The sequence below is a fragment of the Capsicum annuum genome, chromosome 1 (assembly GCF_002878395.1).
Source record: "Capsicum annuum cultivar UCD-10X-F1 chromosome 1, UCD10Xv1.1, whole genome shotgun sequence".
NCBI lineage: Eukaryota > Viridiplantae > Streptophyta > Magnoliopsida > Solanales > Solanaceae > Capsicum > Capsicum annuum.
This window is the reverse complement of record NC_061111.1, coordinates 144549221-144613833: the sequence shown is the minus strand read 5'-3', so window position 1 is coordinate 144613833 and position 64613 is coordinate 144549221. Positions and strand designations below refer to the sequence as shown.

The 64613-nt window shown below is 34.8% G+C and overlaps 3 protein-coding genes across 3 annotated transcripts; 1 reads left to right on the top strand and 2 right to left on the bottom strand.

Annotated features, from left to right (window-relative positions):
* The first annotated feature begins 10963 nt into the window (after positions 1–10963).
* LOC107838863 (FT-interacting protein 1) lies at positions 10964–14749 on the top strand. Its single transcript, XM_016682105.2, has one exon. It carries the CDS (start codon positions 11322–11324, stop codon positions 14607–14609), a length of 3288 nt encoding a protein of 1095 aa, XP_016537591.2. The 5' UTR covers positions 10964–11321; the 3' UTR covers positions 14610–14749.
* A 21-nt stretch (positions 14750–14770) lies between these two features.
* LOC107838856 (DNA-directed RNA polymerase I subunit 2) lies at positions 14771–32889 on the bottom strand. The gene is made up of 27 exons (XM_016682097.2): positions 32521–32889; positions 30517–30599; positions 30316–30435; positions 29926–30005; positions 29720–29783; positions 29502–29572; positions 28614–28691; positions 28483–28528; positions 27178–27358; positions 27054–27106; positions 26656–26729; positions 26425–26542; positions 24420–24507; positions 23395–23510; positions 21442–21569; positions 21268–21347; positions 20632–20873; positions 20392–20556; positions 20096–20260; positions 19937–20011; positions 18907–19010; positions 18758–18833; positions 18072–18200; positions 17853–17993; positions 16842–17054; positions 16339–16581; positions 14771–15768 (listed from the first exon to the last, which is right to left on the bottom strand). Exons 1-27 carry the CDS (start codon positions 32717–32719, stop codon positions 15358–15360), a joined length of 3543 nt encoding a protein of 1180 aa, XP_016537583.2. The 5' UTR covers positions 32720–32889; the 3' UTR covers positions 14771–15357.
* A 6248-nt stretch (positions 32890–39137) lies between these two features.
* Positions 39138–41723, bottom strand: LOC107859440 (FT-interacting protein 3-like). Its single transcript, XM_047397178.1, has one exon. It carries the CDS (start codon positions 41678–41680, stop codon positions 39236–39238), a length of 2445 nt encoding a protein of 814 aa, XP_047253134.1. The 5' UTR covers positions 41681–41723; the 3' UTR covers positions 39138–39235.
* Positions 41724–64613: the final 22890 nt, after the last annotated feature.

Below are 64613 nucleotides of genomic sequence, written 5' to 3'. Positions count from 1 at the left end.
ACCTCATAATACAATATGTTAATCAAATAAATTATTGATTACTTGTCTTACGTTATTACAACTTCAACAATATACGTGTATCTACATATTCACACTAAATAGTATATCTATTTCCTCAATAGTATGATATCAATGTATTATTCAAAATATTTTGACATATAGATTCAGTTATTGAGCTTTCGATTACTGCATACGTCACTACATGAGATATACATATATATACATATATTCAATTGTCTATCAACTTTCAACAACAACAACAACAAACCCAGTGTATTCCCACATAGTAAGGTCTGGGGAGGGTAAGATATAAGCAGTCTATACCACTACCTTCGGAGAAGTAGCAAGGCTGTTTCCGATAGACCCCCAGCTCAAGATAAGATAAGTCATCAAAAACGTACACAAAGCATGGAACAATATGACATGACATAAATACGCCACCTATAAGGAATAGTAAACAAAGAATAGTAAGCAATCGTAATGCAACATAACAAGAATACTGCACCGGCCAAGTAAAGCCCTATCCTACCTACCGAAAAAGTCACTAGTCTTCTATCTTTATACGCGTCCTCCATATCTTCCTATCTAGGGTCATGTCCTTAGTAAGCTGTAACTACTCCATGTACCGCCTAATCACCTCTCTCCAGTATTTCTTCAGCCTACCCCTGCCCCGCCTGAAACCATCCAAAGCAAGTCTCTCACACCTACGAACCGGAGCATTCGTGCCCCTCCTCATCACATGTTCAAACCATCTCAAAAGGACCTTCCACATCTTTTCCTCTACCGAAGCCACACCAACCTCATCTCGAATAGTCTCATTTCAAACCCTATCCCCCCTAGTAAGCCCACACATCCAGCGCAACATTCGTATTTCCGCCACCTTTAGTTTTTGAATGTGAGAGTTCTTGACAGGCCAACACTCCGCTCCATACAACATGGCCGGACGGACTACCACCCTATAAAATTTGTCTTTAATCTTGGGCGACACCTTCTTATCATACAACACCCCCGAGGCAAGCTTCTACTTTATCCATCCCGCCCCGATTTGGTGAGAGAAATACTCGTCAATCTCACCATTCCCCTGAATCATGGCCGCTAAGTACTTGAAACTATCCCTCTTACACACCACCTGAGAATCCAACCTTACTACCACCTCGTCTACCTCTCTCGAGACATTAAACTTACATTTCAAATATTCGGTCTTGCTCCTACTTAACCTGAACCCTTTAGACTCAAGGGTCTGTCTCCACACCTCTAATTTATCATTCACACCCCCCGAGTCTCATCAATCCAAACTATATCGTCTGCAAAAAGCATACACCAGGGCACTTCACCTTGGATACGCCGCGTCAACACTTTTATAACCAAAGTAAACAAAAATGGGCTAAGAGTAAATCCCTGATACAACCCTGTCAAGACCGAAAAATGTTCTGAATCGTCTCCCGCCGTCCTCACCTGGGTCTTAGCTCCATCATACATACCCTTGATCGCTCTGTTATACGCCACTGGGACCCTACTCACCTCCAAGCATCTCCAAAGGACTTTTCTAGGGACTTTGTCATATGTCTTCTCCAAATCGATAAACACCATCTGCAGGTCCTTCTTCCTTTCCCTGTGCTGCATACACATCACACACATATACACATATATAAATATCAAATAAGTATATAAACATCATACACAATTGTCGATTACTGCATACGTCACTACACGAGATATACACATACACACACACACATATATATATATCGATACATACATACACATTTACACACTATCGACTATATCAAGTTCTAAATACGTACTATATATATCACATACGTACATAAGTATATTATCCAATAATATAATGCGACGTGTTTCATATACATACTCAGATGAGTGATCGATTAATTATATTTGATTAGCTTAATATACTAGGTTTTGACTAAATCGTTCATCAATCGATCACTACATGATATGTATGTATATGTGTGTATATATATATATATAAAGATATTTATATGTATGAACTCTTGAATGCGTATATATATATATATATATATATATATATATCACATCCACAAGTATATTACCTTATAATAGAATACGTTCATTGTATTCTGATGAATTATCAGTTATGTATTACATTATTATGACTGAAATAGTAACATAATATCATTATCTCAACGGTATGATATATATACACACACACACATACTCATTATACAAATTATGCATGTTTAACGTCATTTAATGTATATACGAAGGAAAATATTTATTTTATTTATTGAAACATAACTAAAAGATAAAGATTATGTTTAACGTAATTTGTTTATTTTATTTGATCTATTTTTAAGTGTAATTTTTTAAAAAATTTAAAGAATGATTGATTTTTAGTATTATTATACTAATTATCGACTATGTGTGATCAATGTAATTTCAAAAAATTCTTATATTGATTAAGAATAATTATTTTTTATGAAACTAATATATATATTTGATTACATAAATATAGTTATTGATTACATATAAAGATTATGTTAAAAAGTATTTTATTTTTTTTAAATTTTTTTTTTGAAAAGTATTTTTATTAAATTAAAAATCGACCACTAGTGGTCGATTTTTTTAAAAATAAATTAAAAAACAATTTTTATAAACCGACCACAAGTTGTCGGTTTTTAAAAATATTTTTCATTTTTTTTAAAAAAACCAACCACTAGTGGTCGGTTTTATTAAAAATAAATTAAAAAAAGAATTTTTAAAAACCGACCACAGTGGTCAGTTTTTAAAAATATTTTTTAATTTTTTTTTAAAATAACCACATGTGATCGATTTTGTTATTTTTTAAAATATTTTTATTTTTAAAATAAATTATAATTAATATAAAAATTATTGAAATAATTATTTTGATTTTTTAAAATATAAAAGCGACCACATGTGGTCTCTTTTAAAGAAAAATTAAAAAAAAAATCCGACCATATTCTATGGTCAGTTTTTCATTTTTTTCTAGTAGTGTCTCTTCCATGGAATCAATGTTTATATCAATGGGGATTAGATTGTGGTCCTCAACCATTTGAAGTCCTTTTCAAAGGGCCAGGAGTTCCATGTGGTTGTTGGTGGTCTAAGAAAAGGCCTTCACAAAGCCCCTTACCCAACCACCTATGATGTTTCGTACAACCCCCCTTATACCTCCCCTGCCTGGATTTCCAAGACAAGAGCCATTAGTGTTGAGTTGTACCTCCCTTACAGAGGAGGGATCTATTTTATATGGATGTCATGGTATTGGTGGAGAGTTTCCCAGGTTTAGTTATAAGAGAAAATTCTATGGCTTCAGCATAAATCTGAGAAAATGAAGGCTTCTCTTTTTTCCTCTTGAAGATATTTTGATTTCTGGATTTCCAGATACCCAGAGGCTGAAAAGGATAGTAGAATGCCAGTTGATGATCTGGTAAAATCTGACATTCTTAAGTAATGTCCAGGTGGAAGACAGTTAGTAGGAAGCAACTTTTCCATGGAAGAGTCTTTGACTTTGGTACCTTTGAGGAAGAGGGTGTCCTAACGATTATGCTGAGCTAATCAGAGAAAAGTTTTGATTAATGGAGAGGCCCAACCTAGAGAGGTTGCAGGATGTAGGCAAACGGTTATGCTGAGATAACCAGAGAAAGGTTTTAATTTTGGGAGGGCAATTTTCTTTCCAAATCCAAATGAAGGGTCTTTGGGGTGGGTTAACATTCTCTTTCGGGGCCTCTGAAAGAGAGTTGTAAGTGCTTCTATAGGAGAAGAGGCCGTTGCCCTTTAGACCCCAGATAATCTTGTCTCGAGAGATTCTTAGGTTGTTTGTGAATGAGCTTTTGATGTTTATGATGATATCATAGGGCAATTAGGGGTTAAGGGCATTAAAGTCCTAATTTCCATCTTTCCAGACATTCTCTAGGATGAGGTTTTCTTCGAATGTTGTAAGAGGTCTATGGATTTGGTTCCTCAGGGGTGCCATATAGGGAATCCAATAACTAAGCCAAAAGTTGATCCTGTTCTCTTTATGGACCACCCAATGAGCAGCCCTCTTGCAGTAATTATCCTCCAAGACAATATTTTTCCAAATTCTGGAAGCACAAGGATGAGGGGAAGGGGGGGGGGGGGGGGCTTTTTAGAGTATTTACTACTAGGCATATTAACCCAAAGATTTTGGGAGTTATGGTAGTACCTTCAAGCAAGGATGGTAAGCATGGTGACATTTCTAAGGCTTGCCTTTTGTAACCCGAGTCTACCCTCTTTCTTATCTAGAGTAATGGCTTCCTAGTTAACAAGACAGATTTTTCTCTTCTCCAAAGTGAAACCTCAGATGAAGTTTTTCTGGGTTCTGTCAATGCTGGAGAGAATTTTACTAGCAAAAGAAGTGTACTGAATGGCATGGGTAGGAATGTTGTTAAGGGAGGATTTAGTAAGAGTAAGTCTACCCGCCAATTCAAGTACTTGGTTTTCCAGCCAGCTAACTTGTTATTGATATTATCATTTATAAATTGGTAATCCCTATGACAAGGTCTTTTATGGAGAATAGGGAAACCAAGATAGTTATCGAAAGACTCGGAAGCTTGGATATGGAGAAGGCCTGACAGGGGAGTCTTTTTCTCAAGGGGACAATTCCTAAAGATTACTTTGGATTTAGACAGGTTCACCTTTTGTCCAGAATGGAAAATAAAGGAGTTTAGGATTTTTTCAATGTTGACACATTTTCTACAGTGGCTTTTTAAAAAAGAGTAAGGTTATCAGCAAAAAAGAGATGTGAGAGGAGGGAGGCCTATCTGACTTATGGTAATGAAATGCCATTTGAGGACATCCACTTCATGGTCTATCCTCCTAGAAAGGAGTTCCATGCACATGATGAAGAGATAAGAAGAGATGGGATCCCCTTGTTTAATACCCCTGTTGGGGTTGAAAAATCAGTTCTCTCCTCATTGATGAGAATTGAAATGAAGGAGGTAGAAATACAGGACATAATGAGAGAAGTCAGCTTGGGGGAATGTTACAAAAGTGAAGAGCCTGTCTGATGAAGGACCATTCTATCCTGTCAAGGGCCTTTTCCAAATCTATCTTAAGAACCATGCTTGCTTGCTTTTCTTTCATTTTTTTGGAAGTGAGAAATCACTTTCTGAATAATGATGGCATTATCAGAGGTTTTTCTATTGGAGAGGAAACTGGCTTGACATTGCCCAATGATTTTTGCTAGGTGAGGTTTAATCCTTCTAGAAATAATCTTGGTAACCAATTTATATTGGGTGTTGCAAAGGCCTATAAATCTGAAGTTTTTAAGGTTAGAGGCATTTGTACACTTAGGGATAAGGCAAAGGTAGGTGGAGTTAACTCTAGGGTCCAGTTGACCAGAGTTGAAAGTGTTTACACAAAACTTAATAGTGGTTTGGCCCAGAATATCCCAGTACCTTTGGAACATAAAATGATGTATACCATTAGGACCTCGATCTTTATTAGGCTTAAAGGAGAACAAGGTTCTCTTAATCCCCGCATGAGAAAGAGAACAGTCAAGCATTTGATGATCATCCAAGATGAGGAAGCCCTTAGAGGAGGGATTTGATTGGCATTGGAGGAAGGAGTGAGAGTGATAAATAGTGAAGAGAGGGGAGTAAAAGAAGAGAATATGGGATTTTATAGAATCAGGTGAGAAGAGCCAAGTTTCATTATTGTTCTTAGGGGCTCGAATTCTATTTCTTCTCCCCCTGTTAAGAGTACTAATGTGAAATAACCTAGTGTTGTCATACCCCTCATAGATTTAGGATATTTTAGATTTAAGCTTTCAAAATTCCTGTTCCTGTTTGAGGATCTGACTAAAGTCCTTTGAAAGGGTCTCTTCCAACTCATGGAGGAAGATACTGTGGGGTTAATTGGGGTACTTTTGTATACCAGTCAGCCTATCAAGGATTTTATTTTTATTTTAAAAAATATTACCAAAGATATTTTTGTTCTAGTCCTTGGCATTGATCTCAAAAAAGGGGATAGTATCAATAAGGGAGGGTAAAGCTGGGGTGGGAACACCACATAGATTCCACCCTGAAAGGTTTATTTAATTTGGGAGGAGGTTTGTGGAGATTTAGGAGGAGAGGGCAGTGATCAGAATAGATTATAGGGATGTGAGTGATAGAAGCCTCCGAAAAGCGGTGAATCCAAGCCTCATTAGCAAGGAATCTGTCAACCCTTTCCGGGATAAGAGATTTGCTATTCCTATATCTTTTATTGGTCCAGGTAAACTTGCTAACTTTAAAACCTTGAACAATAAGACTACAAGAGTTAATGTAATCTCAGAAGGCATTTGTTCTGGTGCTATTAATACAGTTTCCACTAAATTTCTCTGAGGCCTTTAGGACTTCATTGCAATCCCCTCCAATTAGCTAAGGCTCATTATTATGGGATTTAATAAAATTAGCAAAGTCAGATAGATTGGCCCGGAGGGCCTGTATATTGTCAAAGTTGCTACTAGCATAAATAGCACTAAAAAACTAGGAGGAAGAGGTATTACTTACTTTAATAGCTACACGGATGCCCTAGGGAAAAACAACAATGTCTTGGATATTCAGGGAAGCATTATCTCACATGATTACAATCCCATATGAAAAACTAGAATCCAGGAATTGGATTTGATTAGGGAAGCCTAGGGTTTCAGTGATGGCTTTATGGTCAGTTATTCTAGTCTCTAGGAGAGCTAGAAGAGTAGGAGGCAAAGTCTTTTAAATTCTGCATTATTTGCATTCCTAACATTCCATATAATTATGTTCATCATTGATAGGGAGTTTAAGGGGTGAGGTTCTTCCAGTGTTCATTGCCCTTGTCCAGTGATTAAGAGAGGTCTGACATTGGTTCCTTCTTTTTTTTTCCTATACAGGGGTCATTTTGGATGAGTAAAAAATTTCTATTCCTAGAAACTTGACCTCTAGGTCAAACTTGTTGAGTTCCTGAGGGAGAAGGATTATGAGTAGTTCACTGATAAGGTCCTCGAAGAGATGAGAGATGGGCTTTACGAGAGTGAGAACCTATGCCTGAGGTACTTTTAGAGATGCAAAGATCTTTTTCATCTCCCTATTATTCTCTCTCAGAACTTCCGTTGTCTTTTCTCTCTCATTTAATTCTCCTGATAAAGGAAATAGGAGGATTCTGAGAGACCTTGAGGCTGAGGCTGAGGGGGAGGACCCCATAACTTCTCACAAAAACTGGTCCCTCTTCCAGAAAGTGAGACATTTAGGGGGGAAGAAGGGGAGACTTTGGCACATATTGTTTAACTCCATTGAGATTAACTCTAGCGTTAGATTGTTTTCTAAGTTCTAGCTGACTATCCTTATCATTGTAGTCATCTATACATTCTGGCTGTAGTTTGGTAGATCCTAATTCAAACCCTTCCAAACAAGATGAGCTCAATAGTTCGGGTTCTGGATCAGTAAAGTTATGGATTTCCCTTCCCATTGCAACTTGAGTGGAACTACTTGCTGGGACATGCAAATTTCCAACCATGAGGTTGGGTAGTAGTTGGGTTCGAGTAGTTTGGTAGTGAATATCACTGGATGAGGGGGATTCTGACTTAGGGATGCCATTAAGAGAGAGATGAGAGTTAGAATAATTTTTAGAGAAATAAGAATGACTTAGGAGAGAGATGTGAGGGCTAGGATTTGATAAAAAGACTTGACTCTCCATATAGCCTCCATCATCACTGGAGTTGTCATTTCTAGGGAAGATGTTATTAGAAATGACAGTTTCAGTTTATTGATGGGTTCCTGTAATTCCCTTGAGAAAAGCCCTAGTGTTTGGGTACCAGAGAGAGAAGAGAGGAGGAGGACGAATGATTAAGACAAATTTCCAGCTTAGCAGCTGGAAGAGTCTTTTCTAGGTTAATATTTACAGTTGGCTTAGAAGCGGCTTGGGTAGAGTGGGTTATCAGAGGTGGCCCAGATAGTTTATTTGCCGGGGTCATAGTAGGTCCCTTGGACCTATGAGAAATGGGCCTCTTATTATTTTTCCTAGAGTTCAGGCCCAAATTTGTAGTTGCATGAGATGATCTACCATGTTGACCCGACCCAATCGGGGTAGAGTCCATGACAGCCTTCTCTTTGCCCTTATCGGCGATCTGAGTATCGCCTGGAGTCAGAGACTTCGAATATTGAAAATTTCTAGTTTCAATAAACTTACTTGAGCCAACATCAAACAATTTTACCTTGACAATTTGGGTCGGAGATTGGGGAGGCAGGAGAGGTTTGCTTCTCCCTTTACCTTTTCTGTTGAAAATTATCATTTTTCAACCATCGTCTTTGGCTTGGCTTTGTGGTTCAGCATGGACCTCTGCAATGTCTTTCTCCGAGTGAGGGTTTTTGGAGGGGTTCTCAGTGACATTATGGAAATTGACCGATGTATGCCCTAATCTACCACAGGTTTTGCATAAAAAATCTTCACCTTCATACAGTATTTGCTGCCTATGAGATCTGATGACCACCTCAATTAACAACATTGATTCCATCGAAACCTGCATGCAGATGCGTGCATATCTGCCTCGAAGAGTGAACGATTTGCAGGCATCTACCTTCAAAAGTTTACCGATTTGATGTCCAACCTTCTCCAGGATTCCACCGTCGTAGTACTCAGTTGGGAGTTGGGGTAATCGAACCCAAATTGCAGTGAATTAAATAAAATTCTCTTTGGGCACAAAATTTGATTTCCATAGCCGAGCAGATAGATATGATCCAGCTACAAACCATGGACCCTCTTGTAAGATCTTCCTCTGCGGTTCCTAATTCGAGAGTTTGATTGTGCAGAAATTTGATCCCAAATTAATGAGAGCAAATATCTCTTTCAATTTCCACAGATCCATTAGTTTCTTTTTCAGATAAAGGTGGTTCAATTTTTGACCCACTAGTCGGATAATGACAGAAAACTTCCATGGGGTATACAAACAGGTTTTCTCTTCTTCCGAAAGTTAAATAGCTCTTTCGCCAACAGTGATTGGTACTGAATTTTGGAAGAAGGGCTGCATATTTTCTGAATTTGAACTTACTTGGTCTGTGATTTTATCTTTGACCACATCGCTAAAGGAGGGCTTACAGGGGGGTTAATGGACATGTGGTTGTCTCCGGGGGGGGGGGGGGGGGGGGCCAGAGCGGGGGTTTGGTTAGTCATCATGACTCCGAGAAGAAAGGGAAAATTAGACAGAAACTGGTCTTTCTCTCTCTAATTACCGAGACTTCACTAGACATAAATCATGGATGAATATAAAAATAGTAAAAACAACATAAATTCAAATCCTTTTGCAACTAATTACTCCCAACCCCAATTCTTTTTAATATGCTAAAAGTTCATGATTTAGTCCACATGGATACATCATATTCTTTTGAATACATCACTTAATTTTACAGGAATACATCATATTCTTCTGGATACATCACTTAATTTTATACAAATACATCACATTCTTCTGTGATATAATAGTGGTATGATGTAATTTTTCTATAAAAATAAGAGTAAAGCATCTAGTATTCTCCTGAACTTTCACCTAATATGCTACGACACACTTCAAATTCACAGAGGTCCTATTACCCCTGAACTCAATTTTAACATATTTTCTCACCTTTTTTAACTGATGTGACACCTTTTTATTAGTTGAGGTGCCACATTTGACGTGGACCTCATTTTTATGTAATAAATGAGTCACGTTAACACAAAAGGGTGACAAAAATAGGTTAAAATTGTGTTCAGGGGTAATAGGATTGTGTGAAATTGAAGTGTGTCATAGCAACTTTAGCCATAGTTCAAGAGGATACTGAATGCTTACCTCTAAAAATAGTTATGGAAGTTATTAAGAAAAGAATAAAGCACTAATAAAAGGTATCTTTGAGAATTAAGTATTTTCTAAGCCTTTTTTGGTTCAGTTGAGTGTGTGACATGTTTGGATCCTCACATGCTTCTCTTCATGCTCTACTAAGAAGAATAGAATGCCTTAAAAGATCACAAGATCCAAGTAAGGCATTTTCTTTTTATTCTCTCCTTCAAACCTCCCTCCCTTTTCCCTTTTTAAATTCTCTCCTCTCTTTTTGTTTTTCTTTTCTCTACGTTTGCCCAGTTCTTTCAACATTAATTTATATACACGTCAGTCTAAAATAATTTATGCTATCAATGTAGTTAAATATGTCGAAGTAGGTCATTTGTCTAAGTTGTTGATTACATTTATTATGGACGGTTATTTGTAGTTATCTTTTAGACAATCTAATAGAATTAAAAAAATTGCACTAAAAGCGAAACAGTGCATGAATGCTCCTGCTGATGAGGTTCGAGAAATGTTCAGACCACAAAAATATATTGTACGCAACTTTATCATGTATTTCTCAAGAGACTCTTTCATAATTGTTTTTCCAACATTATCAGTGTATAAAAGTTCAAATTCATTGTTACAAGGGTACAAGTAAGTTGAACTTGTGCCTAAAACTGGTTAAACTTACTCCAGTTGGGGTAATCATAGCTCTCTGAGAAAGAAGGCTGCTTTTTTTTTTTTTAAAGAAAAAAAAAAAAGATCTTCCTCCTTACTACTATAAATTTATAAAATTTAAAAGCAAAAATATAAAACAAGAAAAGAATAAACTTTACATCTAGAATGTTCTCAATTTCTAGCTTGAAGTAACAAATAAAAGCTACAAAGAGAATGAAGTGTAGAACAAATTTAACCAGCAGAGTATATCTTAATTCAAAAGTGTATGTTTTGACACATTAGAAGAGTATCAACAGTCACTTTTAGCCAAAATTTCCTAGGTTGGTTAAAACAATATAAAGATTTTTTACACGATATATAGCAGTAAGCTTATAGAGCTAGTTACATATTGTTGTACGTCACCTTAACCTGATAATGTAAAATACTGTCTGGTAAATATAAGTTAAACTCTTAATTGAACCTAAATTTACATGGAAGTATACTATTTTTGGTTTCTTCACTGGGAGAGTGTAGTCTTCTTGTTCAAGCTGACACAAACAAATTCAATCTTCTTCTACATTTTTTCTCATTGTACTGCTTGTTTATTTTCTACTTTGCCAAAAAAATTATTCCTTTCCCTCCATTCTGTGTAATTGAATCTTTTCTCTAGAACTATTGAACAGCTTCTTCATCAAATCATTCTTTTCTTGTAGAATGCACCTTGATACTACTATACTACACACAACAAATACAAAGCTGTTTACTTACTTCCTTTAACTTACTATCTTTGTTAAATATTAGAATCTGGTTGCTTGAGAATTGAGTCTTGAGATATCTTGCAAAGAGTTATTTCTTGGTAGCAAACACAAGAACAAAAAGGGAGGGAGATATGAAGCTGGTCGTAGAAGTAATAGATGCTCATGATCTTATGCCCAGAGATGGTGAAGGATCAGCCAGTCCATTTGTAGAAGTTGATTTTGAAAACCAACTTAGCAAAACTAGAACAGTACCGAAAAATCTCAACCCCATTTGGAACCATAAACTCATCTTCCATCTTGACGATATAAAAAATCATCGATACAAATACATTGAAGTTTCTGTGTATCATGAGAGAAGGCCTATTCCAGGGAGAAACTTTCTTGGAAGGGTGAGAATTCCTTGCTCAAATATAGTCAAGAAAGGGGAAGAAGTTTATCAAAGATTCCAACTTGAAAAGAAATGGTTTTCTTCCTTTGTTAAAGGAGAGATTGGCCTCAAGATATACATTTCACCAGAGTCTGATCCAAATTTATATCCTCAGAAATCTTCTATCCATCCAACCCCCAAATCTTCTAGTCCTTCAAATATTCCTTCCATAGAAAATCCAGAACATTTAGATAATTCACCGACTTCACTTCCTGCCCCTGAAGTTTCTAATCTTGATACACCTAAGGCCAGTAATAGTTCAGAAGAACTAAAAACTGACAACAGTGCAATTTCTGCTGCTGATCAGTCTTCAAGCTTTTCTGTAGTAGAAAAACCTGGTAATCTTACTCCGAGTGAGCAGGCCACTGAATCAGTTCAGCACATCGAAGAAAAATCTCAATTTATTTTCAAGCATCAAGCTATGCAGCAGCCAGTCATATCAATAAGGAAGAGACCAGGTTTCCCACCGACGAATCAGCATCAAGTAGACCATCCCCGAGCTATTCATGGCCATCCAGGTGTCCAACTTCCAATGCAGCATCAAGTAGACCACCCCCGAGCTATGCATGGCCATCCAGGTGTCCAACCGCAAATGCAGCATCAAGTAGACCACCCCCGAGCTATGCAAAACCACCCAAAAGATGAGTATGAGCTGAAGGATACTAATCCTCAGCTTGGTGAGAAATGGCCACGTGGTGGAGGTTATGTAGGAAGAGGATGGATGAACAGTGATAGATATGCAAGCACATACGACCTTGTGGAGCAGATGTTTTATCTTTATGTCCGGGTTGTTAAGTCCAAAGATCTTCAACCAAGTGTCCTCACCGGTAGCTGTGATCCATACGTTGAAGTGAAGCTGGGGAATTACAAAGGAAGGACAAAGCATTTCGAGAAGAAAATGAATCCTGAATGGAACCAGGTATTTTCTTTCTCTAAAGATCGAATTCAGTCTTCAGTTCTTGAAGTTTACGTGAAGGATAAAGATATGATGGGAAGAGATGATAATCTTGGAAGGGTGGTTTTTGACTTGAATGAGGTCCCAACAAGAGTTCCTCCTGATAGTCCCCTGGCTCCTCAATGGTACAGACTGGATGATCGACGAGGAGAAGGTAAATTAAGAGGGGAGATCATGCTTGCAGTTTGGATGGGAACACAAGCAGATGAAGCATTTTCAGATGCCTGGCATGCAGATGCTGCCTTTGTTCATGGAGAGGGGGTTATGAGCGTCAGGTCCAAAGTTTATGTCTCTCCAAAACTTTGGTACCTGAGAGTAAATGTTATTGAAGCTCAAGACATCATCCCGAATGACCAGAGCCGTCTCCCTGAAGTTTTTGTAAAAGCCCAGGTTGGAAATCAGGTGCTCAAGACCGATATATGCCCTGCTCGAACAGCAAATCCTATGTGGAATGAGGATTTGGTTTTTGTAGCTGCTGAGCCTTTTGAGGAGCAGCTAGTCCTCAGCATTGAGGACCGTGTTCACCCTATGAAAGATGAGGTTCTTGGAAGGATAAGTTTCCCACTCAACACATTCGAGAAGAGGCTTGACCACCGGCCTGTCCATTCTCGCTGGTTCAACCTTGAGAAGTTTGGTTTTGGTTCCTTGGAAGTTGACAGGAGGAAAGAGCTCAAGTTTTCAAGCAGAGTTCACCTCAGAGTATGCCTTGAAGGTGGATATCATGTGCTGGATGAATCAACCATGTACATAAGTGATCAAAGGCCAACAGCACGACAGCTGTGGAAGCCACCGGTGGGAATACTGGAAGTTGGCATATTAGGTGCAGAAGGGCTTCTTCCCATGAAGATGAAGGACAGCAGAGGAAGCACAGATGCCTATTGTGTGGCTAAATATGGTCAGAAATGGGTAAGGACAAGAACCATTCTTGACACTTTCAGCCCCAAATGGAATGAGCAGTACACTTGGGAAGTTTATGATCCTTGCACAGTTATCACGTTGGGTGTCTTTGATAACTGCTACTTGGGAGTTGAGAAGCAAGGGCCTGGAGCAGCACGAGACTCACGAATAGGGAAGGTGCGTATAAGATTATCAACGTTGGAATCTCATCGAATTTACACTCATTCTTATCCCCTTCTTGTTCTGCACCCATCAGGGGTTAAGAAAATGGGGGAACTCCAATTGGCAGTAAGATTCACAAGCCTCTCTTTAGCCAACATGATACATACATATGGCCACCCTTTGCTTCCCAAAATGCACTACCTTCATCCCTTTACTGTCAACCAAGTAGACAACTTGAGATATCAAGCTATGAGCATAGTTGCTATTAGGCTTGCTAGAGCTGAACCACCACTCAGGAAAGAAGTTGTAGAGTATATGCTTGATGTGGATTCCCACATGTGGAGTATGAGAAGAAGCAAAGCTAATTTCTTTAGGATCATGTCACTTCTTTCAGACATAATATCTGTTAATCGATGGTTTGGTGATGTATGTAACTGGAAAAATCCAGTCACCTCAGTCTTGGTTCACATCCTTTTCCTGATACTGATCTGGTATCCGGAGTTGATTCTTCCTACTCTATTTCTCTACATGTTCCTCATTGGACTATGGAACTATCGATTCCGGCCAAGGCACCCTCCTCACATGGACACTAAGCTTTCATGGGCAGAATCAGTGCACCCTGATGAGCTTGATGAAGAATTTGACACGTTTCCAACATCCAGACCCCAGGACATTGCTCGAATGAGGTACGATAGGCTTAGAAGTGTGGCCGGGAGGATTCAGACAGTGGTCGGGGACATAGCAACACAAGGGGAGAGGCTGCAGGGGGTGCTAAGCTGGAGAGATCCAAGAGCAACAAGCTTGTTTATCATGTTCAGTCTTTTTGCTGCAGTTATGCTTTACGTGACTCCCTTCAGAGTGGTGGCTTTAGTTGCTGGATTATATATGCTAAGGCATCCCAGGTTCAGAAGCAAGATGCCTTCTGTTCCCAGCAACTTCTTCAAGAGATTACCAGCTAGAACAGATAGTATGCTGTGATGCAAGAGGCTCAAAAATCCAGCTCTTCTTTTCCTTTTCCAGTTTGTATTTCAAAGTAATAGTTTCACGTTTAATCCTTTTTACAAATTGCAGTTTTATGTAAACTTCCAAGAAATATATATGAATTTACCCTTGATTTAGCTTTCGGTCACTACAACGGGTGAGACGAGAACTTTTCAATTAAGAACATATGGAAGGGAAAAGCTACTGTATGGCCAAAATAATTTATCTCAAGAAAGTGAATTAGAGGTATACTGGGATAAACAAAAATATTGGCTGCAAGAGAGCCTCAACAATGACACCATATAGCCCCTAAAATGTACAAAAAGCTATAACTAGTATAAAGCACAAATCCTACATTGGGTTCCTACACTTCAGAGGTCCATCTTCATAATGCCAGGAAGGTCGTTGCACCTCTTGAGCCAGACGGCAAACCTGCATAACTCGGAATTCTTACTGATGAGACATCTCTATATTTTGACTACTCTTGCACTATGAGATTGAAATGGCCAGAAGTATGTCGCATATGCAGTACACTTTCTTTCAAGGTAGCCCACTAGGAAACTAGCCTTTTGATGTCTAAAACTCTAAACCAAATCAACCGTTGCCAGAATCAAGTTATCTGATACTGCAGCAGACCCCTTTTTTGGACGTATTGCACATTAGGAGATACATTTACAGATGATATAGGCACCAAGATTCTGCTTGCTTCTAGACATTAGAATATTTCAACTGCCAGAAACACGTATCAAGCTCCAGCCCCATTACTTAGTTTGAGAGTCATTTTGATGTTCATGGCTGCCAGTTCAGCCGCTAGATACTTAAAGACATAAGGCATCGCAACAGTCTCCATTCCTTTACTTGAACGGCAAGCAAGACAAGTAACTTTTTTGGGTTCTCTAGCAGGTGGCAGACCCAAAATCGTAACTGCTCGTTTTGGCGGCTGGATTATTGATGATGTTAAGACACTTCCACACTCAGAGCACACATCTGCAATATGATGATCTGAGCTGGTATGGAGTCTATCGTGCAGCAAATATGCTGCTCCATGAGCAAGGAGTGAATCACGTTCCATTTCTCCAAAGCGGACACCTCCACCACGCTTTCTACCCTTGATGGGCTGCCGAGTGATGTGGTCTATCTGTCCAGTAGAACGGACCTGTAAAGGAGAACAAGTGAATTTCAGAAACCATTACAACCTGACAAGGAATGAAGATATATAAAGTAAGAATACTTGGTAGTGCAATTTATCAAACTGAACTTTTTTTTGTGCGTGTGGGTTGGGTTGGGGGAGTTATTATTAAATGGGACAAAAGAGACCCACTAACATGAAGTCTGTCCTCTGAGTGCATACGACAACAACATACCCAATATATTCCCATAAGTGGGGCCCCTGAGTGCATATGATACATTTAATAATATAATAAATGTATTATTCAATCAGGAAAGGAAAACTAGGTCGAGGAAGAATTTAGCGATCATGGTTTCATTTGGAAATCAATGTTGAGCAGTGACATTGCATTATTTCCTGTTTTACCTTCCAACTTTCAAACTTAAACAGTTAATATCAGAGTCGAACCCAGGAGGTGGTCAATCATTAGCGAACAGTTATTCATCAAAGAGAGCTAATGTTTCCTACCCTTTATGAAAACATAAATCAGCCTAAAAGGGTCAAAGAGGGGAGGAAAAATAATCAGGATTATTCATTCTAATATAGGGTGATACTAACCTGAAATTTATCAGAAACCATGTGTCGCAGACGCTGATAATAAACAGGTCCAATAAATATTTCACAAGTCAGTTCTGTACCATATACTCCACTATATAGTACCTCCACACCATGGTGATTGAAACCACAAGCCGTTAACATGGAACCAAGTTCATCCACCAGTGAACTGGATTCTGATTCTGATTCCTTCATTGTGTTGGAAAACGGTGTTGCATCAACAAACTTGCCATGTAAAGCACCTCCCTGTTCGGAGATTGCATATATATAAGAAATCTTCAGTATATATGGCATCCATGTCAAGCTAGATGAACAATATATTCCATAAACGAGAGATGTCTCCAGCATATGAAAGTCATCACCCAATAGACATAAATAAACTACCACAAAAACTACTTGAGGATATCATTGTCTGGAGAGCTACAACATCACCACTCACTTTTCATGCAGCCAGATACTTTTGCTAGAAATAAATAACACCATAAGAGGTGGAAGAGAAAACTTACCTTAGCAGCAATTGACTCCAGAAGCATAGCAATCGTCATCCTTGAAGGGAAAGCATGAGGATTAATAATAAGATCTGGCCTCATTCCTGTAACTCCTGAGAATGGCATATCAACATCAGGCCATAATTGAGAGCAAACACCCTTTTGTCCATGTCGGCTGCTAAATTTATCACCAATTACAGGATTCCTGGAGCGCCTAAAACGTATATTCGCCTGCCCAGAAGAAACGAAAAATGTTGCCATAAGTTGAATAATTTGAACCTTTTAGAAGTCATGACACCATAGTAATTTTTTTAGCTAAGAGAGAGCACGTGTCCATCAGGAACTAACAAAGTTTTGTTATTACAACAACAAAAAAAAAAAAAACGGAAATCTGACAAGTGACAATAGTTGCAAAATTTGACTGGCACAATAGAACTTCATCTTCAGCATCAAAGGAACCATCCCATACTTTAGAATACAAACAGTAAATAGTACCAAAACTAACCCTGAAGAACATGAAATTGTGAAACTTCCAAGGCAGACATGAGTCCCCAAGAAAACATCAACTTACCTTTAATACAATGAAATAAAGAGAGATATTGACAAGGCAATAATACGAAGAACTTATAGCAAACAACAGAGATTTCATAGACTTGTTGGTAGCTAGAGATTATGGTTTTCTTTTTTTACCCTGTCCAAGGATGGACCACTACGATCAGTACATTTTCATCAGAAACCAAGAAATGGTTAGTTTTGAGCTGCGACGACTATGATAATGAGCATCAGATAGTAAAAGCTCACTGGCAATGTATTTATTGAAATTCAAGAGAAGTAGAAAGCAAAAGATCAAAGAATTACACCAACTTATATATCGAAATTCAAGAGAAATAGAAAGCAAAAGATAACAGAATAACACCAACTTATATATGCTAACAAAAGAGATAACAATTGCAAAGTGGACTACAAATCCAGAAAAGCAACAACAGAGATTTATCTTCTCAAAGTCAAATATATCTAGGAATTGCTCACCTTCTGCAGATGTGTTTTATTTTTCACATCGACAGAAACGTAATCAACAACAACTGGCTCCGAACCCTTCAACTTCATACTAGTTGTCTGACTGGTTATTTCATTGTAAATGCTACAATATGGCTCATTAGGATTAATTCTCTGCAATCAAATGATCATGTTGGTTCAGGTGCAAGTTGACCCACCAAAAAATAGAGAAGAGAATAAACATCCTGTTACCTGCCCCACATATGGAAGACCATCAGAATCAATCAGCCGATGAGACGACTTATCCAAATTGCTTCTTCTAAACAATCTCTGAGCACGATCAGATTTGACGCTTTGCTCAGTCAAGTCAATGGTTTCTGTCTGCAAATCAGAAGATCACACATTGGTCAATAAAAGATGTCCACATATCAGACAACTTGCCTCCACAAAGAGTAGTAGGATAAGCAGTTTAACAAGGGAGGGATCAAATACATAAAACCCAAAAACCGAAAATATGAAAAAGAACAGATAAAACTGCTTTCCATTCTCCGACCCTCCGATTAAAGAACAGAAACAAAAAGACCATTAAGTATCAAACTTTGTGATGTTGTTTGTGGTCTCAGAAAGAAGGTTTTGAATTGATGAGAAGAAGATTTGAGAACTCAATGCTTTATCCTTGTACGATAGCTCAATAGTTTTTCCTCCTATTTTACGTTACGTAACGACCAAATATCTTATCATCCTTCCAAACACTTGTCACAGATAAAACATTGGTGCTCAAAAACTTAAAACTCCATCAATGTATGTAATGCCAAAAGGAAAATTATCGTTCAGTAGATGTATTCATATGGGAAAAAAATCTGTGGAACAAAAAAGTCTGCTTTTGAATCAATCCATAGTCCAAAAAGGTTTTTAAAAGGTAAAAAATCAAATGATACCTGGTATATATGGCCATGACACAAACCACGATCGACAGATGATTTATTTAAGACCATAGCATCCTCCATGTCATATCTGCATAACATGAAGATATGTATTTTATGTTTCTGCTGATAGAAAAAAACAAGGGACAGTACAGAACTCTTACCCTGAATAAGCCAAAACTGCCACAATTGCATTTGTTCCTAATGGATAGTCATCAACGCAGTACTTCTCATAAGCTTTTGTGCGTACAATTGGAGTTTGAGGAGTCTGTAAAGATCCATGTCCCCCCAAAAAAGATCAGAGGGAAGGGATAAAACATCTCAAAAGAGAGAACATTATCAACAGAAATTCTAAAGCCTTAACAATTACAGTTGTTACAAGGAAATGACATCCAGGCCAAGGCACAGAATTACTTAGAAATGACCACAAAGAAGTCTCACCCATCAAAACATTATAACTCAGTTTAAAAAAGTTCTATTCCAGAAATTCAATGAAAAAAACTACCTGCAAACCAGTAGTATGTGAAACTAGATTTTCCCATAGGCAACCGTCAACAGCAAAAACAACACCATAAAGAATGTTCTATTGAATATTTTAAACATGCACTGACTGGTAGTCTCATAAAACTATCCCATTCAAAGATGATCCACATTTCCCACCGCCCCAAAGAATCTTTCAGCTGAATGCTTGCTTGCTATGCACTTTTACAAGATAAAAAGAAATAATACCATGAATGCATAACACATAAAATAATCAACTCAGTGTAGTAAACTTCACTTGGTCATACTCTTTCTTTGAGAAAAGGTAACTGAAGTTTTGGTCATACTCCAAGACCCCAGATGCAACAACAAGAACATGAGCATCAATTTCAACTATGACACAATCCAGAGCATAACTACTATGCTATAATCCATTCATGCTTTCATTATTTCTTCTATTCCGTGTACACTGTTGTATGGAAACAGTATGTAGCAATCCCTTTCACTAATCCCATACATCTCTTGCCTTTCTGCTTCTACATCCCTTCCACAAGAAAAACTACACAAAAGTGCGACTCAAGCACCAAATTCTCCATATAAATCAATTAAATACTTCAAAATTTCTTTTAAATAAGGATGTCATTGTACTCAACTTGAGGGCTGGCTACAAAAACTCATTAATGCATCCAATCGCAAATAATAACCAGGACAAACCTGAAGGTGATATAACTTTTGATCAGCACGACAATTCAATGCTTGTGAGGAGAAACCCATTGTTTGTTTACCCATCTGCACAATAGATGAAAGGTGAGATACACTAATGTGGCAGTCTATATAACATTATCCACAAATCATTTCAAATTAACTCAATACCTGACACTGATACATATTACGTGGACTCTGATTATGATCAGACCAAGGTGTCAGATTGCCAACAACACTCAAAATATTAGTTGGATGAATTTCTCGATGTGTGGGAGGGAATACAGTTTTCCTTCCTCCATCTCCTCCATCCGGGCAGCTTATCTCCATATACACCTGCACATTACAAAAACACAACCATGCAATCATCATATTGGAGGTTCTCATTAGTAATAAAGTTCATCTCGTGTCAGCTACTACAAAAAGATAAGATTTGGCCAAGTAAAAGCAAGAAATGTAGAACCCACCTGCTCAAAGGGTCCAATGAGTTCAAGATCATTGCCCTCTTCAGCAGGTGCAGATATACTTCTTACTGGACGAACAAACCTAGAAGGAGACGTGAACAAATATAGGCCAGGATATGCTCCATTCATGCTCAAAGGGATGTATCCAACCTCCAAATCAACTGGAATCTACTGGGCAGTAGGTGCATAATAAGTTTCTATAGCAAAAGATCTTTTGTTAAAAGAAGGTAATCAGAAACAAACCGAGGATGTTGATGACAATTTCAATCTCCGCAAATGGGTAACAGCCTTTTCAATTAAATCCGATGACATATATCCCACAATACGACCATCCAGTAGGACAGACAGCAATTCAGGAGGACCAGCTTGCACAAGCTTTGGTGATGATGGTGTCATTCCAATTGCAATCATCACATTCAATATGGACATCCGCATTTTGAAGAAGTCTTTAACATTGCCCTTCGAATCATAGTATGAGGTTATCCCTGGGACAGAAAGACTGTAGTAAGTGGAGAGAACTAATATTGCAGTGTATTATAAATAAAGTGGACAAACTAGGGGAACAAAATTCCAACAAAACGTTTGTGATATAAAGGTTAACTTCATAATTGAAAGTACCAGTTAATACACTCTGCCAAAAAAGGTGACTGGATATCACCTCTTGCAGAATAAATATGATGAAGAGAAAATTTATTGTTAACGCAGAACATGAGGAACATTGTCACTTCCCAAGATGGGCGAGAAAAAAATGATCCTTGGACAATGGGAGCAAGAGCGACATTTCGTAACGAAAAAAGGTCAAGGAAAATAAGAGAAAAACAAGATTACATCCATTTTAGTTGGTGAATACAATTGATATCAGAAGACAAAGGAACTTACGGCAAGATGCAGTCATATGATTAAGCAACCCACATGGCTCCCCATCAGGTGTGTGAACAGGACAAAGGAAACCCCAAGATCTGAAAAATGGTGGGAAGTGCCAGGAAAATATGAAAACTTAAGTGATTTTCATGAAAATGAAGTAATTGGACCACAGATAGAGAGACAACATACTCAGGTAACAACTTCCGCACACTTGTAGTACGAAGACCAGCAAATGAGGCACCTCGATGAACCGCTCGAAAATGTGAAAGGAAACGGAGGAAATTTAACCTTTCTGCCTGGACAGTCATACCGGCTCTCTAACCAAAAAACAGCCAAGTGAAGATACTAACGAGAAGATGATTGCAAAGGTGCACTTTCTATGAAATAATGTAAACTAAGTTTAATATCAGAGAAGCCAAAATTGATCTCCATTACGTAAAAACTGTGCTATCTTCTGTGACAAAAATTATTTTATTCATCCAATTTTTTTCGTAACAATCATCATTTGTTACAACAATTCACTTCCTCTAGAATGGGAAGAACCTGCTTGACTAGAGGTACTAATACAAGCGATTGTAAAGGGAGTTAAATTTCTCTCTACAGTCAATCAGAGATTACCAAATCCAAAGCTGCTATTCATCTACTTATTTCATGTATTCACTCACTCCTCCCTCATCCCCCCAAAAGAAACCTACTTGATATTTCACAAGCACCTGCAAGTTGTTGCTTTTTACTCTATCCAACACCAATAACTCTCGAGGAAAAAAGAGAAACCTATCAACACTCTGTTGTCAATCATTTGAACTACAGTACTACATGAATCAACAGATTCACAGAGTGGGCCTTCACCTCAGTATAACTCCGAGCTATGGACAAGAAATTGAGGTGCAAGGAGTCCTCTTGTGTAGCTCCACATGCAGAAGTTGCATCACAAACCGATACTGATTCACTGCCAAAAATTGTTTAGCCCTGAATTGCACATTCACAGCAAAATCTGTCTTGAGACTTTTTTTTGAGTCAAAAGGTAACTTGTATTCACAAAGAACTCATCACCCAAAAGATGACGGAATTTACAACCCACATTGTATGTGGGATTTCCCCCCTAGAGGACTGCCACAAAAGAGAAAAAGCTTTAAAAGTTAACTATGACATCCACTAAAGCTATGGTATCCCCCCCCCCCCCCCCCCCCTCCCCCCAAACTTCATGTTTAGACCAAAAATAAAGTAGAATAAGACAATTACAGACTATGGTATCCACTAAATCTGTCTGCGACTTGTACTGACTATTGTTTGGTGCACTTTACTGTTTATTTTTTAAAATGAACAAAAAAACCATTCTCAATAATAAACGCTATTGATTTATCATGAATAAATAGGAAAGACAATTTTGTCATTAATATTAACGATAAACCCCTATTCTCATGAATTGTTAGGTAAAGACTTACAAAGACACATGAAAACCAGTAGAAATTGAATATCTTTAAGCCCATGTTGTTCTTGCTCACTATGGTACTCCAATCAATCTTTATTTTCATAACCGAGAAATCTCCGAGTGTTAGTGACACACGGTTCAAAACTTAATGGATAATGAGCCCGCCCTCTACCCCTCTCCATTTAAATATAATGATTTTGTTAGTAGCATGGATCAAAGTCATCTGCTAATCAATTGCACTGTTAAACTGACCAACGCAGTACTCTAATCTACTTGGTGCAGCTTCTTCAATAACGCACTCAGAGTATTCTTTTTGTCAAGTATTTCCATCCAACACTGAGTGCATGCTAGCTTTGGGGCAGAACAGAGCAGAACTTTCAGATGTAATTCAATTGAATCCTTTTTCCATTTTCTGTTAGTTTAGTTAGCTTTTCCTTCCTTGAAAACCTTTTTCCTATTATTAACAATTCAATTTCTGTTAGTACTCTTGTATGTTGTCTTTTTTTTTTATTTTTTTGATAGGAATTTTAATTTGATTTTCCTTCCAGAAAACAGAAGTTTGAAATCTGCCATACAAAGAATAAGAAAAAGACTGTGTAGGAAGACGCATCTGTTGCAATGTAAATTTCCTAGCTATTGGTGCTTCACATTTTTTTCTCGATAAGGAGTTATTGGTGCTTCACATAAAAGCTTCATAACTAAATAAATACCTGCTGCAAATCAAGACCTGATTGTGTAACCAATCTCCCAGTTTTTAACATGTTCTCAATAGCCAATCCCATCTGTTTGGGAGCATTTTTGTCAATAGCCTTCTTGACGTCTGCCACTGTACAGAGATAAGACAACTAAATTTTTAAGAGACTGTAAAACTAGGAATAAAGAAAAAAGATAGGAGAAAGGAAGGTTTTCCTGAGGAAAATTTTTTAAAGAAAATGAACAAGATTCCTGAAAATCTCACTACCAGAAACGTATTGGTTTGCAACAGAACATTAATTACTTCTTACTAGTGTGACTGCACCCAGTCAAAAGTAATAATAGGGCAATACATATACTTGACGAGTGAAAATAATATTCATTTCTCCATGTATTTTTAACTTGAAAATATGTTAGTTTTCGAGTGTTTTGCATGAAACTCGCACTCTAGTTGTCATATTTGAATAGGTAACGATTATTGGAAGCAATATCCCGCAAAGAAGAGTACTTTAACACAAAAGAAGATATTTTTTAAAGAATGGTGTCAAGAAATGAAGATCAAAGCAGTAGACTCAGCTTGACACCTATTTTAGAACCATTTGTTCTAAGTTAAACAAAGCTTCCTAGTAAATTAAGGCTAAAGCACTCTAGATAGCAAGGAGCTAGAGTCTTCTTTCAGGTCATCAACTAGAACTAACACGAGATATCATAGTGGGACCTGTCTTATGTCTGGTCCTTGGGTAATAATGTGTAATTAGAGTGGGGAGAAACATTTTCCATCATGAAACAAATTGCCCCACTTCAACACAGCATAACTCTCAATCTATAACAAACTTCGACATGATTCCTGAATGAACATTGTAGCCCTTGAAATTAAGTTTCCAGGGCTTCGTCATTTGACTCTCCTCCGCAAAGTTATTTTAACGGAAATAAGGTGAAGCAATATGTTGAGGGTGGTGCCCGCACCATACAATGGTGTGCCTACAGCTATCTACGAAAGTGAAATAAACTAAGATGGATGAAAAAGGTAGATTGAACATACAGCTACTTAGCTCAAACTTCTTTTTTTCACCATCAGTTTCTTCCTGAAGTAACCGTTGTAATCTAAGCAGCCAATCTTGCAGCTTTTCCTGTAAATGTGTCAGAGAACGTCAAGACAAAATTAAGAGAGAATTTCCGTAAAAAATTTGATCATCAGCTAATATAATCCACATGGCACACACAATACTGCAAACACCAATCAGATAACAATCTAGTATGGGAAAAAAAAACCTCCTGATTTAATAACGATGTGCAGCTGTAAAGGCTGATTGATTACAAAACTCAACATATAAAATTGAATACATCAGGTGAGAGAGATTAGACGTGTTTGAAAATAGAATTAGAAGGTCACTTAATATACTACGTGCCACTTAAAATTATTAAAAGAGTCAAACTAGGAAGTGGAAAAGGATCTAAAAATAATTAAAGTGGAAGTTGAAGAAGTTCATGAACTGAGCTAATTTTCTGATCCCCTTCTTTATACCTCAGAAACAAGAAGTTTAACCATTAAATTTTAGACTTATGAACAGGACTAGTGGAACAATAAAATTTCCAATTCCTTTACTTTGACAACATCAGCACACGAGGTGATGTGGAGAACTATTCAGAATTCTGTTCTATCTTTTCGATCTTCAAACCAGACTATGATGTAATGTAATATTGTAAATAGAGGCATGACCCAATATGTGCCAAACAAGAATAGAATATTCACACGAAATCTCTTGCCAGTTCAGATGTAATAGAATATCTTTAAAGTGCTTTTAATCAGGTAAGGAATACTAAGGAAATGATATCTAACTGTACACTCTGCTATATGCCCCAAGTAGCTCAAAAGTTCCATCCATTTCTTAGATATTCCCATGTTACACCCAAAGTTCAAACAGTTCTTAAACAAAACCTAAAACAGTCAAGAGTGGCCAATTGTCCTTAAAAGCATCACTGTTCTTTTCTAAGTGCCTTGTGCAAGCAAAAGAAACATTCATCCATATCATGCATGGCAACCATGAGCAGTCACAGACAACTTGTGCAATCTCAAAGGAGAAGAAATTTCTTTGTTTAGTCTCGCAAGGAACCTTGGGGCACTGAAGCTTTATTTATTGTCAAAGTTGGCTCACAATATCATCCTCTCAAACTCTTCAAAGAATTCATCAACGCTTTCCCCCTTGCCTCATAGTGTAGACCTTGGAAAGTATGTCTTCTTGATAGTAATCTGGTATAAATCTTCTTTTCATGGCACCCTTCATTTCATTTTAATTAGCAGTAAAGAATAAGATCAAGCAACTGTTGGTTTCTTTGTCTCTTGTAAGATTCCCACCAAATAGAGGCAAACCCTTCAAATTGAGTGATGGCATACTTGACCTTCATGACATTTGAATATTGTTTACTTGAAATTCTTTCACTCTTGATTACCCAATCCAAGTATCCTACGGTAAAGAGTACTAAGAAATGATGTCTACTGTACACTATGCTATAGGCTGCAAGGAGCTCAAAAGTTACACGTATCCATCCATTTCGTTGATATTCCCATGTTACACCCAAAGTTCAAACAGTAACAAAACAAAACCTAAAACGGTCAACAGTGGCCAATTGCCCTTAAAAACATCATCGTGCTTTTTCAAGTGCATTGCGCAAGCAACAGAAAATATTCATCCATATCATGCACTGCAACCATAAGCAGTCATAGACAACATTAGCACTTAGATGATGCCCAACTCTCCGCTAAAAAAACCTACTCAGTCGTGAACTGAAATGGGCTTGAATAGAGCATAATCGATACAGATGATTCAAATAGCAATAGCCAACTATTCTGGGTTCGAGGTGTAGCTGATTGATCAAATAATCACTTAACTCTCCACTTAATTGATCCTGGATATATTATTCTTTTAGCACATGGAAGAACGACAATACACATTTCCATGAAGCACTTACTCTATAGTATATAATATATAAGCGTTACATTCAATGTCACAGGACAATTATTCCTTAAAAAGGTAATAAGTTTGGACCTTCAGATATATGGTAATTAAGTGACCCGGCAGCAAAACTTCTTGATTTTGCAGAGAGTCTGGATTGTCTAGGACAGAAGTCTGATCTATCAAAGAAAAAAGCTTCTGCAACATAAAGCTAAATAAAGCAGGAGTAATAATATATCAATAGCCAAAACATACGAATACAACTGTAGATGGAAGAGTTACCATAAAATCACGAGAGAATTTGCCAAAGAAAAAAATACTAACATAAGTAGATTGAATTTATCATGATTGTTATCCAGATGGACAAATATGTAGTCTCTAAGCACAGCATCAGCAACCTGCCAAATAAGATAGAGAGATGATGTGATGTCAGGGTATTATCTCCAGAAAAGACGTCTATTCTAACTACTAGAAGTAAGTGGGTGTTTGTATGGGCTTATAGGTTTTGGCTTATATGTCAAAAACCATGAGTTAGGAATTCTAACTTATGACTTTTGGCTTATTTTTGCCTTTTTAGCTTAAAAATAAGTGCTTAAAAGCACTTTTTTAGTTTACCCAAACACTTCAAAAATGCTAAAAAGCTATTTTGCCTTAGAAGCACTTAAAATAAGTCAATCCAAACAGGCCTTAAATCATGTCAAGTACAACCAAGATATGCTTACAGTTTTGTAACTATCATTTTGCATTCCAGTCATAACAGGTTGGAAATGCTCTCCTGAAATGTGGAAGATACAGTCATGTAACAAGAAGATCACAGTAAACCATGATAGTAAACAAAACAAGTACCAATATGTCGCAGGCACTGTGCTCGGGTAAAAAGAGATAAAGCCTGAACTTCATCCAGTATAATTTTTGCTCTTTCACCGACAAGCTGGGTACCAACAGATCCCTTTACACGGTCACGTTCCTCATTGTAGCAACATGTTAAATTGACGTATATCTCATGATCAGTGGTGTCAACAAGGGCCTGAGGACGTATAAATGCAGTAAGAAATCTAGCAGAATAAACAAGCATAGCTGGATCAATCAACAGTGCAAACCAAATGCAAAGATCAAAGGAAAAACTTATGTTAGAACTAAATAGAATGCAGCAATGTCAACTATTTACTTCTACATTTGAATTGTTATGAAGTGAACCTCATATTGCTACCTTAACAATAATGCAATGGATTTTAGAGATATCCTCTGCCAGCACTACAGCTTCTGATAGAATCATAGAAAGATATAGCTGTTTAATTTTGAAAATTTACATCTGTAGCACAATTTCACCAGCTAAATTATGTCTCGTTTTTTTTTTTTTTTTTTGATACAGTTTGAAAAATTAAAATATTATTACAGACAGAACCAGCATGTGCTGGTAGGTATTTACAGAATTACATCTCATGCAAAGCGCTGATCAAGTTTAAGTTATCGTTTACATCCTGTATAATGTCTCTTAGTTATAACTAACCAATCTATTGAACAATTAGGCATTGAAATGGTAAAGAATTGGAGTTTTTGCCTAATTCAACCTCTAAAACTAGCTCATGAAGTGAGGATTGTCAAGACCATATAAGGATACCAGTTACACATCCCACAACTGATGTGAGACAACTCAACAGAAATAAATATAGAATGAGAGACGTATATGATTTAGAATCAAATATAGAATTGTAATAAAAAGGATTTCAATGCCAAAAAAAAATGAAAAAGAATAGTTACCATTCAAACTAAAAATGAATAAAAAAGAATTTTAACAATAATTACAATCACTACTTAATAATGCTTTTATTAATAGAATATCACTATGTTAATCCTTATGTTCTAGAATATTCAATAGTTAACAACTAAGAATCTAAGAGTCCAATTCCAATTATAATTCTTGCTTATATGAACATAACAATCACCCGAATGTCAGATCACACTAGGCAAATTGCCATGAACATATTTTTCATGATTCCTAATTACTTTTTCATTACTTGAAAGGATAGCTATAAATGTAATGCTCAGTTTTTTATGTAAACCTTGATTGCAAGTTTCACATATTGCAATAAATTAAACACTCTAGTCTCTCGAAGAGAAATCTAACAAGACCAGAAAATACCAGTTTACCTTTAATATGATACCAACAGGAAGCAAGTATTCCCTTCCTTGTATCCTGCAAGCAGATACCAAAAAGAATGTTTCAGAAATCAAACATCATAAAAGAAGACAGTTCAATCATGCAAAGTTTAGTTCCTCACCAGAATCCAAGCCTTGCACTTCCATTGTTTAGATAGTACAATTTAAGTGACACTGCAGACTGATCTTCTCTTACACACCTGAAGTCCAAATAGATGGATTAGAATTGTGCCAAAATACATGTGAGCACAACAAATAAAGAAGAACTGAAGCAGTATCATATAATAGACGGGAAAAACATTTTGGCATTTATTGTATCCTAATTTATTTTTGCTGACTAAATAAGCCAAAGATTCTTCCTGTATAGCAGATAGCAAAGAAGTATTCAGAAAGCATCAAACTTGCCCAAAACTCTCTCCTACATTAAGCCAGAAAAATTCAATATGGTCAATCAGGCAAACCTCAAATCAGCTTTTGTAATTTTGACAGATATATAAAAGATTAAAGAGTACTGATTGTTTATTGGTAAAATATACAACTCCTAGAGGGACTTTTTCTTGGTCCACAATAAGTGTAAAACAATTGCTTCATACTTAGAAGAGGAAAGACTAACAGTTCCACCAACCCTATCGGCATGGCGGAATAGGATCTCACCTCTTCATTCTCCCACCACTACCTTCCTCCTTCACTGTTATTTCACTTGATGTTTTAAATAGCTAGAAAGTGTTATCTGTTATCAGATGTCTTATTGGCATTAGTCATAGCACATTGCTTGCTTTCTCTTTTATGATATTTGTCAGCACAAAAATCTCTAATAAACACTTCATGTATACAATGTTCTTGAGAATACCCTTCTTTCAGAGACCATATTTATTTTGGCAGACATGTAACCCATGGTCTTCAGGAACTAAAACAAGCAAGATAGAATCTCTTCATAAACAAACACAATAGCAGAACGAAACGCAATTTGCTACATGAACTAGTCATCAGTAAGAGTGTGGAGAAAGAACCTTATAACAACAGCTTTATCAGAATATCCTTCTCGCCTATCACGAAATGAATTCCGTGCCATACTCATTGGCTGGGGGATAAAATGTTAAATGAAACCAATGGATCACATGAAAAGAATATTGCAGCGGAGTAAACTTAATGTAGAGAAAGCCATTTAAATGATCCAAGTGTCAAAACTTTGTCATAGCCGGAGAATAAATAAGAAAGGAGGACTCACATAGTTTCGCTTTGGCAAAATTATAAGGCGAATGACTCTCTCGAGCCCTTTCAGAATGAAATATCTGCGAATACACGCAAAAAGTATTTCTGAGTTACAAAATTCTGACAGATCCTTCACAAGTTCTATAATTCCTAATGGAAAAAGGCAGGACTCCTAAAAGTAGCAGAGGAAAGGAGCTTGATCATTAGTCTTTCAGCTCTCACCCGCCCATTTCTGATGGCTCTTCTTTGTGAGCAATTAACTTTCTGGAGTCATCGGCAGCTCTCAAGTGGCATAGCTTTGACTAAAAGAGGAAAAATGAACAAATAAAGGTCATGCAATCATTAACAATAGTACTGTCATTAAAAAGGGGAAAAGAAGGCAACACATTTCCTATTGGTGGTTCTACAGTTGCGCACTTACTTTAAACCTCAGCAACCTAGAGCTGATGTCTTAAAACACATGTATACACTAGGATAAATGATCAGAAACACTTTTAAGGGGTGCAGCATCAGATTCTTCTTTGTAACTATACCATCATGTCTATTTTCTTTTAACAACTAGCAACATTTTAAGCAGAAAGAAGCTGAAACTTTGGGAAATATACAATTTACCTTCAACATGATAGGGAACTGTCCAAAATTAATTTTCTCCCTGATTACAGCTCCATCATCATACTGGAAACAGATATCCACCAAAAACTTTCCTGTATATGAAAGTTTAGCTTGTCTACACTGTTTCACACACACATTAGACAATAGATTAGCTGCAGGTGCAGATATCCACAAACAGAGCTAATGAACATAAAATCGTACCTCAAAAGGATATAAAGCATCATGCATGGTCTTGGAAGCGCGTTCCTTTTGAGGTGGGAATACTTCAGGTTTGCCAAACCAGAGTATCTTCAGGTTAAGAAAAACTATTAAATTAATAATGGAACTTAAGATTTGAGGATGAGGAAAAATGTAATGAAAGAAGCATCGGCATTCCTATACTTATCAAAACTTTATCCCATGCAGGCAGCACTGCCAAACTGTTTTCAATACACTTTGACAAGTAAATGTCTGCAGCGAATGAACCTTTCTTCATAATTTATAATGCATACTCACTACCAAGTGTTCATTTCTTTTGCAGACCCTCTGTTTTACTACTATAAATTGATACGCAGCGCGCTGCCATCTTCTCCAATTCTGAAGTGCATCCCAAATTAAATATTCTTTTGGTTTCAAATACTGTTGATAGAAAATTAGATCCTAACCTCAACATGATTCAATGCACAATGCCTAGGTCTTCAATTACATGATGGCATGAAAATAAAATAGAAAAAATCCAATCTTTAACATAAGGCACCTATCTTCAAACTGTTCGGTATCCTGGTAAACAAACTAAGTAAGACACATCTCTTTTGGTGTCCCTCCTTTTCCTCAGCTACAATTTAGATGTAGAACCAGAGAAATGCCTCTATATCTAGCAATCATATTATCCCTACTCCAATATGCTTCCAAATCTTCAAAAAAGATTTCAGGTTTCAAAAATATGCATTTTTTTGAAAATATTACGCCACATGGCCCAATATACAATATTATACAATATTACACCTGGGGGAAAAGAATTACACATAGTGTATCAACCTTGTTGAAAGTGTATAATAGTATGTAAAAGGTGTTTATACACAAATATAGACTAAATCATATGTTTATACACAACGTATGGGCTACATGGCGTAAATATTTTTAAATTCTTCTCATTTACCCCAGTCTTGGTGGACAGAGTTATGTCGTTGGTGGGAGGTGGCAGGTATCGTGTATTTAGTCGAGGTGCACGGAAGCTGCTTGGACACCACGCTTATAAAAAAAAAAAAAGACATACGAGTGTAATTTTAACGCAACCACAAACAAAGTAAAATCAACTCATACTAGCAACAAAATGTATCCTAACTTCATCAATGTAAACAAAGGACCTAAGGATTTCAATTTACAATCAAAATTCAAAAAATAAATATATACACATACCTAAAATCCAATCTTTAATGTAAAATTTTCATCTTTCTTGAGGAAAAACAAAAAGGAATTTTATTTTTTTTGTGATAACAGTGGTCTATAGGGCCAGCTTTCGTGCACCTCGACTAAATTCGGGGGACCCCTGCCACCTCCCACCAGCAACAGATATCAGGTAACTCCATCCACCAAGGCTAGATAGATGGGAAGAATCACCTAGTGTTTTTTTGTCTTTGCTAGGATCTGAACCTAAAACCTCCATGCTTTTAACCCACTTCATTGACCAAATAGCCCACACCCTTAGCAACAAAATGCATCCTAACTTCGGCAATACCTTCTGTATCCACATTGATAAAAAGAAAATTACTGGCTCATAAGAGTTGTAAAACATAATGGAACTGTATTGTATTATTCACATTCCAAAACCTGTCTTTCCAAAAGTACTAAGACCAAGAAAAGGGGAAAAAAAAGAAAATGAAAGAACAATCACGGATTGCTAGAGTTACTAATCTCTTTAGGGTTATCTTCTACTTCTATTTTTCTATTTATTTTGATTTTGATGTAAGCCATCTTATTGCATTCATTATCATAATTTCTTTGTCTTTCTTTATTCCTTTAATTTAAAGATTACATATGAATTATACATAATCAACAATTAATAATGGATTATTCGTTTTTGATAATTTATTGTGTTCCTCTTTCAAGCAAAAAAAAAACTAAGGTTTTCAATTTACAGTAAAAAATTCAAATATATATATACACACACATAGCTAAAAATCCAATCTTTATGTAAAATTTTCAGGTTTCTTCAGAAAAGGATATTTCTTAGCTTGAGCTTGGAAAAGGAATCAACAACTTCAACAGGCTTGATATTCAATAGCATGGTTTCAAGACCATTTTCAATCATATGATCAAAGGATTCAATATGATGACTGAATAGTTCTTTGAGAGCCGAGTAGTCTTTCTCTGCTAACAAATGGGGGCGTGACATGGCTTTGCTTCCTTCAATTTTTCGTTCCATCTTCTTCTTTGCTTGCTGTCTTTGTATGTATGAAAAACAAATGGTGACAGCTAGGGTTTAGGGTTTAACAAACTCAAGAAGATGATGATGCAAGGACAAAGGTATTAGTTAATGAATGATACGGCGTCGTTTTTGGGTTCATAAAAGGAAATGATGCTTTTAAAATTCTATTAATGATTAATGGCTGCCCATAATAAATATAGCTAGCTTTCAACATTTTGATTAAAATTTTAAAAAATAGTTTTTGTAAATTGAAGTTGTGTTTGGATTGAAAAAATAATTTTTTGGGAGTGAAACTTGAAAAAAATATCAAAAAATTAATCAAAAAATTTTCTTCCCTATTTTTTCATCCCACTATTTTCTACCATTTTTTCAAGCTCAAGCATCTTTAGTGGTACTCCAAAACCCCCCTCTATCTCTTAGAATAATTTTTTAAAATTTTTTTTTCATATCACTTCTAACAATATAATCTAAAAAGTGAAGAAAATAAAAATTTATCTAAAATACATTTATAAAAAAAAATAATAATAAACTTGAGTTAATTCAAACATGAAGAGTAATATATTGTATCAATATGACAATTAACTCTTAAAAAATATTATTAAAATATAATTTGGTCCGCAAAACTCACTTTCATGGCTGCAAAACCCCAACAGTGCCCATGTTTTTTTTGTTAATTAATTTCTAATTTTCTAAAAATTTAAGGCTTAGATATGTCAATAAAGCTCAAGAAAAAAAGAGATTTCGGCGACACCAAAAAAATTTCGGAGACGTCATGACTGCAAATACCTCGATTAAAAAAGCTCATAAAGAGAATGAAAAATTCATCCTCCGTTAATGGAGGTTGGGGAAGATGGGTTGGATAGGGAAGATGATGATTTTGGTCTTTTTATTTTTACAAAAAAAAATAATGGTGGTTGTATATAATGATGTGGCGATTTAAATGAGTCGGCACAAATTAATTGGCCGTTTCATTCAAGTCGGTTCGAGTGCTCCCCAAGCACCAAATCTGTGGCAAAAGGTGCCAAAATAACACAGTTTGTAGCTCGTTTAGGTGCTTAACATGAACGTTGTTCATTTTAGGTGTCAAAGTGAAAGTTTGTGCCAGGTTGGGAGGTCTAGCGATGTATTTAGCCTAATATAAAGATCAACTCCTTTGCCAACCTGTAGACAAACATTTTCTCCTCCTATTAAAATTCATATTTGATCTTTTAGAATAACAAGTTTCCTTTCCTTTTACATTAAAATAATGATAATTTATATGAATTGAAGTAAAGAATGTTAAAACGAAAAAAAACATATATGCATATCACGATCCAAATGGTCATGAGTGGCGCCCACACTAATCTTCCTGTGGGAGAACCATCTAAATCAAACTATTACCCAATCACTTAGTCAATACTGAGATGACATTATTATAAAATTAACATAATGACAATAATCCAGGACTAATCGTTATTAATGCGGAAGTCAAACAAAATACTTATTAAAATTTTCAGAATCCAAAAGTCATTCGTACAAGAACTACTAACAGTATCATGTCTAAAGAGATCTCCAAAATAAAGTAAATAAGGAATGTTTCATTGCCCGAAAGATGAACAATAACAAATAAGATGACCCGTAGCAGCCTGGAGATGGAGTGCTCACCCTTGGGTCAAGATCTATTACCAACTCTAAAGGTGAGATCGTGTCTAAGCCTCTAGAAAACTTTCTGTGCTTAACAAAAGAAGACTACAAGGTAGTATCAGTACAAACCACTATGTACCAGTAGGTATCAAAGACCAACTCAACTTAATAATGTGTACACAACATAAATCAAATAATAAGTAGACATGCATCGTCACATAACAAATTCTCAATAAATCAACAATACAACAATAATAGGTCAACAGTGCTCACAAACAAGTCACATAACTATCAAAAGTATCAATCATACTGTAAACATCAACAGAATCAACACAAGTATGTACACACATGCTATGGGACTTAGTTTTGCTCAAATAGTCATGACCCGTAGGGAACAATCTATGTTCATGTACCGTACCGGGGTGATACCCGATCCAACATATACATATCGGTACCGGCGTGGTATCTGATCCAACATATACATATCCGTACCGGCGTGATACCCAATCTAACATATACATATCCGTACCGGCGTGGTACCCGATCTAGCATAAACTTATCCATATCGGCGTGGTACCTGATCCAACATATACATATCCGTACCGGCGTGTTACCCGATCAAACATAAACATATCCGTACCAGCGTGGTACCCGATCCAACATATACATATCTGTACCGGCGTAGTACCCGATCCAACATAAACAAGTATTATCAATACTAATTACATAACCTCACGACATACAACACAATGTACCAAGTTTACAAGTACACTTAAAGTCACAAGACAATTCTATCAAGTAAATTCTCAATGAATATTTATACACGAACCAACAATCTAAACATCAACAATTTCAAGCATGTCCGAATATCAATCCACAAGTACCCAATTTAGGAGCATACACACAATTAAGTCGAGTTTAAACTCTAATTAAACCGTAACCTATCTCAACCAAGGAATCCGAATGTCACTAGTCCATAAATGCCTTGTCCTTTCTCAAAATTTTGAAACGTTCACAATCTGTTCAAATATATAATCTTTATAAGAGTACGAATCTAATGACATCTATTTTATAAATTTTTATTCTAAATATTCTAGATCTAAAATCTAAGTTTATATAAAAAAAATAAGAGAGTTAATGATTTCTTATGAAATCTCGAATCTGTAGCAGACAAAAAAAGACAAATGCTATCATTACCTATGTCTCCTAAATTTTTTTTAAATAAACAGTGGAATTACATAACAAATTTGTTCCCTGGAATTCTCATAGCCTCATGTTTTCTATAAAAAATAGTAGTAGAAATAGAATTACAGTAGTTCCATAATATATCTCGTCGCCTAACAAGTATGTGACTTTTTAAAAGTTAAATTAGATGTATAGTTGAATAAAAATTTCTAGTGTGTATATCAACATAATATAAGAAAACAATTTTAAAGCAATAAATTTAATTAAGTTGCATTTGATTTTTTTAAAAGAAATTTTAAAATACATTCTTTACACTTGGATATTAAATTTTCCACATATTTAATAAAAGATTTTATTATCGCGCGAAGCGCGGCTGATTTCACTAGTATGAGATAATGGAACCTCTGGAAATGGGGAACAAGCCATCATCCAATCCTTTATATTGGCATTAGTCTCAATAACAAGTCTTGAATTGGTTTATATGAAATTTTAGTAATTTTATTTATTTAAGTTTAACTCATGTCATTATCATACATCATAAATTGACATGTTTAACTTTATGTTGGTTGTGAGTCTATCACTACTCTCCTTTATCATTAGACTCGAAGGCTCGAGATCGATAATGTGAGGAAGTTCACACTGTCACATTGACAGAGTGTGTTAAGTTGTGTTTTCAAATTTTAATTTTGATACCATCGATGAAAAATAAAGATTATTATAAATAATAATTACATGATAAGGCTTTTTGGAATTATAACAGGATAAAACATATAAAATTCTCATTAATAGCACATGTTATTTGTGGTTTTGAGGATGTCTATTACCGCAACAACTTCTAACACTGAGGCAAAATTCGGGTAAGGACGTCTCGATAAAATTAGTGATTTATAATTAAAGTTTAATAAAAGATCTTAAATATAATCACATAACAGGCCTTAAATATATACATATGTAAGTCCTTAAATATATGTACATGGGCATCGAAATCCATGATTATGTATCATAATCCGTTAGTATGAAACATTTTCTTTTCCATATGAAATCCCTTAGTATATGAAAGTGCGAAAAAGTGTTTTCTTTAATATCAAATAAGAAGCATTTGCATCTTAATGCACATATTTAATTTACTCAAAGCTATTAAGGCGGAATTCACTTTTTGGAAATACAAGTCAAAGCAATAGCAAGAATATTATTAGTATAACATCTTTCACAATCTCAGGTGATCATGTATTCTTAAAAGACATAACATCTTTAATATTATTATTTATAGAAGAAGATTAGTTATTCTAGTTAATAAGGTATTTGCCATTTGTTTGCAATATGCTACCTTAGATGTTATTGTAAAAAATTTATTTATTAATATGAAGATTATAAGTTATTTATTTTGAAGTTCTAATATATCTAGAGTATATAGCTTTAAAATCTTCAATACTATTTTAAGTGAAATCAAAATTATAAAATCCGTATTAAAATTTTTTAGGCCTAAAATAAATGCTTTACCACACTTACTCATAAACCACTCGTGAATCAAGTATGTAGACAAGAAGGTAGATCAAACTTATTTAGATGAATTTGTTTACTTTTTTTAATTAGTAATCGTGTGCAATATTTCATTTTTATCTTTAAAGAAATTTAAGATATTAATAAAGATGAAATTAAAGTAGAGCTTCAACTCTGTCTTAGGTACCCTCATCTTTTTTTTCTTTTTCTTTGTTTCACTTTTTGCTGTCAAAGTACTAATTTTTTTTAAAAAAATTTCTAGTGCTCTAACATGATATTATAAGCAATTGAATTGGTTAGAAGATAGTGGTCGTCTCTTTTATGTTGGTGTATAATTGTTGGGGCTGTTTATATTTGGTGACGGTCATTTTTGATTAATGGGATGCTTCTAATCTTGTTAAGTTTATAATTAGTATTGCTTAATTTAGAGTTGGTCTTATAAATGGTATTCTTATTATTTTATTATTTGAGCGAGTTTATTTTGAAGCACTCGTGATTGATTTTTGGTATCATAAAGTATACTCTGTATGGTGTAAATTTTGCTTGTATACAATCTATTCCTAAGTTATATCATATTGTTTCGAGAAATTAATGAAAAATTATTTTTTTCTTCTACTTTGGTTAGAGCTTAGTTGCAAAATGCAATGTTGGGCATAAATTGTAATGTTGTTGTTTCCAATTTTGGAAATCAAATTATCGATAAAGAAGTTACTGTTATCGTATAGGAATGTTGCAAGTTGAAGAGGCGGAGCTAGCCTAGTAAATAAATAAGACAATTCCCCTAATTTAATAGATTAAGCTTTTAGGTGAAGTGATACACTTTAATTCAACAGAACTTCCTCATGATATCTTACTATAGAAATAGCAACAGGGCATATCTAGGCGGGTATCACTAGGTTCAGTGAACTCGTGCTTTCCTCCCTAAAGTTTCTTATATTTTATAAAAAATATTTAAATATAAATGTGTGAATCCACACTCAGAAGTGTTTTCGGAGGGAAAAATTACATAAAAACACAAACTTAAGAGATATAAATACATAAAATCCCTTATTTTTAAAATTATTTCACAAAATCTCGAATATATCCTTTTCCTCTTGATACATGTTAAACAAGGAAGTAACATATTTGCATTTATTTTAGGAGAGTAAATAATGAGAAAAAATCTCTTAAATATAAAAAAAAATAAAAAAATTATCAAATTTTATCATTTACAACTTATAATTTAGTTCAATTTTTTCTCATCTCTATTAATTTTTATTTCAGCGAAATTTTGAAAGGTTTATTGTGTCTTTCAGCTGACAAACATTCATATTCTTTTGAAGAATCTTTATACTTTAGAAGCTAAAATATCTCTATTAGTTTGGCATTCATATATATATTTTTGGTTAATGCGTTTGATACATATATAATGTTGTTAGTTTCTTGATACATTTTCGTATTATAGACGGTGATACATATGAGTGATACATTTGCTGTCAGTATATTGGTGATAGATATGAGTGATACATTTATTGTCAGAATACTGGTGACACATATGATAAATACTTTTTTATTATGATCCATATTTTTGATTCATTCATAAATGTTTGATGCCTTTAACATGTATTTTACATATGTAAACTATTTATTTTTGCGTGAGATTGAATTTTGAATTGGTATTGAGTAATTTTTATCATATTGTATCATTATGATGCATTCGAAACCAGATGTATTTATGCCACGATTTGCGCGTGATTTACTCCCGGTAATAATTGAAAATCAGTTATTTTCTTATTTAACCATTCAGTTATAAATATACGCTGCATATGTATCAAGGATAAATATATGTATCACAATAACTAAAATCCAGATTATTTTGTAGTTTAATAAAGTTATAATAAAAAGTGTTACAACCCATTAAAAATTTATGAGGATTTATGTAAGTTTCCTTTTAAGTTTGATATTCTGGAAATGCCTATGACTAGCAATAAATATAAATAACTTTTAACAATAAGCTCTTTCTAACACACCCTTGGTTTGTAGAACTGTTGGCACCAAAGGATCCCCAGAACAAAATGTAAATGCCCCATAACAATTCAACATAAACAAAATGTAAATGCCCCCATAACAATTCAACATAAACAAAAAGTAAATGCCCCCATAACAATTCAACTAATAAATAAAAGGAAGTAAGTAGCTTTCAAAGTTCAACACCATATTCAGCTCTCACAACAAGCTGTCTGTCTTAGCAGGCAATCTCCTGAAGAAACTAAAGGGCACAGAAGGGAGTTTCTCTCTGAATTTTGGGTGCCTCATTGTATAGAACCCTATAACACTCACCACAACTTCAGAAGGAATGACATATAGCACTATTGAAGCAACCAAACAGAAGATAAGAAAAAGAGCAGTAGCTCTTGGATCTCTCCAGCTCAACAAGTTATAAAACCTTTCCCCTTGATTAGCTAAATCCCCTGCAACAGCTTGCATTATTGATCCAATGCTTCTTAACCTGTCATACCTCATTCTCACAGCATCGTTGTGTCGAGATGTTGGTAAAGTGTCAAACTCCTCGTCCAATTCATCCCAAGGTACTCTTTCAGCTTGTGACAATTTGATATCCATGTGTGGTGGCTTTCTTGGCCTCATTCTATAGTTCCATGTCCCCGTCAAGAAAACAACGGCGAAGCTGCTGCTTAAGATCAGCCTCGGGAAGCATACGAATAGGAAGAATATGATGTGCACTAGCACTGTTGCAAAAGGGTTCTTCCAAGTGCAAATCCCATTAAACCATTTGTAAATTGCAGTTAGGCCTGATAGGACCCCAGCTATTCTAACATAGTTGGCTTTGCTTCTTCTTATGCTCCACAAGTTTGAACCCACATCAAGCATGTACTCCACCACCTCTCTTCTCAATGGTGGCTCTGCTCGACTTAGCCTCGTGGCAACAATTTGAGCAGCCTGATGCCTTAGATTATCGATCTGGTAGTAAGTCAATGGGTGAAGGTAATGCATAATTGGTAATAGGGGTTGAGAGTACATAGCCAACATGTTGAATAAAGATGAACAAGAAAATCTAACAGCCAGTTGAATTTCACCCATCTTCATCACCCCTGCTGGTGTCAACACTATGAGAGGATATGAATGGGTGTAAACTCTATTAGTCTCAAGTGTGGAGAGTCTAATCCTCACCTTCCCAATTTTTGAATCCCTGGCTTTGTCATTTTTATCTGCACCTTGCAAATTACAATTATCAAACACTCCAATTGTGATCACAGTGCAAGGATCAAACACCTCCCAAGTGTATTGTTCATTCCACTTTGGATTGAAACTGCTGAGAATTGTTCTTGTCCTGATCCACTTCTGACCATATTTCACCACACAATAAGGATCTGTTATCCCGCAGCCATCTCTTGTCTTCATCGGGGATAAACCTTGAGCATTCAAGATTCCAAGTTCTAAAACCCCAATGCTTGGTTTCCACAACTCCTTGGATGTGGCCTTGAGATCACTACTATAATGTGTTAATTCATCAAGAACATGATATCCACCATCAAAAGATAGCCTCAAGTGAACCTTGCTGTTTAGTTTGGTGGAAACTTTTTTGTTGCCACCCTCAGACACAACCTCCTTCTCAAGACTATACCACTTACTAATCGGAGTACTAAAATCCACCCTTTTTTCTACATCTTGTAAAGCGATGACACACTTCCCAAGAAATTCATCCTTGTTTGGTGCTACCTTATCTTCCACACTCAAAACCAACTGATCCTCAAAAGGTTCTGCAACTACAAACATCAAATCCTCATTCCAAGATGGGCAAACGTTCTTAATCAAAGAATTCTTAGTCCTTAAAGCCACATTTCCTAGTGTAATCCTCACGTAAATCTCCGGCTGCTGCATCTTGTTGCCTATCCGCAGTTCTTGAGCTTCTATCACATTAATTCTCAGATACCAAAGTCTAGGTGATAAATAAACCTTAGATTTTATATTTGCAACCCCATGACCATTCACTGATGTGGCATCTAGATGTAAAGCTTCTTGAAATGCCTCATCAGCTTGTGTCCCTATCCAAACAGCCAACATCAACTCTCCTTTCACTTTTTCCCCTTTCTTGTTCTCCAGCCAGTACCATTGAGGAGCCAAAGGGCTATCTGGGGGTACCCTTTTTGGCACCTCATTGATCTCAAAAACAACTCTTCCAATCAAACCACCATCACTATCACCAATTCTCGATTTGTCCTTCAGGCAAACTTCAAGAATTCTTGATTGAATCCGGTCCTTCAACACGACGAACACTTGGTTCCACTCAGGACTAGACCTGTCTTCAAAGTGCAAAGTTAGACCCTTTAAATTCCCAAGTTGCACTTCAACAAAAGGGTGAAGATTGCCTTTGTCATTGCCATCTTTCTTTAAAGATAGCTCCTTTGCCTTCACTACCCTTACATAAAAGTAATGCATTTGCTCAACAAGATCAAATGCTGTGCCAAGTCTGTCATTTCCAGCAACTCTTCCACCGCCAAGAGTTGGTTTTGTCTCCTTTAGATTGAAGTCTTCAGTTTCTTGTGGATATGTGCTCATGTTTGGATTTGGATATTGGTTTTGGTTTGCATTTTGGTTTTGATTATTATTCTGATTTCTCTTTTGGTTTTGGCCTGAAGTTTGGTTAGACATAGTACTACTAGTAACAACACACAGCTTGTTGCTATGAGTTTATTTTCAAGAATGTGAAGGTTCAGTATATTTGAAAAGTCATTCAAAAGTTCATACAAATAGAAATGGATTCCTAAGATTCTGGTAACTGATACACATGCTGACAGATAATTCCTTCTCAACAATATTTGAAAATGGAAAGAAATTTAATTGGATTTTAAACGTTTAAATTTAGTTATTTGATTAAGGAAATTCTGATATTAGTAACTGATACTCCTTATTTAACTCCAATAATTTTTTATTATTTTTTTTTAAAAAAAAAGAGAAACAAACGAAAAAATAACTTTTGAATAGTAATAATAATTTGGGAGGAAATGTAGGTGTTTATATAAAATATTATTTTTTTTCTTTTGTAAATATGGATAGAAATGTGCATTACGATTTACGACCATAGAAAAGCTTGAATAAGGTTAACCATTTAAAGTTTTCTTTTTAATTTTGCATTATTAACAAAATTTTATTTAGGAACTTATAGAAAATTAATTATTAAAGAGTGAAGCCGCGGATCTTTTATTTACACAATTCTAGTAAAAAAAGGTAACGTTGATCTATACTGTACTTAACCAACAAAAAATAAGAGGAATTTAATGCTTTTTGAAATAGATATATATGTACTAAAAAGTAAGATATATATATATATATACTCTCTCCGTTTGTATTAGTTGGTCTTTTTGCTAAAAATATTTGTTTCAATTTAGTCGTCCCATTTATAAAATTAAGAGAATTTTATTATGTTCTTCCAAAATCATCCCTATTATTAAATGATTACATAAGGTATATAATTCACATTTATACTTTTAAAGCATAATTAATAAGGTTAATTTGATAAAATAAACACTTAATTAATATTTTTCTTAATAGATATGTCAAGTCCATAGAGGTCAACTAATACGAAATGGATGGATTATATATATTGGTAACTTTTAGTTTACCTTAATACGCCTTTAAACTTCAAAATACAATTAAAATTTAAAGGTGCATTTAGTATTGAGAAAATATATAAAGACATCATCAAAGTTGTCACAAATTTTTTTTTAAAAATACTTCTAAGTTTAGGGGAGTCCTTCTACCCGGCAAAACTTTTAACTTGTAAAGATTAGTGTAAAAACAAACCTTTGACCAATTTTCAGCCCAATTTAAGACTCAAATGCAGCGCTTGTGATGCACTTTCAATCGAAATTTTGGCATTAAAATTTGTTTTTTCTTTAACTATGGTTAAATTACTTCTCTGTTCGATGAAAAAAAAGAGTTAAAAAGTTACTTTTCCCTCATAGAACTCATATTTCCTTCGATTCCTTCCCTCTTTAAGAACCCAATTAACATTCATGTCATTCTCTTTTCCTCTCCTTCTTATCTTGAGGTGAAGGTTCACTCAAGAGGTAATTCAAATATACAATTATTTGCAACATTAGTTTCTGCATTTTAGTAATATGGTATTTGAGATCTAATTTTTGATTCATCCAAAAGGGCATTCTTTTTTGATGCATGATACAATACAATAACACGCGGTATCTTAAGGTGCAATTAAGTCGTTCAAAAAGTGCATCATTTATATACTTTTGACATATGAAGGACTGATAAACTAATAATGTCTGAGTAAATATTCTTGTACATATCTATATTACTATGGCTCAAATTGATACGTCGTTTAATACTACTAATCTCTATATATTTTATGTGCTGCTTTTATGTCCCATCTTGAATTTATCATAGTAAATTTCTTATCATCAACGCTTTAGAACATTATATTTTTGAGTGTTCCTTTGAATTATCATATTTGTATTTCTAGTTTTCAGGTTCTTTCCTATTTTGCTTCTAAACTTTAAATAGTTAATTCTAAATTTAGGATCTCCTTAACCTCATTTCCATCATTGTGAAAATCATATACATTTTGACTTTTGTTTCCTTCTATGAAAGAATTCTTATTTCATATCATAGTCAAATCTCAGTGTAACACGATCATTTTTAATTACGATTTAAATGTCAAAATTTGAATAAATATCTAAAAATTTGAATATTGTATGTAAATTTTAATACGTAACAAATATATTTTTTTGTGTTCAACAACTAAACCATGTTGACATCCAATTTTAGTTCTCCAAACTTAAAATTAATGTATTTCAATCCCATGATCGTTAAATGGCACAATATGCAATTTTTCACATATTTTATGCAGTTGTTAATAAATTGTTGATAATCATCATTATTTTAGGATTTTCACTCATTTATTGTCATATTTTAATTTTACATGATTTATTGATAATTACTTTTAATTTCATAAATTTTAGGATTTTTATCAGCTTATTGTTATTTTAATATTTTTGCATAGTCCTTTGCATACGTATACAACATAGCATTGCAATTCTTTATAGTGTAGTATAATTTTAATCATTTATAGCATAATATATATTTTTAAGATAATTATATTTTTTATTTGTTGTTTATATTTTTCTGTAATTATACATCGGCACTCATATTTTTTGTATAATACAACTTACAAATGTGAGTCGATTTAATTATTTTAATACACGAAATAATAAATTAGTCAAGTCGAAGTCTTATCACTTTTTTATTTTTTGACTTTATTTCACCCACTATCCCTAATTTAAGGGACTTATTGGGAAAAAGTAGATATGAATATTTTATTTTAAAAAAAAAAATACTCCACACACACACAATAAACACACCAAGCACACACCACAAATATTCACACCCTTAATTTCGTAAATTTTAGAATTTTTATCAGTTTATTATTATTTTAATATTTTTGCACAATCATTTACATACGTACACAGCATAACACTGCAATTTTTTACCGCACAATTTTAATTATTTATAGCATAATATATTTTTTCAAGATAATTATATTTTTTATTTATTATTTATATTTCTATTTTTTTTGTTTTGTTTTGTATTTATATATCGGCGTTCATTATTTTATATGCTATTTAATACGACCTGCAAAAGCTGAGTCAAATCAGTTATTTCAATACACAGTACAATAATAATTTGGTGTCATGTCACATTAACACAAATAATATTACTTTTGTTATAAAACAAGAAAGAATAAAGAAGAAGAGTAGAGAGAATAGAGAGAGTGATTCTTATTTCTTCTCTTGAGGGATGGGAGATTATATGATTGTAAATACAATGAACAAAACCCCTCTATTTATAGGAAAAATTTACTCCTAATTTGAATAAAATACGGATGCTTCAAATCCTAATAGACATCAAAGTAGATCTTGATAGATATTCACTATAATGTAAATACATTTATAACACTCCCCCTTGAATGTCTAATTGATAAATAATGTGCCTCGTTAAAACCTTACTAGAAAAAAAATAGTAGGAAAAAAAATCTAGTGAAGGAAAAAAAGTACACATCTCTAATAATACGCATTTTGGCTGCCTCATTAAAAACCTTACAAGGAAAACCCAGTGGGACAAAACCTCGTAAGGAAAAAAGAGTACAACGCGTATTAACTCCCCCTAATGAGAACATCTTTGACCTTTGCATCTCGATCTTATGCAGCATCTTCTTGAAGGTTGCAATTGGAGAAGATTCGGTGAATAAATCAGTCACATTGTCAGTTGAATGAATCTGTTGCACATTAATATCATCATTCTTTTGTAGCTCATGTATGTAGAAAAGCTTTGGCAAAATGTGCTTCGTTCTATCTCCATTAATGAATCCTCCATTAAGATGTGCTATATATGTTGAATTATCTCTGTATAAAACTGTGGGTAGATTGTCCTATTTCACACCACATTTTTCTCGAATGAGATGTATCATGGACCTCAACCATACACATTCTCGGATTGCTTCATGGATAGCTATTATCTCAGCATGATTCGATGAAGTGGCTATGATAGACTACTTTGTATATCTCCAAGATATGGCAGTACCACCACATATGAACACATAGCCTATTTGAGACCGAGTTTTATGCGGGTCAGATAAGTACCCAACATCAGCATGATCAATAAGATCGGGACTGCAGTCTTTAGAATAAAACAAGCTCATGTGTTTTATCTCATTTTGATGTCTCATAGTATGAGCAGAAATATACCTTGCTAACAAATTGACTGAAAAGGCTATAGGCCTTGTAGTATTTGCAAGGTACATGAGTGCATAAATTGCACTAAGATATGGTACTTCATAACCAATTCAATTCGATATATATTTCGAATTTCAACAAATAATTTATTGCTTTGAAAACTCTCCAAGAGTTCCAATGATGTTCAAGCAATAAGCTTATACAATATAAGGATTATAATTAAGTTTTCCAGAAAGTTTTTCACATAAGTTTTGTCAAGTGACAATATTCAATATTTCATGAGTGACATCTTCAAGTGCCTGGACTGCAAATCAAATAAGTTTTACGCTTACCAAAATGTATCCTTTCATGTCAGTTGATAAATATTTCTACGTCAGCATGCTTAAATAAACGTAGAATTCAGATCCTCATAATATTTCACAATATTACGCCAATATTGTGTCAAAGGTATTGATGATATATCATTTTGTATCGGTTTACAATGCGACATAACATTTTGAGATCTCATCACTTCGTTATTTTCAGGCACATGAACCTTACATAAGGTTTCATAAAGTGTTATGGCGTAGGCTCTTCAAGAGCTCATTTCCTTTTTATTATGATTATTTGCTCCTTATTTCTTAAGGACTATTTTATTTGGAACCGACTAGTCTACCATGCTTCACGCATGCATAGACTCTATCCTTTGGGAATACAAAATAAGAGCACTTGCGCTTAATATGGGATGCTTTCGGCATTGGACTTGAATTATCTTTTGGATGAGGATCTGGTGTTAATTCCCAATATATTTTAAAGCGCTTATAATCTCCCTCTTATGTTAGGAAAACTAACATACATCCTCTACTTCTTTGAGGAATCTATCTTTGTGCATTATGGTATATTCATTAATCGTATACCGCACATCAAAATTATTAGATGGAATAATTGGTTCCCGACCTTGAACCAATTGAGAGGAAAAAATAATCATAATTTATTGGTCTAATGCATACAAGTGTTGTTGTGTATATCATATTTCAGACCAACACATGAAGCTTTGTTCTCATTAGCGATGGTTTAGCTATTTATCGAATGCATTCAATGCCAAACCATCATCATCGAGATAACTTTCTTGATTGCACAATCTAAAAATTATGCTCAATTTATATTGAACAAGTAACTTTATGAATGTCTAACGTAGGTTGACCATGAATATACATGTGATCATCTTATTGATGCATCTTTTCAACATATCACATGATAGGTGAATGGGCCCTTATTCACCTTTTATAATTTTTAGATTTGAAGGGATCCAATCCCAATATTAGTTGGTCCAACCAACTTGTCACGAGAACAAACGACATAAACAATTCTTGAAGAATCTTCTAGTTCTTCAATACATGCACATCTTCGAGATGTCACAATCGTTCATATCAATTTATGAACTTTTATTCTAGTAAACTCCAAGTTTACCATGACATGCACTTTTTCTTTAGTGAATTTCAGATTTACTATTACATGAATAAATTTCAGATTTACTACTTCAGAAGTAGATTTCAAAATTATTCAACCTCTTTCGGAGGTGAGTTGTGATACAATCACAATCAAGTGCACGTTTGCATTAATGAGTTTTTCATTCCCCAGGAATAGAATATAATTATGCCTTAAGCCTATCAAATTATGATAGCTTATAACCTCTTTCAAGATTTTGCTACTTCAGAAGCAAATCAAGGCATACATGTGATATAGAGAATTTCTCTAGCATATCTTATAATCATATAAGCCTGTGAAAATATCATCACTTTTGATGATCCTTATTATATTCGTGCATTCAATCACTTGTCTTCTTTCAGACATATTATGCACTGCTACCACATACACCTCAAGAATGAAGTAAGTTGTCATATTTCAGACTTATCATATATTGCTACCACATTCACTTCATGGAATGGAGTATATTCAATAGGTCGAATTTCATGACTTTTCACCCAATACCCATTATTTTGCCTTAGCCATCACAATATCATCAATATGGTGTATTGAGATTCAAACTCAATATTTTATCCATATAAAGACGTCTTAGGCATAAATCGATGGGACTTGAACCTAAATATTATCATCCCTTTTGATAATATTGTTCTTGAGAAATGAATTTAAAACATAAATGGTTCCAAACCAATTATTTTTCCTCAAAAACAACAATAATTATATCATTAATAGAAAAATACAAATAACATAAGGAATTACTAACCCTGACCTTTAGATTTATAATCTCATCTTATTTGGTAGAGTTTTGTGCTGATAACGTGTTATAAAACAAAAAAGAATAAAGAAGAAGAGTAGAGAGAATAGAGAGAGTGATTCCCATTTCTTCTCTTGAGGGATGAGAGATTATATGATTGTAAATACAATAAACAAAACTCTTCTATTTATAGGGGAAATTTACTCCTAGTCTGAGTAAAAGACGGATGCTTCAAATCCTAATAGATATCAAAGTAGATCTTGATAGACATTCACTATAATGTAAATACATTTATAACAACTTTAATTTTTTTTTTCCTATTTCCTCCACTTTTTTTACTTTCTTACATCTACTTTTCTAAATCTAAGGGATATGCTTGAAAAAATGTATATTTGATGAATTACTCTTTCCTTTTAAATACTCTAACACACATTCACAATACACATACAAAAACATAGATTTTTACTCCCGTATATTTTGTTTCATTTTTTTCTCTCTCTAAACCCACAAACTCCATGGATTCTAGACAATTTGCTATATTTAGATGCTAATTTTTTATGCCTTTTGCTTTTCTATTTTATTATTGTTGTTTGATGCTAGCTACTATATTCACGTTGCATTTCTTTTGTTATTATTTTACTTGTGGAGTGACTTAGCACAATCTTATAATTTTTCTTGGGTGAGCTGCTACTATTTTCCGGGACTGCTTAGGATGACTTTGTCCTTTATATTTAATTCAACAAATAAGAAATATGATTCTACACTAAACATGGCCAATGAAATTATCTCTCCGTCTGGATATTTGAGGTCACCCCAATATCAAAGACGAACTTTATTTTCTCAAATTTATTATTTTATATTAAGAGCCGACACTTGATCGGTGAAGAAATTTTTCATCGATTTTCGAGGCCTTTGCAAATAAAAAGACGGGATATTACGTATAAATATGTAATAAAATAAATAATGTTTAGGGCAATGATGAAATTTTTATAATTTTTTGAAAAACTTTATCTGAGCCCGCTTTTAATAAAAATTATATTTTTGTAAATACATATATGTGCACATGTCTTTTTATAATTATTTATTTTTTACTAATATTTTTATTACAAGTGTTTGTACAGGTTCTCGGGAATACTCGTCAGGAATGATATTCAAAGAAGAGCTTGAATTTTTTGTATTTGTATTTCTTTTATTCTTATCATTGCACAAATATTAATTATAGTGAAATCTTTATTTTTGGGGTGTTGGGCGGGATATTCTTTATTTACGCAATCCTCACCATGCGTTAGGCAATTTTAGGTCGTCAATATTTATATTAAAATTGATTTAGATATTTAATTGAATAATTCATATTTTTTACACTAAAAACATTACGTAATCTTTTCTTTGAACAATTTTTTCTTTATTTAATCTTTTCATTTTGTTATATACATATTCTAATGTACTTTTGTTTATTTTCATACACTTTTTATACACATATTTTTACGATAACATATGCAGTTTACACATTTTTTTATATATAAATTATTTATATTGTTTTAATATGTATTTTATATTTGAACTTACAAACATTAATTTTTCCTCTTTCTCTTAATAGATAATACCCAATTACCCCCCTGAACTATACCCAAAAAAATTATGACACACCTTAACTTAAAGGGGGTCTTATTACCCCCCTGAACTAATTAGAAGTATAATTTTGACACACTTAGTGTCTACATGGCACAATACACTGAAGTGTCTATGTAGGCACACGTGTGTGCCACGTAGGCACTAAAGGTGTCAAAATTACACTTTTAATTAGTTCAGGGGTAATAGGATCCCCTTTAAGTTGAGGCGTGTCATGGCCTTTTTGGGTATAGTTCAGAGGGGTAATTGAGTATTTTCTCTTCTTTTAATAAACATAAGTCTGGCCAGGAACCACATTTGTGAATTTCGAAGGGTACCTAATACCTTTAGTTTGAAATAATTTGAACCCTTATTTAGAATCTAAACTGATTCTGTAGATTAAAACACAAGTCATATTTGTTAATAAATAAATAGGTTTCCTTAGTTTCCTTTAAAATTAGGTGGCGACTCTGTACAAAATTTATTCTTTTAGAGTCCATAATTGTTGGGTTCGAAATCGAGAGGGCGTCATGAGGAAGCTGAAAGTTTGCAAACCAAGACGGTGATAATTCAGATGACAAATAAAAATAATATTTAAAAGCTTAATATTATATTATTTGGCCAATCGGCCTACATATAAATCCTAATATTAAAAAGTATAAAGCTAATGAGAGAGAAAATCTCCCCCTAAACAAAGATTCTTTAAAGACTACATTGTTGATGCTATTGTGTTATGGTATGAGAAGAGGGTCTTCTATTTATAGATGTACAAAATCTTTCCTCCAAGAAAGAGGTTTGCCAAATCTGAAAAAAAATTATATTTTCTTTAAGGAAAAGTAAAAGTATTTATGATTACTTTTATTTTCCTTATAAGAAAAAATAAAACTTAAATTTGGTAAGAAAATCGGGGCAAAAATCCTAACAAATCTTCCCTTTTTGGCTTGATTTTCTTGACTTGATCCGCCTTCTTCATGTCATATGCATAATTTTGGTTCTTCACATAAATTCATTTATCTCTGTTGTTTGTCATGCTTAAAAATTGAGCCCTTTGGGGTTAAAAATATATTATCCCTATTGGGTTAAAAATATTGGAGCCCTAAATAGAGTTAAAAGAGAACTTTATTTTCAAAGATGTGACAGCAGGATTGTTTAAAATATGATTGAAATATCTTCTCCACATGTAGTTGGACAAAGTCTTTATTATCATCAAATTGGTTGTAAATCGGTTTGAACCGTCATGAACTTATCTTCAACCTCGTTTTACCAAACCACTGGATCTTTGAACCGTAGACTCTGATACCACTTGTTGGGTTCGAAATCGAGAGGGCGTCATGTGGAAGCTTAAAGTTTTCAAACCAAGACGGTGATAATTCAGATGACAAATAAAAAAATATTTAAAAACTTAATATTATATTATTTGGCCAATCGGCCTACATATAAATCTTAATATTAAAAAGCATAAAACTAATGAGAGAGAAAATCTTCCCCTAAACAAAGACTCTTTAAAGACTACATTGTGGATGCTATTGTGTTATGGTATGAGAAGGGGGTCTTCTAGTTATAGATGTACAAAACTTTTCCTCGAAGAAAGAGGTTTGCCAAATCTGGAAAAAATTTATATTTTCCTTTAAGGAAAAGTAAAAGTATTCATGGTTACTTTTATTTTCCTTATAAGGAAAAATAAAACTTAAATTTGATAAGAAAATCAGGGCAAAAATACTAACAATAATGTCGTGCTCGTTTTGACCTTAGGTAAAAATTGGGTATGACAGTTTGGCGATTTTGCTAGTGATTCAAGGTCTAAACCATTACAGATTTAGGTAAATATTTACGTTTTTATACATTATCATTTGTTCCATACTAATTGTCTTGATTTATTTTGTTTATGTGGCATAAATTATTTATTTATTATAATTTTATATAGATTATTTATTTATTTATCGCTTTATATAAATTGACATTCCATTCATATTTCCTTCATTTCAAAAATTGACACTCACATGCTTTATATAAATCGCTTTATTTTAGATAATCGGCGCATGCGTGGGGTGAGCGAGAGTTTTACTGTCGTGGGACTATGTGTCTTCTCACATAGGAAATTCAAGTCCGTGTCTACTCACTCTTAGTCAACATGGGATATAGCTAAATAGCACCATTTTAGGTGTATGCATCGTTAGTAACTTTATGTCCGAAGGATTCACCATCCAAGTGACGCATTATCATAGTGTTTGTATATATTTAAAGGATTATTGTATCTGTATGTATTTGTTTGCTTTAAACTGATTATACTTTAGCGAGAAGGTGTAATCTAACCTTTGTTTTGCATAGCGGATTAGTTAAAAATGTACCTTGGCAACATTGTCATTAGCTGCATATAGGTTTGAAATACGTTTTGACCTGATTCTTATCCTGACAAGATACGTAGGCAATCCTGCATTAGGGTTTGATCTCTTCACTATTTTAGAATAATTTATCCGGTACTGAAAACTGGGACAATTTTCTCGAACAATTTAAAGACACTCCCCACAAACCTTCAAGAGCGCAAATTAATAGTTCCTTAAATCCAAACTTCATCATCATTAGTGCCTAGTCGGCCTACTTTCAAATCCTCACCCAAATTTGATGCGAGAATACCTAACTTCTCTTTCGAACGTCAAAAATCATTAAATTTTTGGTGTATCGATTCTCACTCTTAAAGCAAAGGTTCAATATTTTTTCAGTTATAATAATTTTGTCAACTTTGCCGAAATAATGTCATAAATTTTTCAATGTCTGACTTTTTCAATCTTGTCAGTATACTGAAATAGTGTCAAAGTTCTCCCTGTGCATGACATTCATTCTCTCGATCATTTGTTCAAAATAATTTTGATGCTAAAAGCAGTTTTTTCCTGATCGTCTTTCATATTATTTTTTAAGAGTGGCCATCATTATTTTTATAATCACATCATTGCACATACTAATTCATAAATTTGCCTGAACTACGCAGACCTGATTCTTGTTTTCACAAGATACGTAGACAACCCTCATTTGGGTTCGGTTCCATTCTGTTTTTTTTAAAAAAAAAAATTGACTTGGTTGGTACCAATACAGTTGAGAGTGTGCATAAGAAAAAGCAAATTGGTATGATGGGAGGGATCGACTTTATAATAAACCATAGCTCTTTTGGTATCTTTTATTACACCTAAGTAACACTTGAGAATTCTCTTGCATATATTTAGGGCAAAATCGAAGTCAACCTCATTGTTTCATGTGCATTATGTGGCGAACTTTAGTTTAATTCATTGTATTTCATTGTTGATCTAGAACTCGGCCTAAATGTCCGTTGAGGCGAAATCTTGAGTTATACTTGATTTAGGAAAAGATCGTAGACTTTCTTTGACCCGATTGTGTCTTTCACAGCCCACCAAATGACATTAATCCCTAGAATTCCCTCTTTTGAGCCTAAAATCTTTTCTTTATCAAAGTCTATACCTTTTTGAGTGCTTACATGCACTATACCTCTCTTGGCCCTATCTCTTTGAGCGCACTAAATACGTGCAAATTGTGAATAAAAATTCAAGATCAAAGACGCAAAATGCAAAGAATGTGTTGTCCAGATGAACAAAAGTGAAAAAAAATGACTTCAAAATGAGCAAAACCTCCACAAAAAAAGAACAAAAAAATATAGTTTGTTGGGAAAAAAAAGGAAAAACTCCAACACAAAATTAGAAAAAACGAATACAAAACAAGGGACAACAAAGTGCAACAAAGAAGATCACGCGTCAAAGCACAACAAATGTGAAAAACACAAATACAATGTAATGCTCATTGAGAATTAGTCATTTTCTCCCCAAATATTATCTTACTCGCCCTCAAACCCACATTACAAGCCAATAACAAGTCTTATAGGATCCTGTTTCAAGCGTTCTCACATTGGTGGATACTTACATGGAAGTCAAGCCTATGGTATCACAATTGCATGCATTGAATCTCTTTCTGAGCGTGAGTGTATTTCTCTAGATGTCCCCAAATTTTAAAAGAAAAATTATTTAAGTATTGCAAAATGGGACTTTCTTTTACACAAATATGTGTGAAATGAAACTTTCTTTCTAGAGAGGGCACTTGAAGCATAAGGTTAGGCATAGCTCGAAATATTTATTTGAAGCAAGACAAAAAATCTTGTAAATACTTAGGCGTGTCTGAGATACCACTTGAAACTATAGGAGTTACTCTGATGTTGATCTCAGTTAATTGGGAAGGATATGGAAAATTCTTATGCACACTGATAATTATTGGTACCAACTGAAGTCAAGAAACGATTGTGCCTTCTTCATCTTTCAGCATTTTTTATCAAAAAATACAATAATTTTCTTTCATTTTTTCAAGAAGCCCACTTTCATATACATGCATTTTCTTACGTTTCATTCAAGGTGCTCACTTTACATACATGCATTTTTTACTTTTATTCAAGGCATCCAGTTTTAAAATACTGGCATTTAATTTTCCTTTCAGAAACATACCTTTAATATCAACATTTCATTTTTCAGAAAGGCACCCATCTTTGAGTATTTTTATATTTTTTATAGCCCCACTAGTCAAGAGGGTTATTAGATTTCAGCCACCTCACTAGTTGAGGGCGTTAGTCTTCGATAACAATCGAAAACGTCAATCAGCATCAGTCCCCGTAAGCAATCGGAGACATCGTGCATCTTTTTAATCCGCAATAGAAAAATTATTTTTTTTTAGTTTCCTTAGAATAAACTAATGTCAGCATAAATAATACACTGGGGAAAAATATTGGGAGCCACCTCAAAATTTACTCTATTTTCTTACAAGCTGTGGTACTCTGGGAGCGACAGGCGTAGGAATGGAGTTGGCATCTTAGTAGATGAAGAGCTTAGAGGTCAGGTAGTGGAGGTGAAGAGGATCAACGATAGGTTGATGACTATTAAGTTGGTCGTTCGGGGGTTTACCCTGAACGTGTGTAGTGCTTATGCGCCGCAAGTGGGATCGGAGGGGGAGGAGAAGATGCGGTTTTGGGAGGCTTTGGAGGAGGTGGTGAGAGGCGTGCCTAGTTCGGAGAAGATTGTTGTAGCAGGGGATTTCAACGGGCACATCGGGGCGCTACCGGGAGGCTTTGGTGACGTGTATGGTGGTTTTGGTTTTGGGGAGAGAAATGAAGAGGGGGTGACCCTACTGGAGTTTGCGAGGGCCTTTGGGCTGGTGGTGGTGAACTCGGGCTTCCCGAAGAAGGACGAGCACCTGATCACCTTTCGAAGCGCGGTAGTCAGGACTCAGATTGACTTTTTGTTGCTTAGGAAAGGGGATAGGGCGTTGTGTAAGGACTGTAAAGTCATCCCGAGTGAGAATCTTTCGACCCAGCATAATCTCTTGGTTATGGATTTGGGTTTAAAGAAGAATAGAAAGAGGAGGACTAAGGAGTGTAGACCGAGAATTAAGTGGGGCGGCCTGACGCCAGTGAATGCGTGGGAGATAGGGGAGAGGTTGGCGGGAATGGGGGTGTGAGAGTGTAGAGGGGACGTGGATAGTATGTGGGACAGGGCGGCAAAGTGCATCAGGGAGAATGCAAGTGAGGTGTTGGGTGTTTCTAGGGGCCGGGCCGGGCACCATCGGGGGGATTGGTGGTGGAATGAAGAGGTGGAGAAGAAAGTGGGGACCAAGAAAGGGGCGTATGCTAAGTTGGTGGAAAGTAAGGATGAAGAGGAGAAGCGGGTAAACAGGAAAGAGTACAAGCTAGCGAGGAAGGAGGCGAAGTCAGCAGTCACGGCAGCTAAGACGACCGCTTTTGAGAGCTTGTATGCAGGGTTACAGGAGAAAGGAGGGGAGAAAAAGTTGTTTAGACTCGCTAAGGCTAGGAAGAGAAAGGGTCGTAACCTCGATCAGGTGAGGTACATTAAGGGGGAGGACGGTAGAGTGTTGGTGGAGGATGGCCATATTAAGAAGAGATGACAGTCGTATTTTCATAGGCTCTTGAATGACGAAGGGGATAGAGCTATTGTGTTAGGGGAGGTGGAGCACTCAGAGGAGTGTCGGGATTTTAGCTATTGCAGACGTTTTAAGGTAGAAGAGGTTAGACAAGCTGTCCGCAGGATGCAAAGTGGTAGGGCGACGGGGCCGGATGAGATACCGGTGGAGTTTTGGAAGTTCGTTGGAGAGGCTGGTGTAAGGTGGTTGACTGGATTGTTTAATGAAATCTTCAGGAAGGCAAAGATGCCCGAGGCGTGGAGGTGGAGTACCATGGTCCCTCTCTATAAGAATAAGGGGGACATTCAGAGTTGCAATAACTATAGGGTGATTAAGTTATTGAGTCACTCTATGAAGATCTGGGAGAGAGTAGTCGAGGTGAGGCTGAGATGGATAGTGTCTATTTCGGAAAACCAGTTCGGATTTATGCCCGGCCACTCGACGACGGAGGCAATTCACCTGGTGCGGAGGTTGGTGGAGCAGTATAGGGAGAGGAAGAAGGATCTTCACATGGTGTTTATCGACCTGGAGAAGGCATACGACAAAGTCCCCAGGGAGGTGCTTTGGAGATGCTTGGAGGTGAGTGGAGTACCGCTGGCATATACCAGAGTAATTAAGGATATGTATGATGGAGCGAAAACCCAGGTGAGGACGGCGGGAGGGGACTCAGAGCATTTCATTGTCCTGACAGGATTGCATCAGGGATCTACTCTTAGTCCCTTTTTGTTTGCGTTGGTGATGGATGTGTTGACGCGGCGCATTCAAAGGGAGGAGCCATGGTGTATGCTTTTTGCAGACGATGTAGTTCTGATAGATGAGACTCGAGGGGGTGTGAATGACAAATTAGAGGTGTGGAGGCAAACTCTTGAGTCTAAAGGGTTCAGGGTGAGCAGAAGCAAGACAGAGTATGTGGAATGCAAGTTTAATGACATGAGGCGGGAGAATGAGGTAGTAGTGAAGCTGGAAGCACGGGAGGTATGTAAGAGGGATAAGTTCAAGTATCTTGGGTCCGTGATCCAGAGTGACGGTGAGATTGACGAGGATGTCTCGCACCGTATTGGGGTGGGATGGATGAAGTGAAAACTCGCGTCGGGGGTGCTGTATGATAAGAAGGTGCCGCCCAAGCTTAAAGGAAAATTCTACAGGGTGGTAGTCCGTCCAGCCTTGTTGTATGGAGCGGAGTGTTGGCCAGTTAAGAACTCCCACATCCAAAAAATGAAGGTGGCAGAAATGCGGATGTTGCGCTGGATGTGTGAACTGACTAGAGGGGATAGAGTTCGGAATGAGACTATCCGGGAGAAGGTTGGTGTGACTTCAGTGGAGTGCAAGATGCGGGAAGCACGATTGAGATGGTTCGGACACGTGAAGAGGAGGGGCATGGATGCCCCGGTCCGTAGGTGTAAGAGGCTAGCGTTGGATGGTTTTAGGCGGGGTAGGGGTAGGCCGAAGAAGTACTGGGGTGAGGTGATTAGGCGGGACATGGAACAGTTACAGCTCACCAAGGACATGACCCTAAATAGGAAGGTCTGGAGGGAGCGAATTTCGGCAGAGGATTAGGGCCAGTTTGGGTCGCTAATGTAGGGAATTACTTGGTGGGGGTTTTATTCCTGTTATGATTCCGTGTTCCGTGTTCCATGTTTTATTACGAATCTGTGTTCTTTCCTCTGCTTTCCTCTGTTTTATATTACTTATGGGTGCCGTATTTATGTTATGTAATCTGCTTCTGTGTTTTACTATGTGTTTGTGTGGTATCTCGTGCCTTGAGCCGGGGGTCTATCGGAAACAACCTTTCTACTTCATCAGAGGTAGAGGTATGGACTGCGTACATCTTACCCTCCCCCCAGACCCCACTAGGTAGGAATACACTGGGTTTGTTGTTGTTGTTGTCTTATTTCGAACTACATTGACCTGATTCTCGTGACACTCGAGATATGTAGGAAACCCTATGCAGAGTTCGATCATTGTAATTTCATAATCATTCTTTTCCCCCAGCAAGTACACAATCTTGCATCCCCCAGCATCTCACAGCTCGACGTGGGGGGGAGGGAGCAATTTTGACAGTAGCATCGGAAATATGTGAATACTTTTATTCCAAATAATTCTTTGTTCAATAATCATTTTCCTAACATGAGTTTGTCCACCCTAAAATAGGATAATTGGGCCAGTCTGCCCTCCAATAAGACAGTTATGAATGTTTTTCTTCAATTAAATATTTATGCTTGCTTGTCTTTATCTGCATATATCGCACTTCATTTATTTCTTTTTGCACTGTATGCTATCTTTGTCTTTATTTGCACGCATCGTAATGTATTTGTTTTGTCATTTGTTATTTAAGCACTGTATGTTTTTCTTGTATTTATTTGCACATCTCGCAATGCGTTTATTTTATTATTTAACACTACATGTTATTTTTGCTTTTGCTGACACATATCGCAATGCATTTATTTTATCATTTAAGCAGTGCATTTTATCTTTGCCTTTATTTGCACGCATCGCAATGCATTTATTTTATCGTTTAAGCACCGCATTTTATTTTTGTCTTTACTTGTACGCATCGCAACACATTTATTTAATCATTTAAGCACTGCATTTTATTATTGCCTTTATTTGCAAGCACCACAATGCATTTATTTATTTTATCATTTAAGCACCGCATGCTATCTTTGTCCTTATTTGCACGCATCGCAATGCATTTAAGCACCGCATGTTATCTTTGCCTTTATTTGCATGCATCACAATGTATTTATTTTATCATCTAAGTATCGCATGTCATCTTTGTCTTTATCGGCGCATATTGCTATGCATTTAAGCACTACACACACATATCGCAATGTATTTATTTTATCATTTAGGTACTTCATGCCTTGCAAATACCACAATGCATTTATTTCATCATTTAAGCAGTGCATGTCAGCTTTGCCTTTGTTGACAGCACACCGTAATGCATTTATTTGTCATTTAAGTACTGCATTTTATTATTGTATTTACTTGCACGCATCGCAAAATATTTATTCATTTTATTATTTAAGCATTGCATGTCATCTGTGCATTTGTCTGCACATATCGCAATGCATTTAGCATTTAAGCACCGCACACACATATCGCAATGCATTTATTTTATCATTTAGCCACTGCATGCCTCGTAAATATCCCAATGCATTTATTTCATCATTTAAGCACTGCATCTTATCGTGACCTTTACCAGCATATATTGCAGTGCATTTATTTTATCATTTAAGCATCGTATTTAATCTTTATCTTTACTTGCACATCGCAATACATTTACTTTGTTATTTAAGCATTGTATGCTTTGTCTTTACTTGAACATATTACAATACACTTATTTTACCATTTAAGCACTGAATGCTATCTTTATCCATACCATTTTTTTCTCTCTTAACCAGTTAAGCATTGCATGTTATCTTTTAGTTTCTCAAAAAAAAAAAAAAAATAAAAAAAATTAAGCTTAATATTTTATTTGTGTTTTATTGAGTAGTACTTTTTAGTTTAATGCATTTGCAAGCATATAATTTGTGCATAAATTTGGTCCGACCACCTTAAAACAGAACATTTTGAAATAGTCCACCTCTAATAAGATATTTATTGTCTTTGGTTAAAATTTTGCAATGCTTTTTTTCATTTATCTTTACATTAGTTACGCACTACGTGTCATTTCTTTAATTTCTTGAAAAAAAAAAAATTAAGCTTAGTTACTTGTTTGTCTACTACTATTTTTTTCGTTTTATAAATTTAGCAGGCATAGAATTCGAGGACGCATTAAGTTTCTCCAACCCAAAATAGGACATGTTGGGATAGCTTCTTAGCTATACCCGACCTGATCCTCATGCAACTCAAAAATATAGGCAACTCTAAATTAGAGTTTACTCGATTTTTTATCAAAAATATTTTTTTGTCAAGCAAAATTGGCTACACGTTAAAGTTTTCATTTGAAGACTTCTACATTATCTTCAAATGAAAAGGGACAAGCTGTTGACACCAATTTTAGCTCTCCAAACTTAAAATTAACATATTTAGGCCCCCTGGTCATTAAATGGCACAATATGCAATTTTTCACGTATTTTTTGCAATTGTTAATAAATTATTGATAATCATCATTATTTTAGGATTTTTACTCATTTATTGTCATATTTTAATTTTACATGATTTATTGATAATTACCTTTAATTTCATAAATTTTAGAATTTTTATCAGTTTATTATTATTTTAATATTTTTGCACAGTCCTCTGCATACTATATAACATAGCACTGCAATTCTTTATAGCGTAGTATAATTTTAACCATTTATAGCATAATATATTTTTTTCAAGACAATTATATTTTTTAATTGTTGTTTATATTTTTATGTAATTATACATAGGCATTCATATTTTTTATATAATACGACTTACAAATGTGAGTAGATTTAATTATTTTAATACACAGAATAATAAATTAGTCAAGTTGAAGTCTTATCACTTTTAAATTTTTTGACTTTATTTCACCCACTATCCCTAATTTAAGGGACTTGTTGAAAAAAAGTAGATATGAATATTATTTTTTTATTATTTTCCTTTTTAAAATATTCCACACACACACAATAAACACACACCACAAACATTCACACCCTTAATTTCATAAATTTTAAGTTTTTTATCAGTTTATTATTATTATTTTAATATTTTTTCACAGTCATTTACATACTTACACAGCATAGCACTGCAATTTTTTTCCGCACAATTTTAATTATTTATAGCATAATATATTTTTTTAAGATAATTATATTTTTTATTTATATTTCTATTTTTTTTGTATTTATATATCGGCATTCATTGTTTTATATGTTATTTAATACGACCTGCAAAAGCTGAGTCGAATTAGTTATTTCAATACACAATACAATAATAATTTGGTGTCTTGGCACATTAACACAAATACCATTATTTTTTTTATTATTATTTCTTCCACTTTTTTTATTTCCCCACATCTACTTTCCTAAATCTAAGGAATATGCCTGAAAAATGTATATTTGATGAATTACTTTTTCCTTTTAAATACTCCAACACACATTCACAATACACATACAAAAACATACATTTTTACTCCCAAATATTTTCTTTCATTTTTTTCTCTCTTTCTAAAACCCACAAACTCCATGGATTCTAGACAATTTGCTATATTTAGATGCTAATTTTTTATGCCTTTTACTTTTCTATTTTATTATTGTTGTATGATGCTAGCTACTATATTCACGTTGCCTTTCTTTTGTTATTACTTTATTTGTGGAGTGACTTAGCACAATTTTATGATTTTTCTTGGGTGAGCTGCTACTATTTTGAAGGACTGCTTAGGACGACTTTGTCCTTTATATTTAATTCAGCAGACAAGAAACATGATTCTACGCTAAATATGGCCAATGAAATTATCTCTCCGTCTGGATATTTGAGGCCACCCCATTATAAAAGACGGACTTTATTTTCACAAATTTATTATTTTATATTAAGGGCCGACACTTAGTCGATGAAGAAATTTTTCGTCGATTTTTGAGGCCTTTGCAAATAAAAAGACGGATATTACATATAAATACGTAATAAAATAAATAATTTTTAGGAAAATGATGAAAATTTTATAATTTTTTGAAAAACTTTATCTGAGCCCGCTTTTAATAAAAAATATATTTTTGTTAATACATATATGTGCACATGCCTTTTTATAATTATTTATTTGTTACTAATATTTTTATTACAAGTGTTTGTACAGGTTCTCGGGAATACTCGTCGGGAATGATATTCAAAGAAAAGTTTGAATTTTTTGTATTTATATTTCTTTTATTCTTATCATTGTACAAATATTAATTGGTGTTGGGTGGGATATTCTTTATTTACACAATCCTCACCACGTGTTAGGCAATTTTAGGCCGCCAATATTTATACTAAAATTGATTTAGATATTTAATCGAATAATTCATATTTCCTACTCTAAAAACATTACGTAATCTTTTTCTTTGAATAAATTTTTCTTTATTTAATCTTTTTATTTTTTTATATATACATATTCTAATGTACTTTTGTTTATTTTCATACACTTTTTATATACAAATTTTTACGATAACATATGCAATTTACACATTTTTATATATAAATTGTTTATATTGTTTTAATATGCATTTTATATTTGTACTTACAAAAAATAATTTTTCCTCTTTCTTTTAATAAACCTAAGTCTGGCCGGAAACCACATTTGTGGATTCTGAAGGGTGCCTAATATCTTTCCCTCGGAATAAGTTGAACTCTTATCTAGAATCTAAACTGATTTCGTAGATTAAAACACAAGTCATATTTGTTAATAAATAAATAAGTTTCCTTATTTTCCTTAAAAATTAGGTGGCGACTCTGTACAAAATTTATTCTTTTAGAATTCATAATGTCGTACCCATTTTGACCTTAGGTAAAAATCGGGTATGACAAATATATATAAGTTATTCTTATTACAAAATTAATAAATATAAAATTATAATAAAGTGATTTAAGTATCTAATCAATAAATTAGGCAGTGTTTTGTTATTGCATTTGATGGTAATAGTCGATGACAGTGACTGAAGAATAAAACAGATGATGGTTGACAATAATGGTGTGGGGGTAGGCTGATGTGGAGGGTTTGCAAAGATAAAGGTGGTGTAATTGTGGCGGGTAGTGGCTGGAAGGATAGTGGTTAGTGTTGGTGGGGTGGTGTTGAAGAAGGAGGTAGTGGTGGTAGTTGACCGTTCTAGTGATTGTGATGTCTAAATGCAGCGGCAGAATCAAGTACTTAGCAAGGGGATACAGATTTTCTACTCAATTATGTTAAAGGAGTATGAGATTAAACATATATATATAACAATTAACACTTGACCTCTCGACAAAAGATAGTTTTATGGCAGAAGAACCTTTCGGCTAAAGTGGTACCACAAATGCAAAGATAGTTGTGGTTGAAAATGCTAAAGGTATTGATGGTTGATGGTCGTGACTAGTGAAGGTGGTTATAATTGTGATGATGAAAGTGGTTGTATAGTAATGACTGACACTAGTGATTGATAGCGATATTTGTGAGTGATAGTGATAGTTGATAGCTAGTTAAGTGACAACAGTTGACGATGATAATTAAGTATTGGTTGGTAGTGATGTCAATAAAAGTAATTTTACAAATATCTTTGAATAACTTCTTAGTGATATTAAGACTATATTCAAAATTGAGATATATTCACATTGGGTGATCAAATTTCAACAAAAACAAATATATGGTCCTAGCCTCTAAGGAGCGGATAATTCAAATTAAGACCCGAGCTCTCTAGGCTTACCTTCTATACCAAACAACACTAGTAATTTATATATTTCCGTAATCAAGATGAACTTTCTAGGCTAAAAGCTTTCAATATTTTGCTAATAAGCCTGATTATTATGTAAATACTTTTGAAGCTAGCAACTCTCAAATTTGTGAATATGAATAGGAGTAGCCAATTTACCATTATCAACTTGATATATAAGTACCAGCATGAGTTGTGGTGCAGTGGACGGGGCTGCTCCATCCTTAACAGAGGTTGAGGGTTCGACCTTGGCATGGAGAAAACTCTGCTGAGAGCGCTACCCCCGAACGGGGCCCTGCCCGACGCGAATCCGGATTAATCGGGCTCCAATAAGGCTACCGAACACCGAATGAGAAACAAAAAAAAATCTTGATTGATAAATTAGATAGATTTATTGAATTTAACCATCTATTCATATCTTAATAGAATTTGTGAATAAATTCAATCACAATTTGATGAGTGATTAAAAGTATTTTGTACTTCATGAGTTTCGAGAAAGTTGAATAATCTCTCTCTCTATATTGATAATTTCACAAATTTTTCCAATCCCATTGATATAGTTTAAGGATTTGAATGAGGTGAAAAGTATAGATATGTATCGTATTATTTTCTGAAAAAATTATAAATCACAGATAAAACAATTTCTTAATTACATGATGTGGTTAAGGTTTTAAAAAATTATCCTACATAGCTATTTGTTAGTTATAGAACTTTTTTTATGGGCTCTTATATACAAATATAATATGCTATGTATATAAAAAATAATACTCTCTCTCATTTAATTAATTTTTCATAATCTTCCTCTTAGCTAGTTGGCTAGTTTTGCGGCATTAACTTATGCATGCTTCTTGAATATATCTCAAAGAGAATTTTTCTCCTAAATCAGTCGATTTTTTGGAGTTATTTCTCATCCCTAAACATCCGTGGGGATACGCATTAAAGATTTTACGGTAATCTTTAATTTTTTCGGGTATATAGATTTGTTTCCTTTTAATTCTTTAAGGTATTCTCTAAATGAGCCACTAAGTTTCTTCAAATTTCATATATTTTCATAGAATAGGATGTATAATTTGAAAATCGAATTGTATATTAGTATCAATTTCATAGAATAAATCTTGATGAATTATTTTCATAATCGGATATTTGATCAATTTTTTGTGAATTTAATAACTGTATGTATGTGATTTAATTGTATTTGATTGCGTAGATTATTGTATGTGGGCATGCATTGTATATTTTTATATACATATGAATGTATTGGATATATGTTTTTCATGTATATATGTAGATATTTATTTAAGTATATATGTGTACAAGTTTGTTCTGTGTTGGTACACATAAACACTTGGTTCATACATACATTATGCATATGTGTATACATATGCTCTATAATTGTGTATATATACGTATGCATATCTGTATATGTGTACATAGACATACATATAAATATAATTATTTCTATATACATATGCTGATTTTTATACATTGTGTGTCACATATTAGAATGAGTATTAGCGTATTAGGATCCTAATATACAAATGTTCAACCATTTACTTGTATATATATAATATTATACGTTTATATAATATAAAGTTGATATATATATGTATATGTTTATTCAGTACATAATTGATGTGCATATGTATGTGTTATACAAATGTGTTTGTCCCATATGCATAAGTTTATTCGTTTAACTGTATATGTAT

Coding starts and splice junctions, on each gene's coding strand:
- LOC107838863 (XM_016682105.2), top strand. CDS start 11,322: ATGAAGCTGGTCGTAGAAGTAATAGATGCTCATGATCTTATGCCCAGA.
- LOC107838856 (XM_016682097.2), bottom strand. CDS start 32,719: ATGGAACGAAAAATTGAAGGAAGCAAAGCCATGTCACGCCCCCATTTG. Junction 20,874..21,267: donor TCATATGACTGCATCTTGCC/GTAAGTTCCTTT, acceptor TTTCTGTCCCAG/GGATAACCTCATACTATGAT. Junction 20,012..20,095: donor GTAATATGTATCAGTGTCAG/GTATTGAGTTAA, acceptor TCTATTGTGCAG/ATGGGTAAACAAACAATGGG.
- LOC107859440 (XM_047397178.1), bottom strand. CDS start 41,680: ATGTCTAACCAAACTTCAGGCCAAAACCAAAAGAGAAATCAGAATAAT.